Source organism: Dipodomys spectabilis, unplaced genomic scaffold, assembly GCF_019054845.1.
Source record: "Dipodomys spectabilis isolate Male_0828 unplaced genomic scaffold, ASM1905484v1 ptg000030l, whole genome shotgun sequence".
In the NCBI taxonomy this organism is placed as follows: Eukaryota; Metazoa; Chordata; class Mammalia; order Rodentia; family Heteromyidae; genus Dipodomys; species Dipodomys spectabilis.
Genome location: NW_024870707.1, coordinates 3,129,742 through 3,195,696, shown reverse-complemented (window position 1 = coordinate 3,195,696; position 65,955 = coordinate 3,129,742). Strand labels below are relative to the sequence as shown.

The 65,955-nt window shown below is 35.5% G+C and overlaps 4 protein-coding genes and 2 pseudogenes across 4 annotated transcripts; all 6 read left to right on the top strand.

Moving 5' to 3' along the window:
* The first annotated feature begins 6,168 nt into the window (after window positions 1-6,168).
* On the top strand, window positions 6,169-7,080 carry LOC122104708 (olfactory receptor 4C11-like). Its single transcript, XM_042675646.1, has one exon. It carries the CDS (start codon window positions 6,169-6,171, stop codon window positions 7,078-7,080), a length of 912 nt encoding a protein of 303 aa, XP_042531580.1.
* Window positions 7,081-14,784: 7,704 nt separating this feature from the next.
* LOC122105161 (olfactory receptor 4C15-like) lies at window positions 14,785-16,792 on the top strand. The gene is made up of 2 exons (XM_042676304.1): window positions 14,785-14,803; window positions 15,855-16,792. Exon 2 carries the CDS (start codon window positions 15,857-15,859, stop codon window positions 16,790-16,792), a length of 936 nt encoding a protein of 311 aa, XP_042532238.1. The 5' UTR covers window positions 14,785-14,803; window positions 15,855-15,856.
* An 8,824-nt stretch (window positions 16,793-25,616) lies between these two features.
* LOC122104707 lies at window positions 25,617-26,528 on the top strand (annotated as a pseudogene).
* A 12,868-nt stretch (window positions 26,529-39,396) lies between these two features.
* On the top strand, window positions 39,397-40,320 carry LOC122105233 (olfactory receptor 4C11-like). Its single transcript, XM_042676379.1, has one exon. The coding sequence runs from the start codon at window positions 39,397-39,399 to the stop codon at window positions 40,318-40,320; it is 924 nt and encodes a 307-aa protein (XP_042532313.1).
* Window positions 40,321-41,804: 1,484 nt separating this feature from the next.
* On the top strand, window positions 41,805-46,211 carry LOC122104706 (annotated as a pseudogene).
* A 10,692-nt stretch (window positions 46,212-56,903) lies between these two features.
* On the top strand, window positions 56,904-57,827 carry LOC122105218 (olfactory receptor 4C11-like). The gene has a single exon (XM_042676366.1). It carries the CDS (start codon window positions 56,904-56,906, stop codon window positions 57,825-57,827), a length of 924 nt encoding a protein of 307 aa, XP_042532300.1.
* Window positions 57,828-65,955: the final 8,128 nt, after the last annotated feature.

Sequence of the window (65,955 nt, the reverse complement as noted above, 5' to 3'; positions counted from 1 at the left end):
AATATTCAATATATAATTGAAGAAGCGAAGCTAGTATAATAAAATCACAGTTGAGTTTTTTGTTGTTGTTTTTATTTTGTTGGTCGTGGAGCCTGAACTCTGGGCCTGGGTGCTGTCCCTCAGCTTTTCAGCTCAAGGCTAGCACTCTACCACTTGAGCCACAGTGCCACTTCCCGCCTTTTCTTCTTATTTGGTATTGAGGAATCGAACCCAGGTCCTAATGCATGCAAGTCAAGCACTCTACCACTGAGCCACCTTCCAGGCCCCCAAAATAACAGTTTTGATGAGTATTTTTTACTAACAATAATTAGTAAACAAAAGTAATAAATTTGGTAACAATTGTTTATTAGTGCTCCTATACATATTAAACCTCAACACTCTTATTAAATCCCTGAGGTTTTTGTTTTTTCTTTCTTTAATGACAGTTGTGGGATATGAACTCACAGCCTTGTGCTGGCTAGTCAGACACCCTACACCTGAGCCGTACCTCTAGCCTTTTTGCTTGAATTATTTATGAGATAGGTTTTCATTTAGACTATAACTGCCGTGGTTGAATAGACTATTGTATATTAAAGTACAGAGATATTTAGTCTTGGCATGTTTCCAAAAATTATATCAAATATAACTTTCATTTGCATCTGCATCTTAACTTGAGAAACTGAATAATTCCTACATAACTCAGTACAAGACAACAATAGAGATGCTAAGGGACATAATGAGCACAAAGCACTACCCGAGACAGGGTGTGACTGACTCTTCATAGTGCCTCTAAATGTTACCACACTCAAGTGCAATAACTTCATGATTCTTCACTGTCTTAAAGTACTGAAGAAGAAAATGATCCTATTGGAATGACTAAGAGATACCAAGATGGTTTCTTTGAACTTTAAGATGATTGCCCCAAATCACACAATACAAAGCAAATATGTTAGTTCTCTGAGAAAACGTATGATGAATTTTCTCTAGTCCAATGCCAAATAGAATAGATTGTAATACAGATGAGTGTTTTTCAAAACAACAAGGGAAGGGGGAACAATTGTCTACAAGTAATGTACTCGTTGCCTTACACATGTAACTGTAACTCTCTTGTATAGCATCATTAAAATAAAATAAAATTTAAAAATTCATCTGCTATGCATTTACAAATACTTTCTTTTCTTATATGTAAATTATATTGTAAAATTTACTTTAAACATTTGAAGTATAAAAACAGTTTTGAATTCCCCTCTTTTCAACAACTGACTTACTGACAGCAAAATATTGTGAAAATTGTGGCAATTTCAAGTGACTATAATAGTTATTACTTGTTAAATTGTACATTCGTTATGATGAGTACATAGTGATTTACCTATTTTCACTTAGTCATTTTAAACCATTATATTTAAATATATTTGTGTGTGTTGCTGTATGTATGATATGTACACGTGTGTGCAAGTGGTATATAGGTATTTCTGGTGAATAAAAATTAGAACTCAGTACCACACACAGAGTAGGCAATCAATTTACCACTGAATTATATTCTAGGCTTAATTATAACAATATACAAAAAAGAAAAAAATAGGAAAAATTAAGAAATATACATGAGGTATGTATGATGGAATTGATATTCAATTACATTATATACATTTGGTTCCTTAACTGGACATGAGAAGATTATGATTTGAAGTGCTCCTGAATTATCTTGCTGAAGTAATTCATTGTGCCAGTCCCTAAGGATCAGGTCAGAATGGGAGTAAACTTTGTTCCCTTGGAGGATAAGCACTCGTGACCTTTACAATACATCTATAAATATTTGATATAGTTAAAATAATGAAGACAGGCTTGATCCAAATGTTTTGCCAAGAATACTTTCATGTACATGCTGATTTTAAAAGATGTTTCTGTATATTTGAGAACTAATTTTTTTATTTCAAGAAAGGATTATAAACCAATTTCTGCCAGTAGAAGATCCAATGCAGACCCTCCAGAAAGAGCTGTGTGTCTGTGGAGTACCTCTGCTCTCCACATTGTCAAAAACAGAAAGCAAGAGACGATGCCTTTAACACAGCTCACATTTCATAAATACAGAGAGCACATTCATCACCTGCAAATAAATAAGAATTATAAAAGAGAAAACTCTGAAAGTCATTTGGTGCTGCTCCCCTGACCCCCGACACCCACCAAGAATAAAAAGGTAAGATTTCAAGACCACTTTAATTGCTTTCTTACTCTGGCCTCTCATTCAAGATCAGGATTATCTTCATCTGATTCTGTTAACGTATGAGCCTATAATTCCAGAAAACTAGTGGATGAAAAAGATGTCAGTATTTCTAGATACTTTCTCTTATACTAGCTTGTGTGTAATTCTACTGTTTCTCAGGATCGATTCTGATCCAAAATGAAGGAGGCGATGGTGTGGTAACTTAAAGCTTGCAGACTTCCTCCTGGCAAGTCTAAGGTCAAAGCAAGAATAAGGATGCCCAATACCTCTATGCAATGGGTTTGCACTGATACTGAGGATACTTCATTCTAATACTGACTGCAATACTGCTGCCTGTCTAGCGTCTGTTCTCACCACTATTTACTATTTTTCTTTGTCCAAACCCTTTTAAATCCCAAAAGGACATGCTCATATTCATACACATATTTCCATCTTATCTCTTAATTGTGCTTCCTTCTTGGACTTTTTTCATTTCCAATGCTTCTTCTCATTATCCTCTGAATATTCTACCCCTCCATCATTCTCATTTCTCCAGTGTACATATGGAACGTTACTCTGATGGATCCATCTGACAGCCAGGACCTATCTTCTCACATTACAATTACGATGACTTCTTTTGTTATCTGCTTTTTGTTTCTTGAATTTATTCTTCTTCCACCAGGATGAGTGGAGAGTAGTAATTTACATAGTAATGGAGATGAAGTGAGAGAGAGAGAGAGAGAGACAGAGAGAGACAGACAGAGAGAGAAAGAGAGAGAGAGAGAGAGAGAGAGAGATCCCATTCAATACAAAGCCCTTGGTTTCTGTTCACAGATCTTCTCTGCTAACTTGCTGCACAACTCTGTGTCTCCCAGGATATTTCACTCTATACAAAGTAGAATCTCAGCTCTTTCCCAGCTCTTTCCCAGCTCTCTTTTCCGTCTCTCCCAGCTCTCTTTCCTAGGCCTTTCCCAAATATAAAAAGTGAAAAAAAAATAAAACAAAGAAGAATCTCAGACTAAACTGACCAAATCACAGTTAGAACAAAAATAAAAATAGGATTGGCTACAATATAATTTACCAGTGTAATTCTCTTAGGAAGTTATATGACTGAGAAAATCCAGGGTGATGGTATTTAAATTGTGTTCAGACCAGCATAAGATGAAGAATCCAGAAGTCCTTTTTTTTTTTTTTTATCAATGTAGAACACTGCTCTCTAGAATGTGAGGATTACAAATAAGGCTTCTAGGATAAAAAAAGTTATCAGGTAGTGTGAGATATAGAATATTCAATGAATAACATTATCCAGGTACACTTATGCTAGGAATGTCATGCCAAACATTGCTGGGGCAAGATTAAGCACAAATATTGAGAAGTAAGAAGTTATCCAAGGATCAGTGGCTCTGAAGACCATATCAACCATTGTGTTTTGAGGCCATATGCATCTATCAATCATTGTATTTTTTAAAATAGAAAGAGAGAGAGATGAGATGGAGATTCCAAATGTGAGAAGAGAGAAAACTTGAATGAGGGCTGCTCTCAATTTGGAGACAGTGAAACATCTCAGTAAAGGCTTGCAAAATGACACAAAGCATTGTTAGTCAGGCTCTAATGGCTCATGACTATCAGTCTAGTTGTTTGGGAGGCTGAGAAATGGGAGGCTCTATGGTGGAGGTTAGCCTAAGGAGAAGGCTCCTGAGTCCCTATCTCAAAATTAACCTGAATAGAACAAGGATGTAGGCTTGGCTCACCTGGCAGAGTGTCAGGTTCTGGGTTCAAAATCCAGTGCCAAGCCCTCTACTAAAAAGCAAAAAGCATATTTACATTGGCTGTTTGTAATATTACCATTTGTTATAGATCACATATATGTTCTGTGACCTAGGTTTCCTGTCATATCCACCATACTCATTTTTCCCTAAATTTTGTGAGACACTTTAGACCTTAGTATGTAAAAAGGATGGTACCCAAGGAATGACATCCCATGTGTTTGTAATATATAAGTAATGACATAAAAACTGTCAAAAGATGTTTGAGTCTGCTATCCCTCTCCAAGAGAAGTATACATGAGCACTTGTGATAAGAACTCAGTAGCAGGTCTGATAGCACTGATGGGATGTCTTAGGACTTGTCTGTATCTTGTTGATGCTACAAGTATTACCTCTTGTGTTTGCCACTGAGCTTCTCAACACTGGTAACAGAAGCACAGATACCTTCAGAGGGCCTGAATCTGGGACCTCGAATGAGATCGGGGTTTTTGATGATAATACAATCACAACAACTTTGTTCTCACAACTCATAACTTGGCATGACTTGCTCTTAATAATGCATAAATGTTCATAGAAATTTATATTATGTGTTATCCTTCTTGAGTTTACACTTTGATTACATATCCTGTCTTTCCATGACCTTTTCTGATTTAGGTCCCAATTTTTCCAAGGATTTCCACCATGTTTGGATATCTAGAGATTTTCTTTTTAAATCAATCCAGTAGGCTGAGGAAAAAAACAACTGTATCATTTCTTTTAAAACTTGATTTCATATCTCTAATCTTTTCTAATTTTCATGTCTCTGCATTTCATACTTTTTCATAGCAAAAGATTTATCTCATATTCTCATCCTAAACCTTATGAGCAGTCCTGATATTATTAATTATTAACCAAAATTTGCTCAAGATGTTATGAAATTTTATTCATTTTATTTTCTGCTTACTAAATTTATTTAATGCTGTAATTTCTACCACCACACAAAAAATATGTCCCAAAGTGCTAACAGAATTTTAAACAGTAAGCAAATGAATTTTATACTCTAATAAATTTTGACACCATATTATACACACATGAACAATTTAAAATAGTGTTTTTGAAATGGAAGGTTGCTCTAGAATAGTCAACACTAATAACAGTGAAAATAAGAGAAGCAATTATACATAATAGATGGCCATGTCTTATTCTGTCCTAAATACTAAAGCTGACAGTACTCTTGGCACAAAAATCAACTAAGTAAAATTAACTAAGAGTGAAATTAACTAAAGAAAATTTTTATTAAGAAAGGTTCTCCAACACTAGTGCTTACTATTATTAGAAACACATTTTTCTTCTAGAATGAGCAATACTTGAAACTTGCAGATATTTGCATGCAATTGTATATATAAATAGTTTTTCTTTTTTATTTATTGTTATTATGAAGGCTATCTACAGAGGTGTTACACTTACATAAATCAGGTAATGAGTAAATTTCTTTTTGAACTATGTCACCCCATATCTCTCTCTCCCAGTGTTTCCCTCCCATATCTACCCAGAAGTTGTTTGTTTCATTCTCAAAATACTGTCCAATGATTATCACTGCTGCACTTGTTCACCCTTTGTCCCTCCATTTCTGTGCCTCTCCTTATGCTCCCAATGACATATAAAGAAACAAACAAAATAGAAAGAAAAGAAAAAAAACAGCACAGAAGGAAAAGAAAAAAAACAATTGTTTCCATTATCTGGAGTTTATTTCTATACATACAGGAACTGAAAGCCAAAATGCCTATGCACATCTAATCATAAAAAATAATGTTTTTCTTTCAGATCACTCAGTCTAAGGTCAGACAAGCATGTGAACACCAGTTTTGATACATTAAGGCTAAGTTTTCACACAATTAGGTTTCCTAGAAAAGGAAAGACTAAGTTCTAAAGTTCTTAATCTAGGGATAAAACCAAACATCAGAAAAATATTTTTGCTTTTCTTTCTCTAAACTGTAAAAAGTCAATTAAGTCTAGTGAAAGTCTGATTCAACAGCTCATTCTCATAAGAACTAAACTATGTACAGTTTTCAAACTTAATTTTTTTGAATTTTTCCAAAGAAAAGCAGTGGAAGTGATAAGTTGCAGGACAGAACCAAGGAAATATGGCCAGTTCACCAGTCTTTCCAAGTTATCCTTTCTATTTTTCTCTCTGCAGATTACGCATTTAATACCTGAATTTTACCTACAGCCTCCAACAAGACCATGAATAATAGAAGTGTGACTGAATTCATTTTGTTTGGGTTGACACAGGATCCTGGAAAGCAGAAAGCCATATTTGGCATCTTCTTGATTCTTTACCTGATGACTCTGACTGGGAATTTTCTCATCGTGGTGACCATTAAAACCAGCCAGACACTGGGGACTCCCATGTACTTTTTCCTCTTCTACCTCTCCTTTGCTGATGCTTGCTTCTCCACAACCACAGCCCCCAGGTTGATTGTGGATTCCATTTCACAAAAGAAGAAAATTTCCTACAATGAGTGCATGACTCAAGTTTTTGCTGCCCATTTCTTTGGGTGCATGGAGATCTTTGTGCTCATCCTCATGGCCTTTGATCGTTATCTGGCCATATGCAAGCCTCTGAGATACACAACCATCATGAGCCAGCGTGTCTGTGGAATTTTAATAATGATGGCCTGGGTGGGATCTTGCATTCATTCTTTGGCACAGATTTTCCTGGCTTTGAGATTACCCTTCTGTGGCCCCAATGTAATCGATCACTATTTCTGTGACTTGCAGCCCTTATTGAAACTTGCCTGCATGGACACCTATGTGATCAATTTGCTAGTTGTTTCTAATAGTGGAGCTATATGCATGGTATGTTTTATGATCCTGCTGACTTCCTATGCTGTCATTTTATACTCTCTGAGAAACCACAGTGCCGAAGGAAGGCGCAAAGCCCTGTCCACTTGCACCTCTCACTTTATTGTGGTTGTCATATTTTTTGGTCCCTGCATATTTATATACACACGCCCACCAACTACCTTTCCAGTAGACAAGATGGTAGCTGTGTTTTACACAATTGGCACACCCTTGCTCAATCCTTTAATCTATACCCTGAGGAATGCAGAAGTGAAAAATGCCATGAAAAAACTATGGTGTAGCAAAGAATGACTTCAATGAAGGCTTCTCAAATAGTGTTTTTTTAATTGTGAGAATACTGTACAGAGGGGTTACAATTACATGGGCAAGATAATGAGTACATTTCTTATCAAGCATTGTAGTCTCCTCCTTTGTTTCTCCTTCCCATCCCTTTCCATCCTCCCCATCCTACCGCCACCCAATCCTCTCTTCCCCCTCCCCCCCACCAAAGTTGTGAAGTTCATTTTGGACATAACGACTTGTACATCTCATTGTTGCAATGGGTCCACCTGTATCCTTGTTTAAACGATTTGTTTTTACCCTTCTCCTCCACAAATTATACCAGCATCAAATACAGCTAAAGCAGGGGTTATACTATGGGGGAGGGACATACAAAGCAACAAAGAAATAATCTTATAACTGTGTTAGAAACAATCGCATGAAAGAAAAATACATTTGAATACATATCTTAGGGTTCATGTCCCTAACATCAACTTATCTGACCTTTTCTGCCTGACTCAGACATATACTAGTTATTGCAAATAAGGGAAACCATGGGACCTATGTTTCATCTATTTCCATCATCGATTACATATATTTATTTCTGAGTATTTACAGAATGATTGGTTAGGAATTACACCCCATTAGTTCTTACTTACTTTCCAGATTGTCTTTTGTATGTAATCCTAAGAATAAGCCATTGAACATTGACTGAAGCAAAGTCATTTATCATCCATGTAAAAATTGGAAAGGATGCATATAAAAAGGCTACTTTTAAATCTGCCTAATTCACTGGGGATATCTAAAATAATGCAAGACTGTGGCAAAATGTAAAATGTCAACAAAACTTGAAATTCCCAAGAAAACCGGCATCTTTTTCTGTAATCCTCTCTAATCCTGTCAATAAAGTAGAAAGGATGAGATTTTTGAGACAACACCAAGTAGTTTACTCTCTTGTAGCCTTTCATATTGTTTTTAACTCAGGAGTGGGAGAAGAACATGAGAGGTTTATGTAGAATATGTAGAGGAGAATGAAGATCACTGCAATATAAAGAGAATTTGGAAGAAAAATGATATTTAATGGCAAAAAGGAGCAAAAAGAAACTGAAAAAAATAATTTAGTTCTTTTCTCCATGTGATTATCTGCTGGAGAATCTGAAATGCTATCTTGACCTAGTACAAGTTAACTTCTCAGGTCAGCTCAGATGAATTGCTTACAGATTCTTTTCTCAGATGCTGTACTAATTTCAAAATCATATATGACCTGTATGACTTCATGTGTGTGTATGTGTATATGTGTGTGTACAGACACATTATTTCAGTCTTATTCTCTTCTCATCACCCTGCTTTTATAAGTCACATCATAGAGTTGTTCTTTATGTTTTGTAGATCTAGATTTTCTATTTTGAAGATTCTGTGTGACCTATGTCATATTTGTATATCCGACTTTAATTTCTCTCCCTCAAACTGGCAATTCATTCTTTTTCTCCACAGAATGTTTTTGTGCACCTCTGCTGAGAATCATTTGTATATAGAAGTATATATTTCTGTCTAAACTTTGCATCTGCTTTTATGCCAAACTCTGCTAGTTTACCTCTGCAAGAGTGTCAAATCCTATTCATTTTCTAGGAAACAAGTAATATCTTATTGGCTGCTTTTGTTTGTTTTACTGGGGTTTGAACTCAGGGACTCATGATTGTTCTACAGGAACTCTACCACTTGAGCCATACTGCCAGTCCAAATTGTGTCCTTCATGGCTAAGAAAAACTCCCTTATACATACCATATTTTGTTTATCCAATCCTCTCTTGTTTTGATATAAGCTGGTTTCACAATATAGCTATAATGAATAATGGTGAAGCAATATTCCTTCTTTAATGTTCAAAGAAAGTTGTTGATCATACCATTTTATGGGTTGTCAGCAGTGCTTGGTCCACATTCATGCAACATTCATTGTATCCAGTCACTACCAGCCCATCAGCTCCTCCTGACAATCATCAATTTTTACTTACGGATAAAAAGGGACAGCAAACATCAACCTTGTATTTGCCTATTTCAGTAGTTCTTGCAAGCTACTGTTTGCGGTCAGTGGGTTCCTGATGCCTCCAAGCAAGCTTTGTACCACCACAACATGTTCCACTTTTGTAGATGATGTCCATATTTTATTTCTGTTCACTAATTACTCAGTGTAGAGATACCACCAACATTGTTGAAATCCTTTTTTGAAATTAGTAAATATCTTATTTAATTTAAATAGTGATATTTAAAAAAAAAACAAGTTCCTGTGCTCACGGACTTTATGTATTAAAAATTTGGACACACAGGGGAAGATAATGTATGGCATAATGAAAAATTGAATGGGAATGATTTGTGGACATCTCCATTGAAATGTCTGGTGAGTAATGCTAATGAGGATATAAGTTGAAAAGGAACACATGCAGGGGTTTAGAGCTAGTCCAGTGGTAGAGCATGGGCTCATAGGTAAGAACACAAACCACTGAGCTCAGGCCCTAATCCGGAGGAAAAGAGATGGAAGGGGGAAGGTGAAAGGATGGGTGATGGAATGACTATGATATGTATGTTCAGGTACATGTGCATCCTCTTGAGAATGTATCTGAAGGAATGTAAATCAACATATGGGAGAGATACCTAAACAACCATGTTTACTGCAGTGCTAGTTAGAATATCAAGACTGTTGAATCAGCCTTGGTGTCCAGCAACCAATGGATGAAAAAAGGAAGGAGGGAGAAAAAAATGAAAGAAGAAACAAAGAGAGTGAGTGAGAGAGGAGGAAAGGAGGAAGAAAGGAAAGGAGAGAAGGAGAGTCATATTTCTAACCAATAAATCTTTACAGATTACACATGAAAATATTCAAGAGACACTCATTTGTTGCTCTGTCTGGACAATATTAATTCTCCTTTGGGATGGAAACAAACTTAGTTTTTCTATTTATGAACTGCTAAGGCATTATATTACAATTCTGGAAAGGGATAATATAATTCTTCTACCATATACAGAATATTTGGTTCCTAATCAGAAAAGAAAATGGAAATCCCAGAGAAGTTTGAACATGGAACCCAACAGAATACATATAAATAAACAAGACTCTCTCAATTCTTTAGGGACATAAAAGTTTTGCCAACCTTCGAGAAAGTCAAACATAGAGACTCAAAAAAATTTTTTAAGTCCTAGAGAATCACATAGATGGAGAATTTCCAATCCTTGGGGATGGGGTGCAGTGATTCTACAGGTCCATGGTTTCCCACAGAAATAAATTCCAGTTGAATGCCCTACACCCTAGAACAAAGCACTTGCTAACTAATGGAAGAATCAGTTACCTGCTCTGCCAAAGATGTTCTTCTTCCTGTTTCTTGGAGTTAGGAGGAAGGGTGGGACACAGTTGGCATGTCTGGCTACCACTGAGTGGAACTGAGAATAGATTGCCTTCTCAAGAACTTCAAATGAATTGAAAAATGGTGAGACTGATAATTGTCCTGTATTCATTTTCTTAGAGCATTTAAAATTGTGACTTAGTCATTGAATGTATGGATGCTGTGTTAAGTGTAATGCCAGGAAAGTGGCTATGAATAAATTTGTACACTTGAATAAATTTCAGAGTCTTCCTGATTTTAGACTCCTCTTTAAGGGAGTTATAAGATTAACATGTTCAAATTATATAGAAAGAGATAAAGAGACACCTGTGGAGCCTACATATATGACAAATGCTAAGTAGAGAGCAGTTACTAGAACAGAATGCAAATATTTTATTGTTATTTTAAAAGGAACCCAACTACTTCAAGTCTAAAGAAGTAATATCTATGTTTGGCTCCTTCATGTCCACTTTATCAAATAAATAAGAAATACATTAAATTTACCACATTTACCACAGCAGTAGAGTTTTATTTATTCTTCTTAAAATATTCCCACATGTTGCATAAAACATAGGATATGGCAGAGGTGTATAAAGGATGCTGTCACAGGAACATGGAACTTGAAAGGCTGCTATGTCCTTTAAAGGTATTAATTGAATGTAAAAATTTGCCACCCCAACCAAGCACTAAGAAATGCCACAGGAAGGACACTAAAGACAAGAAAGTGTCCACCTCACACAAGTGGGTGTGCTGGCTTTAATCATATCCATTTGATTTTCCATATGTGAAAGATAAATAGCAAACTTTCCTATCTCACAGTTGTTCAGTAATTTTAAATGACTGAACTTCTGAAACACTTATGTTTGTCAACATGTTATTTTCTATCTCCTCAATCAGCTAAAAAATCAAGATAGCAGAAGAATAGAAGGCTCAGAAATCCATCTGGAAAGACAAAGAGAAAATGTTGACTCAGTTTTAAATTTCTAGAAGTAATAAGACTTTTAAAATGGAGACATTAGAGAAATAGACAGACAATATAGGGAGGGGTTGAGATCTGAAAATGTTTTCATATTTCCAGGGAATCAGGGGTAGACTATGCTTTAGTTATATAGACAATAAAGAAATAATGTTCTGCTAACATATTTCAATTGAAAGATACTGTGTGTTTTTTGTTTCCATACATGTATTTATTATATAGTGTTTAAATCAGGCTAACATGCTTCCTTTTTCTTTTCTTTTATTTCATTTTTCTATTATATATGCATATATTTCTATTTCTGTATATCTTTATTTTCTTTAAGTAGTTGTACAAATGACGGCATTTAGCAGAGCAGTTTTTCGATATAGTATGTCTTGATCATTATCACCAATATCAACATTTTCACCCAACCCTCCCTTTCCCACACCTTCCCCAACTCTTCTTAATTTTGTAGTTGCTTGAGGAGATAGACAAAGCCATGAGGACAAACACAAGTGTTCCGGAAGTTCAGTCATTTAAAATTACTGAACAAATGTGAGATAGGAAAGTTTGCTATTTATCATTCATATGGGGAAAATCATATGGATATGACTCAAGTTAGCACACCCCTTGTTGAAGTGGATACTTTCTTGCCACACTTCCATGTGGCATTTCTTAGTGCCTGGTTGGGGTGGCAAATTTTACATTCTTTTAGTACCTTAAAGGACATAGCAGCATATCATCTTACCATGTTCCTGTGACTACATTCTTTATACACCTCTGCCATATCCTATGCAACATGTGAGAATATTTTAAGAAGACTAAAGAGAAGTGTACTGCTATGATAAATATGTACATCTAATATATTTCTAATTTATTTGGATAGTATGGACATGAAAAAGCCAAACATAGGTTGTCACTACATCTTTATTCTCCTGACCTAAATTCTTTCAGTTTGATCATGAAATATCTTCACCTCCCTTGCTCTGTAACTAAAATATGCCCTGGCGAGTTACAGTGGTAGAATTTTAATCCTCTATGGTTGTGGAAAGATAGACATTTCAATAAACAAGGTTATTTTTGAGTATATCTCCTCTTGACATTAAATTTAAATTAACTGTGTATAAATAGAAAGAATCATTACAAGTATTTTCTTGCTTTTATTTAATGTCATTAAAAAATCAACCTGAATGTTGTATGGTTAATTGTAATTACTCATAGAAGAATGCGCTGTCAGTTTGTAATATTCTTTTTACATATCATCTTCCTGCCATTAATTATACCAAAAAATGACATTTATGTGGGACCATCGATTATTAAAGCTCCCTGCATCAATTTACTGTTAGAAAAATTTCTGGATATAAACCAGTCTATCATTCTGAAAATATTTTCTAATCCTTTTTCCACCTGAATATGTAAGAGTCATTTCATCATTATAATTTTAGGAATGAGTATAGTTTTTTAAAATAGTTGTATATATTAAATGAAAATATTTTTTTATATTTCTTGAATTAACCTCTACTAAAACCATGAACAAATTATTCTTTTGAGTGATTCAATTGTCTTGCTCATTGAATGTGGGTAGGTGCACCTTATAAACAACGTTGATAGCCCTGATTTATACATTGCAAAGCACACTTGTAATGCTTTTTATTGACTCTTAAGATTAAGGAAGCTTAAATTAGTGTGATGGGGCAGAAGCCTGTGGCATACTGATTTGTTGAATGACACAGGACACTTCACTATTGATAGGTTTTTGACAAACTTCAGACAGCTGTTCCTGTTTCATTAACTGTTTCAAAGTAATTTTTAATCGTTAGAAAAGTTGCCAAAAAATAACAGTTACTAGGTACTCATCATCTCATATTATCATTTAATATTACCATGAACTTGTTTGTCAAAACTGTGTAGTAACCATTGATAAATTCTTAACTAACAAATAGCTTTGGGCCATGTGTAAACAATGTTTTTGCTGTTGTGCTTGTCATTACTGTTGTGAATTCAGGACGGTTCATTGTATTAAGACAGCTGCTCTTCACAGGATTCGATGTATTAAACTGTGTCCTCACTCACCACTAGGTCACTGAACTCTGCATCATTAAAGATTTCAAACCAACTTTGAAATTATTTTTACCTAAAAAATGACATTTTGTATCATTAAGGATATTTAACACTGTTATCATACTCTTACAAATTGGCTAAGTAAAGCAATAAATGCTCTTACAATAAATCAGCTATAATATTGAAAAAGAACCTCAACCTTTTCCCCCACATTAAACCGATTGGTTTTATAAGCAAGCTAATTGAAAACAATAGTTCATGAATTTAAAGGGTATGAGGAACACAGACTTTTCTTAAAGGATTATCAATGAAGTGGCAGTTATGAACATTTTTCATCAGTTATTTTAGGCCAGATAAAACCAAAAGAGCTTGGAATTAAGCTCGCCTGTATGAAGCTGGAGGCAACAGTTTTATTCATTGCTCTTCTTTGTCTTTCCTGCTTTATCTTTAGGCTAAACTATCTACTGCTGGATTATATAGCAAAATTTTGGTATTATTTTTAAATAAATTGTTATGGTTTCCTAAAATGACACATTGGGGTCTGCTTTGTATTCTTGTTTACTTGGTAAGAGTTTTGAATGGGATACAAAATTTATAACCCTGGACCAATTTTAAGAATACCTAAATTGATGAAAATGGTCGATTCAAAACAAGGAAAATGATAACCTCATATACTAAATCATAAGCTTTCTAATTTCACTGAGAGTTTTAAATCATTTTGGTAAAGTCAAGGTACTATTCAAAGCCCACTTACTTTTACCTCTGACAAATATGTCCCTTACTCTTTTATTTACCTGCTTAGCAGAAACACATGTATATGGATATATACACACTGTATTAGACATATTACTATGCTTATTGTCTAAGACGTACAAATAAGGAAACAATTATTCATCAAAGTAATGTCTACTTATAGGAGAAATCTTCTAGAGGAAACAGTGATTCATCTTTTGGTTCTATGACATTTTTTTTTTGTTTCCATCATCAAGATGCCTAAGAAATCATATATACTCTCTTACAGGTACAAAGGACACAGTGACACTGAAGTCCCTGCTGGAAAGGACACCTTCCTGTCTCCTTCCCTCTTGATCTGGTAGGGCACAGAGGTTTCATGTTAAAGGGGAGAAGGAATGGATTCCAGCCTGTACAAGAAAACTGTTCTGCAGGTTCAAATTCTTTTCTTGTGAATTACTATATTTACTCATCAGGAAACATTTGGAAACTGCAATTCTCTTCTATAAGGAAATAATTTGTGCAGTGAATTTCCCATTTTGGTTCAGAGATTTAGAGAAATGCTTGAGAGGAGGTCGTGATTTGTATGTGAATCTTAATTACATGTCATTTTTTCTTCTCTTTGCAGGTAAAAAGTCTCCTGATCAGGAATAGAATTCAAGTCACTGATTTTAATTCCTTGACAATCACAAGCATGATTAAGAAGATATAATCCTGCTTCCAAACTGCAATGTGTCACAGAAAGCCAGGAAGCTACTGCTGATTATTCAAAGCAGGCTCATGAGATAAAAGCGATCAAAAGTATTATATTTTAGCTATGGTAAATAACGCTGCAATAAACATAGTTGTGCTGGTAGTTTTAATATGGTCTTGTTTATGATCATTTGGGTAAATGCCCAAAAGTGGGATTGCTGGGTCATTGGGGAGCTCTATGTGGAGTCTTTAGAGGAACCTCCATACTGCTTTCCAAAGTGGTTGAACAAGTTTACCATCAATGTAGTAGGGTTCCCTTCTGTCTACATCCCCTCCAGCATCTGTTGTTGTTAGAGTTTTTGATTATAGCCATTCTAACTGGGTTGAGGTGGAATCTCCATGTTGTTTTGATTTGCATTTCTTTTATGGCTATAGAGGTTGAGCATTTCTTCATGTGTCTATTGGCCATTCTTATTTCCTCTTCAGAGAAGTTTCTCTTCAAGTCTTTAGCCCACTTATTTATCGAATAGTTGTTTCTTTGAGGATTTGTTGTTGGGAGATTTGATTTTTTCGAGTTACAAGTATATGTTAGATATGAGACCCCTGTCCATTGTATGGCTAGTGAAGATCTTCTCCCAATCTGTGGGTTTTCTATTGATCTTGTTTTGGAGAATTCATATTTTAAATTCCCAATAATTCAATCCAGGAAGCCACTACTGACTAAAAAGTTGGCCCTTGAGAAAAAAATTGATTTGAAAATATTTTTAAAGAATTCATATTTTCAAGTATTGAACAATTCATTGTACTTGAATACCTCCTATCTTCAATTTTATGTTCAGTCAGTAATGATATAAACATGATGATTGTACATGGTGTGAAACCAACTTGTTGACAATCACTATATAGTAAATTAGCCAGAAGTACTCTTTTCATTCTTGGAATTATGATTCCATGTGTTTCTTTCTTTTAGAGCTTTCATCTTTTCCTGAGAAGCCATGCAAAACTGGAGCACTGTAACTGAATTTGTTCTTCTGGGGCTTTCACAGAATCCCAAACTTCAGGAAGTCATATTTGTTGTGTTTTTGGTCGTCTATATCTCCACTATCGGGGGTAACATGCTCATTGTGGTGACCATTGTCTGCAGCCCTGTACTACGGAGCTCCCCGATGTACTTCTTCCTGACCTTCCTGTCCTTCCTGGATGCATGCTTCTCCTCTGTGATTGTCCCAAAGGCCATGTCAGATGCCCTGGTGGAGAGAAAGACCATCTCCTTTGAAGGCTGCATGATACAGGTCTTTGCTGAGCACTTCCTCGCTGGCACAGAAGTCATTGTCCTCACCGCCATGGCCTATGACCGCTATGTGGCCATTTGCAAACCATTGCACTACTCTTCCATCATGAACTGGAGGCTCTGTGGCATTCTGGTGGGCATGGCATGGGCAGGGGGTTTCTTGCATTCCATTGGGCAAGTTCTCTTTGCTTCCCAGCTGCCCTTCTGTGGCTCCAATGTCATCGATCACATCATGTGTGACTTGCACCCTTTACTGAACATTGTATGCACAGACACACACATCTTTCGGCTTTTCGTGATTGCCAACAGTGGCTCTATCTGCACTATCATCTTCACCTTGTTGTTGGTTTCCTACGGGGTCATTTTGTTCTCTCTGAGAAATCACAGTTCTGAAGGACGGAGGAAGGCCTTTTCCACCTGTGGGTCCCACATAGCAGTGGTGGTTTTGTTCTTTGTCCCGTGTATTTTTATGTATGCCAGACCTCCGTCTGCCTTCTCCTCTGATAAAATCATGGCAATATTTTGCAGCATGCTTACCCCTTTGCTCAACCCTTTGATTTATACACTTAGGAATAAAGACATGAAAAATGCTATGAGAAAAGTCTTGAGGAGATTGGTGGTATTTGCTGATGATAAATAAAGTAATCAACTGATTAAATATTAAAACTTACTTACACAAATACTTAGTTACACAAATGCTCCAGGGTAATGAATGTTGCATGCTGGGAGGCAACACAATGCAATAGTAAAAGAATTGATGTTAGGAACAGGTAATGATTTCATATTCACTTTACTCATTGACTCTAATTTGTCAAATGACTACCCTTTTGTACAAATGAGGAAATAAAAAGAAATAATGAAATGATTAGTTATCTACAAAATGTTTGATTCACTCCATGCATCGAAAAACCTTTGTGATAAGTGGGGAAATATTTTAAGGGCTTAGAAAATGAAATATAAAATATTTCAGGTCGAAAAAAGATACATAGGCCACTAACTTTAGTGAATGACAAAGAAACAACTAAGATCCAAAAAAGAGCGCAAAGAATTACACGTCCCAAAACTATAAGTATTGCTGTGCAAGATCACTCCATTTGATGAGTACATTACTATCTATTACAGAATTTTTGCTACTTCTTCTAGTTTGAGATATATAATCAAAATTTTTGCAGACCTGTCCATGCAAAAAATCTTCTTGGCTTAGTAGATTGCATCCTATCAGTCAGGCACTAGACAGAGAGAGGAGACAGATTCCACAAGGGAGGTAGCACTGAATATCTCTATTCTACACAATAAAGAATAAACATTTGTATGTCCATATACATAAAAAAGACATAAGCAAAGCAGAGGGTATAACTTCTTCCTCAAAGATGAGAACAGAAGTCATCTGACAATGAAAAATAACTTGAAAGAATTTGTTTCAATTTAAATAATAATTTGCTATCTTACCATACTAAAATAATTCTATTTGTAAAATAATCAGTACATAGTTTATTCAAATATAAACACTGCTTCATCTATAACCATTTACTAAATGTAAAATATGCTTCATTGTGAAATTTTCAAATATGTATTTCATGTTCTTTGACTATTTTTACTCCCACTTTTTTTTTTTTTGCCCCTCTGTCTACCCTACTGCTCACCTCCTTCCAAAACTTTCTACTTGTACTGTTACAACTTTTGGTGACTCTAGATTCATCTATGACAGATGACATCAGAGTGAACTGTCAATACTTTTCAGCATAAACTCTTGATTTTATCTGAGTTTTTTGACACTCTCTTCACTAGAAATGCCACCACAGATACATATTTTGCTGTATTTTATTAATCGCCTAGACATTTTTCAATGCAATTAAATTTGCATCAAACCATATATTTAAGTATTTAAGAAAATTTTCACCAGTATGCTTTCTAGGGCATAACATTTTGATAGTAAAATTTGGAAGATTTACCTAATGTTCACTTTTATTTTTATGTTTGCAATATTTTGATTTTTGTATAGTTTTTATTTTTTATTGTTATTGTAGAGATAATATACAGAGCGTATGAATCAGGTAATGAGTATAATTGATTTTGAGTCATATCTCCCCAGTTATTATAATATTTCATCAACTATTCTATATGAAGCATCCTCCAAAACATAATTATACCTGCTTATGTTGGTACATGTTTGTACAAGTACTAGAGAGTGCAAACAAAGAGGATTGAGAGCTAGCCTACTGTGAGAACTCCTGTTTCTAAATGACAACAACAATAAAAAACACTGTAAATTTCTCTTTCAATGGAATTTTTCAATTGAATCTATTGCCTATTTTCTTATTCTTTTAGGATAATATGGCTTACCTGGAAAAACCCAGTAGGTGCCAAAATTAAGCAAAATAAAAGCCTATCCCCTCACAAGTACTCAATGTAGACATGAAAACAAATGAAAATCTGCTGGTAATTGTACAAAAATGCTCACATATCTTTGGTCATTGTTACTAAGCCAATGAAGATTTTGGAGAAATCAATAATACTCTGAAGTGGAAGACTCAGAAGTTATCATGGAAAATGTGAGTAGGAAAATAATTTAATCTCTTAATGTAGAACCAAAAGTTAAAGACTAACAATCTCCTGAGCAGAATAAAGGTGAATTTTCAAACAGAAAGAAGCAAGAGCTGCATAGCACAAATGAATCTTAAAAAAAAAAAAGAATAAAACTCAATATGACTGTTCCTAGTGAAGGAGATAACGAGGGATTTACAATTCTCCCCTTCTTCTAATTTTTAACCTTTGGGTTCCATGTCAATACTTTAATACTCATGATTGATTAAATGTGCATCTTTGAAATGTTTTAGGGATTCTTTTAAATGTTGATACAATACAATATTTTGTTGTTGACTTTTTACTTTAACCATATTATTGTCATTTACAAGCAGTTAATTCCAAAATCGAATTCTGTATCACTACCTTGAAGTTCATATTTCAAAGTAAATCATGCTGTCTCCAGTACATTGTCCCACATCTGCCTGAACAAGAAGCTGTCCTCAGTGTCTGACTATGAACTCTCAGGTTCTCAACTGAAATATCCTTGCTTAGAAATTAGAAATATCTTTCAATACTACCTGTCTAATTTCCCCAGATGTGTAATTAAGGCTGGTCTAAACTGAATGAATGGAAACAATAGTTATGCAGTGAAACAATCATTTAACTTGTTTGCTCAAGATACTTGGTAATGTTGCATGATTTCCATGAATAAGTTTCTATTATATGAAATGAAGTTTTAATAGCTGCAATATGAAACAGTTATGTGGACTAAAAAATAAAACTTGCAAAGTGATTAACACAGAGACTTTCATATGAAGAATATTCAATATATAGATACAGAAGTGCAGTTGTAATATCACACTCTTTGATGACTATGTTTTTACTAACAAAAATTAATAAAACAAAAGCAAATAAATTTGCCACAAGTGTGTTTCAGTGCTCCCTCCACATATTAAACCTCAACACTTTTATTAAAATCCCTGTTTTTTTTCTTTAATGGTGTTTGTGGGATATGAATTCATAGTCTCATGCTTGCTATGCAGACACCCTACACCTGAGCCATACCTCGAGCCCCTTTTTCTTGAATTACTTATGAGATAGGGTCTCATTTAGACTATAACTTCGATGGTTGAATAGACTACTATATATTAGAGTGCAGCAGTATTTAATCTTGGCATGTATCCAAAAATTGTATCAAATGTAACTTGCAATTGCATCTGAATCGTCATTTGAAAATCTAAATAATTCCCACATAACTTACATCAAGCACAACAATGAGGAGGCTGAGATATATGAGTCCAAGACACTACCTGAGACAGTGTATCACTGACCCTTCATAGTGCCTTTAAATGTTACCCCAAACTCAAGTGCAATAACTTCATGACTCATCACTGTCTTAAAGTAATAAAGAATAAAATGATCCTGTTGGAATGACTAAGAGATATCATGATGGTTTCTTTGACCTTTAAGATGATTGCCCCAAATCACACAATGCAAAGAAAATATGTTCTATGAGAAAATATATGATGAATTTTCTCTAGTCCAATGCCAAATAGAATAGGTAATTATACAGATGAATATGGTTTTCAAAATATATCTACTTTGCATTTCCAATTATTATCTTTTATTATGTGCATGTTATATTTTAAAATGTGCATTAAAAATTGAAATGTAAAAAGTTTTGAATTCCCCTCTTTCAACAACTGACTTACTGCAAACAAAACGTTGTGAAAATTGTAGAGATTTTAAGTGATTATAATGGTTATTACCTGTTAAATTGTATTGTCATTATGATGAGTACATAGTTATTTACCCATTTTCACTCAGTCATTTTAAACTATTATATGTAAATATATTTGTGTACATTGCCGCATGTATGATGTATATATGTGTTTGTGATGTGGTATTTGTGTGATATCTGATGAATAATTTAGAACACAGTACCACACACAGAGTAGGCAAGCACTCTACCACTGAATCATATTCCAGTAAAAGAAAAAGAAAACTAGGAGAAATTAAGATATACACATGAAGTCCCTGAAGCACATATAATGGAATTAATATTCAATTACATTATATCCATTTGATTCTTTAACTGGACATATGCAGATTATGATTTGAAGTGGTTCTGAATTAACTTGCTGAAGCAGTTCTTTTGCCAATCCCTAAGTGTCAGAATGGGAGTGAACTTCATCCCCTTGGAGAATAAGTACTCATGACCTTTATGACACATCTATAAATATTTGATGTAGTTTAAAAAAATGAAGACAGGTTTGATTTGAATGTTTTGCCAAGAATACTGTCATGTAGAAGCTGATTTTAAAAGATGTGCCTGTACAGCCGAGAACTGATTGTTTTTAGTTCAACAAATGGGAATAAACCAATTTCTGTCAGTATTTCAGACCTTATGGAAGAGGAGCCAATGCAGACCCGCCAGAAAGAGCTGTGTGTCTGTAGAGCATCTCCTCTCTCCATAGCTTCAGAAACAGAAAGCAAGAGATGATTCCTTTACTACAGCTTACATCTCACAGAGAGAGCATGTTCATCATCCACAAATAAATAAGAATTATAAAAGAGAAAACTCTGAAAGTCATTTGGTGCTGCCTCCCCTCCCCTGACATACACCAAGAATAAAAAGGTAAGATTTCAAGTCCAATTGAATTGCTTTCTTACCTTTGCCTCTCATTCAGGATCATTTGATTCTGTCAACTTGTAAGTCTATAATTCCAGAGAACTAGTGTCCCCATAGATGAAAAAGATTTCAGTATTTCTAGATTCTTCCTTGCACCAGACTGTTTGTGACTGTGCAGTTTCTCAGGATCAATTCTGATCCAAAATGAAGGAGGCGATGGTGTAGTAACTTAAAGCTTGCAGACTTTCTCCTGTCAAGTCTAAGGTCAAGACAGAAATAGAGAGGCTCAATACCTTTGTGCAATGGGTTTGCACTGATACTGAGGATACTTAGTCCTGAGACTGAACACGCTATTGTTACCTGTCTAGGATCTGTTCTCACCACTACTTACTATTTTCCCTTGTCAAAACCCTTTTTAACTCCCCAAAGGAAATGCTCATACTTATATCTCTCTCTCTATATATATATATATATATACATATATATATATATATCCATCTTATCTTTTAATTATGCTTCATTCTTGGACTGTTTTTCTTTACAATGATTCTTATTATCCTCTCAATATTCTACCTCTCCATCAGTCTCATTTTTCCAGTGTACATATGGAATGTTACTCTGATTGATCCATCTGAGAGCTAGGACTTATCTTCTACATTATGATGACTTCTCTTGTTACCTGCTTTTTATTTCTTGGATTTATTCTCCTTATAGTAGGGTGAATGGAGAGTGGTAAATTACATAGCAATGGAGATGAAGTATTAGAGAGAGATAGATCCCACTCAGCACAAAGCCCTTAGTTTCTGTTCACAGCTCTTCTCTACTAACTTCCTCTACCACTCTGTGTCTCCTGGGATATTCCATTCTATACAAAGTAGAATCTCAGACTAAACTGACTAAATCATAGTTGAAGCAAAGATAAGAATAGGATTTACTAGGATATACTTTAACAGTTCAGTTTTCTTAGCCAGGAAGTTATTTGACTGAGAAAACTCAGAAAGGTTTTGCTGGGGCAATGGTATTTAAATTGGGCTCAGCCCAGCATAAGATGAAGAAATCTTTTTCATCAATGAGGAACATAAACTCTATAGAGCTAGAAGCTTATAAGAAATGAGTCTAGGAGAAAAAAGTCATCAGATAGAGTGAGATATAGAAAATTCAGGGAATAATATCATCCAGGTACACTTATGCTGGAAACACCATGCTGAACATTGATGGGGCAAGATTAAGCACAAGTACTAAGAGGATAAAAGGAAGTAAGAAGTTAGCCAAGGACGAGAGGCTCTGAAAGCCATATCAACCATTGTGTTTTGAGGCCATAGCATTAAGTGTATGCATATATTAATCACTGTATTTTTTTAAAATAGAGAAACAGATGAGATAGAGATTTCAAATGTGAGAAGAAATAAAATCTGAATGTGGGATGTTCCAATTTGGAGACAGTGAAACATCTCAGTGAAGGCTTGCAAAATGACATAAAGCATTGTTAGTCAGGCTCTAGCGGCTCATAACTATAGTTTGGCTGCTTGGGAGGCTGAGAATGGGAGGATCTATGGTGGAGGTTAGCTGAAGGAGAAGGCTCCTGGGTCCCTATCTCAAAATTAACCTGAATAGAACAAGGATGTAGGCTTGGCTCACCTGGCAGAGTGTCAGGTTCTGGGTTCAAACTCCAGTGCCAAACCCTCTACTAAAAAGCAAAAAGCATATTTACATTGGCTGTAATATTACCATTTGTTATAGATCACATATATGTTCTGTGACCTAGGTTTCCTGTCATATCCACCATACATGTTCTTCCCTAAATATTGTGAGACACTTTAGACCTTAGTATGTAAAAAGGATGGTACCCAAGGAATGACATCCCATGTGTTAGTAATATATAAGTAATGACATAAAAACTGTCAAAAGATGTTTGAGTCTGCTATCCCTCTCCAAGAGAAGTATACATGAGCACTTGTGATAAGAACTCAGTAGCAGGTCTGATAGCACTGATGGAATGTCTTAGGACCTGTCTGTATCTTGTTGATGCTACAAGTATTACCTCTTGTGTTTGCCACTGAGCTTCTCAACACTGGTAACAGAAGCACAGATACCTTCAGAGGGCCTGACTCTGGGACCTCGAATGAGATCGGGGTTTTTGATGATAAGAAAATCACCAAGCTTTGTTCTGCCAACAACTCATAACTTGGCATGACTTGCTCTTAGTAATGCATAAATGTTCATAGAAATTGATATTATGTGTTATCCTTCTTGAATTTATACTTTGATCATGACAGGTATATACCCTGTTTTCCATGACCTTCTGGTCTAGGTCCCAACTTTTCCAAGTTTGTCTACGGTATCTTTGAATATCTAGAGATATTCTATTTAAATCAATTTGATGAGCTGTAAAAAGTAAAAACAACTATAATATCATTTCCTTTGAAACTTGATTTCATGCCTCTAATCTTCTCTGATTTTCATATCCCTTTATCTCATCCTCTCATCCTAAACCCCTTATGAGTAGTTCTATTACTGATTATATTATTAAACACAATATCTTGACTATAGTCAATATGATATGAAATTTCCATTCATTACATGTTCTGCTTACTAAATTCATTTAAAACAGTCATTTCTACTTTCTGACTATCACAAAAGAAAGTACGTCCCAAAGTACTAACAGAACTTTAAACAATAGGCTAAGGAATTTTATACTGTAATACATTTTGCCACCATATTATGGACACATAAACAATTTGAAAGTGTTTTGAAATGGAAGTTTGCTCTGCAATAGTCAGCACTAATAAAGGTGAAAATAAGCAAAGCAATTATATGTAATACATAGCGATGTCTTCTATCAACAATAAACTTATAACTTTCATATAGATCCTAAAAGGAAGATGATTTTCTTTATATGCTTCTCACATAAATGTCAAGACCACCAATGGGAAACGCTGTGGTGTTTCAGTCTGCCATGAAGTTAACACAAGTATAACTCTGAGTTTGTTTCTATTTCTGATTAGTTTACTGGGAACTGTATGCTCTCAATGAACATTTGTCTCTTAAATAAGTTTGAATTTTTCTCTGATCACTTTATCCTTTAAAAAATGTTCTCTTCTCTTTGTAAATGCTATTATTCTATTAGTTGTAACCATGCCACCCCACATAATTACAAATTGTTGTATGGTACTTTCAATTACCGGGCTTCCGAGATGTCACAACTCAAAATGTCGATTTTTGAAGTGTTTATTAAAAAGCCAGCAACTGCATAGTGGACTCTTGTATCAAAAACCAGCAGCCCGGAACAGAGCTAGCAGACAGTTTTTAAAGACAAGGACTTGAGCTTGAGGTGGAGACCAAATCTTAATCTTAGCAAAAGTGTTATACATAAAACAAAACAAGCTAAATGAGGATAATTATTCCTAAGAAAGTGGTTATACAAAGGCAAAGTGAATATACTTATTCTTAATAAAATGATTATACATAGGCAAAATAACTAGGTGGGGATAAGTAACTAACACAGCGATAATTTATAAGCTAAGAGACTGGGGGGGGATACTTTAACAAAGTGATGATTCAGGGGAACACTAAGGGACAATCAGGACCCCAATTATCTAGAGAAACCAGGGGTTTCCTGGAGCCCATGACAATTTTTACATTCCAAAGAATGTCCTCTATAACCTCTAGAGTTTGGAAAGTCCCCATCTATAATTAATAGCAAGATGCCAAGATGGCATCCAAGTTACTTAGATTCAGTATCCATATTTCAAAATTTATCTGAATTTATCTTAAAGCACATGTAAATTGTCAAAAAAAGGGAATCTTTTTCTATTCCTGACAACAATTCTGGATAGTTTTGATTTTGAGGCAAAGATAATTGTGAAAGACTAAAGAAAAATATCACTTTTGTAACACTGAAACAGGGAATATCATGAAGAAATGAACTAGAAAATGGAAAAATATAAAATGATAATATGTCTGAATATATGAGCTATCATTTCCTACACATGAAAATTTCTACAGTACTTAATCTAGGGGAAAAAATTTTTGCTTTTTTCCAATAACCTGTAAAAAAAGAAACAATTGATTCCAGTGAAAGTCTGATTTAACAATTCAATTCCATAAGAACTAGACTAAGTACAGTTTTCAAATTTTATTTTTTTTAATTTCTCAAAACAAAGGCAGTTGGATGTGATAGGTTGGGGGACAGAACCAAGGAAATATGAGGCCAGTTCACTGATCTTTCCAAGCTGTCCTTTCTTTTTTCCTCTCTGCAGATTGCGAATTTGCCACCTGAATTATACCTACAGACTCCAACAAGACCATGAATAATAAGAGTGTGACTGAATTCATTTTGTTTGGGTTGACACAGGATCCTGGAAAGCAGAAGGCCATATTTGGCATCTTCTAGATTCTTTACCTGATGACTCTGACTGGGAATTTTCTCATCGTGGTGACCATTAAAACCAGCCAAACACTGGGGACTCCCATGTACTTTTTCCTCTTCTACCTCTCCTTTGCTGATGCTTGCTTCTCCACAACCACAGCCCCCAGGTTGATCGTGGATTCCATTTCACAAAAGAAGAAAATTTCCTACAATGAGTGCATGACTCAAGTTTTTGCTGCCCATTTCTTTGGGTGCATGGAGATCTTTGTGCTCATCCTCATGGCCTTTGATCGTTATCTGGCCATATGCAAGCCTCTGAGATACACAACCATCATGAGCCAGCGTGTCTGTGGAATTTTAATAATGATGGCCTGGGTGGGATCTTGCATTCATTCTTTGGCACAGATTTTCCTGGCTTTGAGATTACCCTTCTGTGGCCCCAATGTAATCGATCACTATTTCTGTGACTTGCAGCCCTTATTGAAACTTGCCTGCATGGACACCTATGTGATCAATTTGCTAGTTGTTTCTAATAGTGGGGCCATATGCATGGTATGTTTTATGATCCTGCTGACTTCTTATGCTGTCATTTTATACTCTCTGAGAAACCACAGTGCCAAAGGAAGGCGCAAAGCCCTGTCTACTTGCACCTCTCACTTTATTGTGGTTGTCATATTTTTTGGTCCCTGCATATTTATATACGCACGCCCACCAACTACCTTTCCAGTAGACAAGATGGTAGCTGTGTTTTACACAATTGGCACACCCTTGCTCAATCCTTTAATCTATACCCTGAGAAATGCAGAGGTGAAAAATGCCATGAAAAAACTGTGGTGTAGCAAAGAATGACTTCAATGAAGGCTTCTCAAATAGTCTTCCCTAATAAGTGAGTTATAGTGCATGGGAGTCCAGGTAAAGTTTCCTTGGCATTAGGAGAGCATTTAAAAGTCTCTGGAAATATGTGTCTAAATTATAGTCATCTATTTCAATCATCTGTTACATGCATTTACCTGAGTATTCACTGAATGATTGGTTAGGTATTGGGAATTAAACCTCTTTAATTCTAACTTTCCAGATTTTATTCAATAATCTTTTGTATGTGATCATAAAATAAGCCATATTAATATTGACTGAAACATAGTAATTTATTATCCATGTAAAGATTGGTAAGGATGCATATAAAAAGGCTACTTTTTAACTGCCAAAAGAAAGAGCAAAAAGAAAGAAACTGAAAAAAGGATAACTGGTTTTTTTGCTAGTTACTTTTGCCCATGTGATTATCTTCTGGAGAATCTGAAACACCATCTTGACCTAGTACAAGTTAACTTCTCAGGTCAGCTCTGATGGGTTGCTTACAGGTTCTTCTTTTTTCAGATGTTGTACTAACTTCGATATCAAGGATGATATAAGAGGCATTTATTTTCTTCCTCGTAGTAACTAAAAATTTAAATGTGAATAATCTAGGGATAAAGTCAGATATAATATCTCTTCCTTAGAATTTTAATGTCAGCTTATTAGGGTGTTTTTAAAATATGCTTTTATTTCAAATAATCTGACATCTTTATGTGTATATGTACTGATAACCATCACATAATCTCATGATCAAATGCTGTTCCATTTTTCTGTACTTCAATTTGTAATCCAAACACAAAGGCACTCCAAAATACTACTCTAAATGATAAAGACTAATGCAAGGGAACAAAATGTCCTTTTTTGTTTTTGCCATTCCTGAGGTTTAAACTCAGGTCCTAGGTGCTGTCTCTGAGTGTCTTTTGCTTCTGATTATTACTCTACCACTTGAGCCACAGACCCACTTCTAGCTTTTCTTGGTAATTAATTCAAAATAAGAGTCTCACATACTTTTCTGCTTAGGCTGGCTTCAAACCAGGATGCTCACCTCCCAGCCTCCTGAGTAGCTAAGATTGTAAGTGTAAGCAAATAGTACCTGCCTTGGATGTACTTTTTTATATTCATGAGCATGTCTATTAACTGAATACAAAATGTCATTACCTACTTCTGACTCTAAGATGGGCCATTGAAGGGCATGGCATGAAGAGTAATCTGTCAGCCTTCCAAGTACCATGTTCACAAGTGGCAAATCTGTATACCTTCATTCCAAATGAACACAATGTTCCCTATCACTCTTTAAAATATGTTTTCAGAATCTCAAAAATCTGAATCTATGAAAGTAATATTAAAATGGAATTTCTTGTTACATAAACAGGACCCAATAACAACCAAACTGTTTCTTGTCTCTTGCTGATCTTTCAAATAGTATGAGAAGCTTGCATGAATGTCTATATGTAAATGCACAAAGATTCGTGAATTTTCTTACTGTTAGAAAACAAAAGTCCCAGAATCCACCCGGTTTCACATGCTCAATCCAAATTTACACTGCACCCACTCCCCACCCTTTCTCCTTCCACACATCCTGATCCATACAGGGTAGGTAGTCTTAGCAAGACCATTTATTACTTCAAGATACCTAATAGAGATTATTTTGAATATTTTACTACAAAGAAATAACTGCGGTTCTAGGTGACAGATAGGCTAGTTATTAAACATCACAATGTTCACAGAATATTGTACAATTAAAATATTCTGTTAAAGGAAAACATGTAATAATTTTAAAATAAATCAGAATATCTAAAGTGTTAACATTCTCCCAATTCTTCCTCTTTACTTGAGGTCTAGTGGCCTAACATAGAATAGCAACAGGGAAATCAGAGGGGACAAAGGAGATGTATTCCCTTGATAGAGATGTGTGCCTTCACTGGATGTCTTCATCAAGTGATACATTATCCATGCAACTGGCAAATGGAGAAATGCTGATATTTTACTTACAGAAACTTTTATGCAAACCTTTCAGATATTCTCCTTGGCAATTGTAGTTGTATTATACTTGAAGCTTGAGGAAGATGTCTGATAATCAGGATTTCCTGGAACTCCTTTTCTTGACCTTCAAAATATTCTTCCCTTACAACTGCTCCCATTGGGTTGGTTTCTACAAATGTTCCAATTACTCCCCTTTTGCAGTAAAGCCACATATCTCTGATCTTCAGAAATGTCAATATATTCAGGATAAAAACTTCATTTTTTTTTGTTTGTGTTTTGTTTTGTTTTTTTGTCGGTCATGGGGCTTGAACTTTGGGCCTCAGTTCTTCAGCTCAAGGCTAGCGCTCTACCACTTGAGCTACAGCACCACTTCCGATTTTCTGGTGGTTTATTGGAGATAAGAGTTGCATGGTCTTTCCTGCCTGGGCTGGCTTTGAACTGCAATCCTCAGATCTCAGCCTCCAGAGTAGCTAGGATTACAGGCGTGAGCCACCGGTGCCCGGCTCAATGATAGAAATTCTTGAACCTAGATAGATGTCAACTGCAAGGCCTCTCATCATGTTTTGCAAAGTCAGTTTCCTGGAACCACCAGCAAGGGGGAGGCTCAAACTCAAATTTAGTATATTTCAGAGTTTATAGCCAATTCCACCTCTCTCTGTCTCTCTCTGTCTCTCTGTCTCTTTGTCTCTCTGTCTCTCTCTCTCTCTCTCTCTCTCTCTCTCTCTCTCTCTCTCTCTCTCACACACACACACACACACACACACACAGAGGAGATGAAGGGAAAGCCAAGTGCTTCCTGCCTTATTTTCCATCCTTGAAATGATTTCATTTTTATTATTGTTATCTTTAAGTAGTTGTAGAAAGGAGTTTAAATTCAATGTTTTAATCTATGAGGACAATGTATTTTGGTCAGTGTCACCACTTTCATTGTTGTGAAACACAAGTTTGTGGATGACAGTTTCCTTCAGCTGATGTGAAACATCATGAGAGCATCCCTTGATTCCTTAAGATAAATAAAAACATCAAATTGCTCTATGCTGAAATTTCATACTGAACACACTACTCAGAATTTTGTCATTTCAAGATCTACTATTTCTATACTTACATATCTGCTTCTTAATTATTTTAGCACCTCCTTAATTGAGACCTAGCGTTTTTCAGTCAGATTCTCAATTATTGGCTTCTACAGTTTGATCTAAAAATGTGCTTATGGAGATTCTGGAGGAAAATGGCAGAGAAGCTGGGAGCTAATCAAGCTCTCACACAGAAAGCAGTTTTAGTGATTCAGTGAAAAGTCCTAAGCTAAAGAGTCATACCAAGTGTACCAGGGCCACAATATCAACATAGAAGAGCCCAGGACAAAGGAGCCAGAGGCAGTGTGTGGGTGGATTCTACTCACTGCCAACAAGAAGTGACAAGGAGCAGGAATCTTCATCTTGCTGACCACAGACAGTCACAGACCATGGGTGGCCTGGAACCCAAGCTATAGGTGTGAATACCCTAAGACATCCTTACTCTTCACGGAGCAACAATGGGAAGTATCCATCTTGGATACTGACAAACACCTAGCCAGAGCAGCTAACATGCAACTCTTCTAGACAATAAGAGACATTTAGCAGGTCACAGGAACCTGTCTTGCCTGGCTCAGCTCCACCCAGGGGAAAGTTGCCCTTCCCAGGCAGAGATAGCTCAGCCCTTGAAGGAGTGACTTTCTTCACTGGATAAACAGAACCAGATGCTGCCCCTCCCCATTGCAGTGTAGGCAGCAGACACAGAGGCAGGAGGGGTAAAAGAAAACCAATTGAAACTCAGTAAACATAAAACCTGAGAATGGCTCCAGGCTAGGCTCTCTGATTGTTGCAGGAGCTAGCCTCTCAGGGAAAAGCTACTCATTGCTGATAGGCTTCAACCCTACCCACAATCTAGCCCCATCACAACAACTCCAAGCTAAAGGAAAGAGCCACATCCCCCTTTTGTGATACTCAAAGTAGAACTACCTTCCACTGAACTAGCCTGGGAGGAGGGTCATAAAGTTGCTGGTAAGGCAGAGCTTCTTTCTGCCTGTTCAAACTGACTTATAAACCAATCAAGCCTCAGGAAAACCAAACACCACAAGCAAAACAGAAACTCCACCAATGACTGATTATGGACACAGGGGAGACACAAGTCCCTCCTCCCCCCAAAAAAGAATGAAGAGCCCTTTCTTCTACCTAATTTTTAAATTATTTTTAATTTTTTTCTTTTTTTCACAATTTTTATTTTAGATGTGTGTGTGTGTGTGTGTGTGTGTGTGTGTGTGTGTGTGTGTGTGTGTGTGCTTTTTAAAACTCTTTTTACTCTTTTCCTTTTTGGTCTTTTTTGGGTTATTTTTGCGTGACTTAACTGCTATTCTGCTCATCCCCAGATATATACCCATTAGACTTTATCCTGTATTGTGTGCATACCTAATTTAGAAATTGATTACTCAATTCATAAACTCTCAGCCTTAACTCCTTTAATGGTAAATTATTTCTTTATGCTTATATAATTTTTAAGTGTTTTATTTTTAAATTTTTTATTTTTTATTTTTTCCTTTTTCTATATCTCTCCTCCTTTCCTTCTCTCCTTCTGCTCTCTCATATTATTTCTTTATATTTATATAGTTTTTAAGTGTTTCATTTTTAATTTTTTATTTTAATTTTTCCTTGTTTCTTTATCTCTCTCCTCCTTTTCTTCTATCTGTTTCCTCTGCTGAATTTACATCTTGGTTAAATCCTCTCCTCTCCTTTTCTCTCCTCACATTTCTCTAATCTTATTTTCTCCCCACAGTTCTCCCTAAACCTATTAATTTCTGGTCTGCAGACTCCTTCTTTGATGTTTTTAGTCCATTAATCCATAGTTGTTTGTTGTTGAACTAGATTCTATCTGTACTCATTTTGACTGTTTCAATCAATTGGTGAAATTACAGGGCTCTTCTTGCCTTAATATAGTGTTCTAGTGTGAAATTGGTTTTGGTTTCCTACCAAATGAGCATAACAAGCCAGAGAAACACAAGAAAAATGTCAAATCCAGGTATCTCAACTCCCACTCATAATAATCAGGCTACAGAGCAGTTAATGAATAATCCAGAAGAGAATTCCCAAAATGCTCTAGAAACACTACTGGTAAACATGCTGAATGAAAAGATTGAAAGCCTGCAAAGGACTCTGTGAACTTGATAGAGAAACATGTGAGCGGGATAGGGAAAAGCGTAAGCTTGATAAAGCTAACCAAAGATTAATACAGTAATCTTGTGAGCATGATAAAGCTAACCAAAGACAAATACAGGCATTTTGTGAGCATGATGAGGCTAATCAAATATTAATACAGAAATTGAGTGAGCTTAAGGAAGGTAATCAATCATTAATAAAGGAATTACATGAGTGGGAATAGAATAGACAAAGACTAATGGAATCCACAAAAAGACAGCTGAAGGAATCCAAGGAGGCCACAAATGGAATGCTGAATCAAGCCCATCAGAAGGAAAGGGAGTCCAATGAAACCAGAACCAATCAACTAAGGAATTTGAGAATGAACACTGAAAACCAAATTAAGAAAGTAAAGAAGTCCATACAAGATCTAAAACAAATTTCTAACAAAGAATTCGAAGCCATCAAAACCGACCAATTAGAAGGAAAGGAAATAAAAAACAAAGATGCAGAAGATCGAATCTTTTTTTTTTTTTTTTTTTGGGTCCGGTCGTGGGCCCGAACTCTGGGCCTGAGCTCTTCAGCTCAAGGCTAGCGTTCTACCACTTGAGCCACAGTGCCACTTCTGCCTTTTTCCTTTTTGCTTATACTGAGGAATCGAACCCAGGGTCTCAGGCATGCAAGGCAAGCGCTCTACCACTGAGCCACCTTCCTAGCCAGAAGATCGAATCTTGGGGATTAAAGACAGCCTAGATATTATAGAGAAAGGATATACAAATATCCAAGACAAATCCAAGAAATATGATCTATTCAATATTTGGAAGACACCATCAGAAGGCCTAATCTAAGGATAATGGGTGTAGAGAAGCACCTGGAGATAGAAGTTAATGGTCTAGGAAATTTATTTAACAGTCTCCTAGCAGAGAACTTCCCAAACATGCAAAAAGATAGACCTATTCAAAAATAAGAAGCCTTGAAAACCCCAAATAGACCAGACCAGAACAGGACATCCCACCATCACACTATAATCCTCACAGGATCAATTCAGACCAAGGAAAGGATCCTTAAAGCCAGTGCTTTTATCTTTCTTGCTATTACTTTTAAAGTATTTAAAATACACTATGTGATTTTTTTGTTTCTCTTTTATGTTCTTCCACCACAGTATAACCCCTGTTTTCACTGTATTTGATATTGGTGCCCTGTATCTTGTATATACACTTTTCTAATTTGGGGAAGGAAGGGAAATTACAAAATTCTGAAATAAGGATACAGGTTGACCCATTGTAACAATTATATGTACAAGATACTATGTTGAAAATGAACTTTACAACTTGGGGAAGAGACAGAGGAGTTGAGGAGGTGGGGAAAGAAAGTATAGTAGAGGAAAAACAAAGGAGGAGGTAACAATGCTCCATAGGAAATGTACTCATTACCTTACTCATGTAACTATAACCCTTCTGTACACTATTTTTACAAAGAAAAACATATCATAAAAAAATGTTTAAGCCAGGTGCTTGTGGCTCATACCTGAAATCCTAGCTACTCAAGAAGCTGAGATCTGAGGTTCAGGGTTCAAAACCAGCCCAGGCAGGAAAGTCCTTGAAACTCTTATCTCCGATAAACCGCCAGAAAGCCTGAAGTGGCACTGTAGCTCAAGTGGTAGAGTGTTAGCCTTGAGCTGAAGAGCTGAGGAACAGCACCCAAGCCCAGAGTTCAAGCCCCACAACTGACAATAATAATAATAATAATAATAATTTTCTTATGCTGGAGTCACAGCTCAAGTGGAAGGAGGAGTCCTTGAGCTCAAACTCCTGCTAGTAGAACTGCTGTCCCAGAAGAGCAGAGACTCCTTCAAGTTGAACAGATGCTAGCTACCCCAAAATACAACTCAAATAAAATATTAAACACTCTGCTAATGGTAAATATGAATACAAACTATGGCTAGGTGTCAATGGCTCACAACTGTAACCCTAGCCATTCTGGAAGCTGGTGATCTGAGCTACCCAGTTCAAAGCCATTCCAGGCAAGAACGTTTATGAGACTCTTTATCTCCAATTTACCACAAAAAAAAAAAGCCAGAAGGAGAATTATAGCATAAGGGGTAAAGTGCTAACCTTGTGACAAAAAGCTCAAGAAATATACTCATTACCTTACTCATGTAATTGTAACCCTTCTGAGAGTAAAGTATCTTTACAATAAAAAACCTCGAAAAATAAAAACCTCAGGGACAGTTAAAACACAAATGTTTTCAAAATAACAACTACCAAAGGAGACAAATTACATGGAAATGTATTACATATAATTTAAACTTTTATCCATAAAAGCAGATACTACTTGTCTACAACTGAAGTTAAGTTTCTGTGATTTAAACAGGTTGTCACTAATAATCAGGAGATGTGCCTTAAATTCACAATGAAGTGTCACTTCATTGATATTGACTATTTAGAAAAGTTTGCAAATTAAGCTAGTGGTGATAAAGAAGGATTCTGAACTTATGGTTTTACTTCCTATGGCTTTATAAAATGGTTCAATGCTTTGAAAGATGCTGTGTCCTGCTTCAAAGATGCATACAAAACACCATACTATAGAGAATGTCCACTTCCAAATATGCACACACATACATAATATTTATATTTGAACAGCAGTTTCTAATCTCATGAGTATAATACAGTAAATGTATTACAGGAATTGCCTATGATACAATTCAGTGTCAAAACTAAGGAAATAATGACACATTGGTGAGTTCTGATCACATGCAGTGACACAAAACAGGAGTGCACAAATGCTGAATGGACTCAGTTTATAGGAGGTGCTTTGACTGTTCAAAGTCACAGATGATTGCTGTAGAATTGTGGTTATGGGGACTGGACTGAGATACAATAATGGGCTATTTAATGGATAAAGACTTCTAGCATTTAGAGATAAAAAAAAATTCTGTAGATGGGAAATGATGATTGTTAAACAATGTGATTAAATGACATGCAATGAGCTACACACATATAACTGGTAAGAAAAGTAATTGCATTCCACAACTGAAATTCAACAAGAATATGTAATAATTGGTGGTAGAATAATATTTTTCTAACATGTTGTGTTTTTGAATATGTTATACATCCCGACACTTAGATATAAAATGGTATCCAATGGATGAAAGCCAATTCTACACAAAATTGTATATTTTCTCTAGCAGTTAAAGTTATACATAAATAGATTCATATTTTCAGAACATTTGTGAAAACGTTACAGAGTCTCCATACACTCACACTGAGTTTCTCGACTTTTCACCTCAAATTAGTATGAGATATTTGTCAAAAAGATGACTATAAATAATATATAATTCACCCAGATATTTATAACTAATTTTATTTCTCTCCACAGCCTCTAGCCCCATATAGGAAAATCACTGATGTATTCAGACATTTTCCTTTGCGTATCTTGACAATGACAATTGCTTGATGTTCTCCCAGCTTTCTGGAGTCTTGGTTGTGCTTTCTTTGGTATATTACTCCAAGTTTGAGAATAAACCTCTGTGAGTGAAAAAGCTCAAACAAGGGAAGTGTCATTTTCATCCTGTCATGTCAATGGGTACATATTAGCACCACATCAACACGCTTGCTGGAATCATTCATATCTTGATTGTATTTCCTTTGTGTGGTTAACAGGACATCCCATGTAACACTGTGCCAATCACAGTAAAAAGAAAAGGAGTTAAGTTTTAAGTCTTCAAGAGTACATCCATAAGTATTCCATCCATAAAATATGAAATTTTTCCCCAGAGAGTCTTTCTTTTTTCTTCCCTAGTCATTCATTTCTATTGAATTATTGATGACTGCATGGTCTCCGGTACACACACACACACACACACACACACACACACACACACACACACACACACAGACACACACACACGTTGACATATTGACAAATGTGTGTATTTGTGGAGCATGAAATTATACTACATTTATACATTTGCTGCATTGTTCTTTATTTAGATGCTCACACTCCTTATAAAGTTAGCCGTCATATAGTCTCTCAATTCACCTGCATCTCCATTGAATAAATCCAAGTTCATGGGTATGCTGTGTATATTTTGTCATAACTTCCTTTTTACCACTACAGGAAAAACTTTATGCATTTTTAGCCCAGACCTTCCACGATCTTTTTATTAGAGAGTAGTATTAGAAGCAAAGGTGTGAGGGCTAAATTGCTTTTATTTATTCTAGCCCAAAAATGGCATTCTCCTAAATGATGCTTTTAATTGAAATAATATCCCACTTCTAGTTTCAAAATAGAAGACAAATTGCCAATTGAATTCTTTATCTCATCTGGCTCTCTGTTAGGAGGGAAGAGACACTTTAGGGAATAAGCTTTCATTGTTCTTGTTAAGCCTATCATCAGGGAATAAGGAATGGAAAAGTGCAAATTAAAATACTGTACCAGGGGTGGTTTTGGAAAATATCAAATGGCTCTGGAACCAAGCAAAAACATAACTTCCTCTCAGAGATGCAAGAGATCCTAATAGCAGAATAATTTGGCATTAAAGAGAATCACTTTTAAATTCTCAAAGTAAGTTGGCTCAAAAGTTATTCATGAAGAAATGAAGGAGAGTGGGCACACTAACCTTCCATTTCTTACCAAAACTGGCAATATTTCTATTAAGGCCACCATGTCACATACTTTTGGAATATTAATGTCACAGCCAATTCCTGCAATGCACCATGCATGTGTAGAAGAATAGGGACAATTCTATTAGGGACGTACAATCCAGAATGAAAAAATTAAAATCAAATATATTCAGGTAGTTACTAATAGTAAGCACTGTTGAAGATGATCATTTTAAAATTAATCACATAGAAATATTGCCACTTTGGGGTTTTCCAGGAATTGCTCTTCAGCAATGGTGCTATTGCCATGAATAGAGGAGGATTCAGATAGCCCTCTTCCTCAATACCAGCTAGATCGACAATACTATGGAACATGATTGATCTGAATCTATTGGCAATCCCTTAATACTGTGATGTTGAAGTATATTGATAATTGGGAAAAATAATAACTTGTTCTATACAAACATGTCAGGATTTTAATCTGCACGTATCAACCTGTCCAGAGTAATATATGTATACAAATACATGTAAAAATAGAAACAGAATCCTTTTATATTTCTTATTCATACAGCATATTTTTTATATTTGTATGCTGAAATAATTAATTTGGAAAATATTTAATATTCAGGTTAGCATGCCTGTAGTTATTGATAGTGTGTTGGATTCTGTATTTTAAGTGTACTCACAGTCTTATTCAAGCCTCTGGATCTGAAATAATGGCCCAACTCTGCCTGCGTACTTTCAGTCTACACTTACAAGAGTTGAGAAGGCTCAGTGATAGGACAATGTGAGTCCCAGTCTTCTAAGGTAAGACGTTTTAAAACTTTCCTTTTAATTTAGCATAACACACTTTCAAATCTTTACAAATTGAATAATTTTAAAGCAAATAGATCTTCTATGTTGAATTCCAAGAAGGCAGCTTGCCCTCTCAGATACTACAAGTTTAGGCTTTTTTTTAATACCCACTGAAAGGGAATTGACATATAAAAATTATGTGTGTATAAGTATTAACCACATACTTCATTTTTAGTGAAAAAATCACCCTAACATACACCATTTAAATCTTGAATTTCAATTTCAAATGCATTTAGAGATCATTGCATAGAACTTATTTGATGCACTATTGCATATGAACATTTTCAAAAATTTATCATAGTTTTATATCTTATTTTATTTATTTATTTATTTGACTGTGATGGAAGTTGAAATTCCTCCCTGTCTTTTGCTACCATTGAGAGGGCTATAGCAATAATTTTAGTGCCTGTGTTGACCACATATATGAGAAATTGAACCTCAGAACCAGTGTCTTCAGCAGATTTTAATTGTGCCTTTTGCAATAACTCCATTAGAGACTGCAGGCATCTGAGCACCCATCTAAGCATCTGAAACCGAGATCCTCTCACATTTCTCAGTGACTTTGTCTAAAGATGTTTACCAGGAATTGTAGACCACAAATGTCAAAGATGCAAAACATATACACCTCAAATATTAGTTTATTATTTTAATACTTTGGTTGGTCATGGGGCTTGAACTCAGAGTCTTGGTGCTGTTCCTGAGCCAAATCACAACACAAATATTAACTGTAAATATAAATGAAATATAAATTAAATGTAAATATAAATGAAATCTAACAACTTTGGATACATATGAAAGTTGATATACTTTTCATGAGGACAGAGATCCTAGTGACCGAATCAAATATTTGTTAATTATTTTGATAATATTTAGATTCTATGTGAAATAGTTATGTTTCCTGAAATAATGCTTTTTTATGCAGTATGTTTTCTAAACCTATTATGCCAGTTTTACATGTATATTTTGGTATCTCTATGTTAATTATAAAGTTTGAATAAATATCATTCAAATGTATTTGAATATATGAAATACATAAATGATATAAGTATTTATTTGTTGTTAAATGTTCAGAAATATAAATATGCTTGCATATATAAATATATTTATTAAATATTTTATAAACATAGTTAATATATAATTCTATATGTAATATATAAATATATATAATATATTATATATAATTATGCTCTTAAAAATCACTGTCTACTGTATTTTTATGAAAATTTGTTGAAGAATATGTAACTAGTGAAATGGACAGGTAATTTTTTTAATAAGTGCATTTTTGTGTTATTGGCATGGTGAGGTACAGAGGGGTTACTGTTACATAAATCAGGAAATGAGTACACGCTCTCAAAGTTTTTTCCTCCTATCCCAAACTTCAAGTTGTATAATTCATTTTCAACAGTATCTAGTGAGTACCACTGTTGCACTTGCTCAGAGTTTATCCTTCCATTTCTACACCTCAACTTACCCTCTAACAATGACAACAACAACCAAGATCTCTTGTTTCTATTTCTTGCAGGTCATTTAATTAAATATTATTTTATATGATCACATGCTCCTAGCTATTGGGCTTTTGTGAGCTGCTCCTATGAATATCATCCTTGGTCTCACTCTGGAGTCATGTATCATTGCATAGACAATTCTAAGGGATCAACATTTAACCAGGAGATTATATTAGTTCTAATTCTGGATATGACTGGTTAGGTTAGTCTTCATTTCTGCAATGCTATATTCACAATTCTTTTATCATGATGTCTGCCACTTACATCACTCTATGTGTCCATGTATCTGACAGTGCCCATCTAGATTCATTAAAGATGGTAATCTCTAAGGTTTACAGGATTATACTATCTATATTATTCAAAGATGTAGCTCACATTTTGCTTGTAGCATAATTGCCAAGTTCAAATAACTTCAAAAGGTATTAAATTATTCAAGCTTTTTCAATATATTCAACATGCTATCCTACTGTTAATAGATATTTGCTTAAAACTAACAAGAAAAGGCATGTATTGACTCCTAAGAAGCCACCTTGTGAAGAAACATTTGCTCTTTCCTTAGTGAACATTGTATTGCATGATACTAAATTGATGATTTGGGGAAATAATATAAAAGTGATAAGCTATAACCCACTAGTAAGTTAATTTTATGACTTACAATAAAGATTCAATTATCAAAATTCAGTAATATTTTTCTTTTCTCCTTTGCAGAGTTTTCTATATAATCTTCAATTTCCCCATATCAACTGAAACAATGCCTAATAATAGCAGTGTGACGATGTTCATATTGTTAGGGTTGACACCAGATGCCCCAAAACAAAAATTGGTGTTTTTCATCTTCTTAATATTCTATGGTGGGACGTTTGTGGGGAATACGCTCATCATGGTGACCATCAAGTTCAGCAGGACGCTCGGCAGCCCCATGTACTTCTTCCTGCTTTATTTGGCCTTTGCTGATTTCTGCTTCTCCACAACTGTAGCCCCCAGACTCATTGTGGATTCCCTGTCTGCAAATAAAATCATTTCCTACAATGAGTGCATGACCCAAGTCTTCACAGTGCATTTATTTGGCAGCTTGGAGATCTTTGTCCTCGTCCTCATGGCTGTTGATCGCTATGTGGCCATCTGTAAGCCCTTGCGCTACCCAACCATCATGAGAAGGCAGGTCTGTGTCATCTTGACCGTGTTTGCCTGGATTGGTTCCTTCATACATGCCTCTTCTCAGATTATCTTGCTCTTAAAATTGCCCTTCTGTGGGCCCAATTTAATTGACCATTATTGCTGTGATTTGCAACCCTTGTTGAAACTTGCTTGCACAGACACTTATGTGATCAACCTGCTGTTGGTGTCCAACAGTGGAGTAATTTGTTCAACCAGTTTCTTGATTTTGATGATCTCATATGTTGTCATATTGCATTCACTGCGAAATCACAGTGCAGAAGGGAGGAAGAAAGCTCTCTCCACTTGCACAACTCACATTATTGTAGTTATGATATTTTTTGTTCCATGTATATTCATGTATACACGTCCTCCTACCACTTTCCCTGTGGACAAGATGGTGACAGTATTTTACACCATTGGAACACCCTTTCTCAACCCACTGATTTACACATTGAGGAATGCAGAAGTGAAAAATGCCATGAGAAAGTTATGGAATGTTAAAATCATGACTAAATGAGATTATTTAATGTTTTGTGATATAGCACAGAAAATAACTGAGTCCTTAGAACTTCATGTAGATGCATGATTAATACTTCCTCCTCTAAATCTTTTATCAATTATGCAATTTCATAGGTATATGCCTGCCTACACTTTTTCATTCATATCTAATCTAATTTGATTTTTCCCCCTCCTATGTGCTTCTGACTTTAAAATAGTAGCTTCCCTGTACTATTAAAGTGTGTCATTTTTCCTGAAATCTTATTTCTGGCATAAGTATGTGTATTATGTGTCAAAGCTTATGCCACACACCTGATTGATAAGAACAAACATGGGTTTGTGATCACATTCATTCAAAACTGTAAGTATCCTTAAATATGATGTAGTTCTCTGCATTCATTTCTTTATATAACATATTTCTAATAAATTAGTTTCTCCTGATCATTTCTACTAGAAACTATTAAATCTGTGTGTCAAAACTGTTTGATTTATTTTATCATTCATAGTGCTGACCTACAGGAAATTCTTGTGTTATAGTATTCAAATTTGTTGATATCTGATAATAACTATAAATGAGAGAAATTTGTGATATGTTTTAATATACTGTTATACTCTTCAAATATTTCACTTTTTATGTGGTCGGCACTTTCAAGCTAAAATGAGAATAGAACTCTGACCCTTAGAAAGGAACTTAAGAAAATTAACATGCTACAAAATTAAATTAAAAAATTAAGTATACTAGTGTTCAGCCTTTTTTCTGGGACCAGAGAGAAAAAAGTGTAGAAGATTTTTTCATGTCACTCATTGCATGATCTATTGTCTGTAAATCTGATGATAAGAACACAATAAATGAATCTTTGTCACTCAAAATTCCAGTTGTCCCTCATGATTGGGTTTAGGAAGCAAACACTGCTGCAGCATACACTTTCTCTATTGGTGTTGTTTTCATAAAAGATTCATATAGATTCATTGAATTACCCTTAAGGTTTTCATGTTGTGATTCACATAACAAACTTTTAGGTGCTTTATTTCCCACAGCTTGTGTTTGAGCTTTTCTTATTCATTGATTACAGTGTATGAAAATTATTTTGTCTGTAGTAAATATTCCCAGACACCATTTCATTTTTATTTTTCACTGATGAATGGAAAATATTGAGCAGAATCAATTTTCCTTACATTTTAAGATATCAACATATGAATTTATAAACCAAATGTATGATATGAACTACCTGAAATATCATTCAGTGTCAAAACTCAGGAAATGGTGACACACTTGTGAATTTTGAGTCCATGAAGTGACACAAAATGGGAGTGAATAGATGCTGAGTGGTTCAGCTCAGTTGAGGTACTCTGACTCCTCAAAGACCTAGACAACTGCTGTAGAATTATGATTATTGGAGACAGGAGTGAGGTACAATAGTGGGTTATTTAAAGGATCAAGAGTTTCATCATTCAAAAATAAAAGATTTCTGTAGGACTATGATTGTTAAACAATATGATTAGATGGCATGCAATGTGCTACACACATATAAATGGTAAGAATATTAATTGTATTCCTAAAAGTTGAACCACAGCAGAAATTCAACAAGAATACATAATAATTGGTGATAGAATAATATTCTTTTCTTATATGTTGTGTTTTTATAAATGTTATATACTTAAATGAAAAGTTGTTCACATATTTAGTACACTCTGAGTATCCAATAGACTAAAGCCAAGTTTACACATAATGGTACATTTTTCTCTATCATTTAAAAATTAATTTTAATTAAATTAATATTTTCAGAACATTTGTGGAAGGTTACAGAGAGTTTCCATACACTCACACTTACTTTCTCAACTTGTCATGTCAAATTAGTGTAAGGCATTTGTCAAAATCATTACTAAATATGATTTTGCTTCATAATGAGAAACACGACAGAAAATAATTTCCTCTGCTCTGAATTTTGTGCAAGCTCCAAAAGAATAAATTCAGTCACATTGTTTTTATTTCTCATTTCTCTGTCCCTTTAGGTGAGCCTCAGCAGAGAGTGAGAAAACTTAAACATTAACAAATGATTTATTTTTGTTGATTAGTTCGTTTCCTATATGCCTACAATTCCTGGAAACATGCTCTGTGTTTTACCCATTTTTTCATGAATGCACATGGCAATAGAGAAAATGTGCTAAGTAATTTAGACAAAGGTATTCCATTCTTGTCATATTACTCATACTCTTCTGCTCTATTGGTAAATACTACTTCCGTGTTGAATAGATTTCTCTTCTTCCTTCTTCTTTTGTATTCATGCTGTTTTTATATGAATACCTGCTTCATTCCAATCATTAGGATAATCCAACAATTAGCTGTATCTTAAAAATAGTCATTGGCATTCACAGTTATTAGAAACTTAGCCAGGTTTTCAAAGCTAGTAATTGACTGAATCTTCTGATTCCAGACTCAGAGCTATCAAAAACCAATATTATTTCTTTTTTTTTTTTTCATTTTATTTTATTTTATTTTATTTTATTTTGTGAACATACTGTACAGAGGGGTTACAATTACATGGGCAGGTTAATTGGTACATTTCTTATCAAGCATTGCAGCCTCCTCCTTTGTTTACCCTTCACATCCCTTCCCAGCCTCCTCCCCCACCCAAACCCCCCCCCCCACCGCCCCCGCACCAACGTTGTAAAGCTCGTTTTCGACATGACGACTTGTACTTCTCATTGTTGCAACAGGTCCAACTGTATCCTTAAACGACTTGTTTTTCCCCATCTCCTCCACAAGTTATACTGACATCAAATATAGTGAAAGCATGGGTTATACTGTGGGGGAGGGACATACAAAACAACAAAGAAATAATCTTATAAATGCGTTAGAAACAAATGCATGAAAGAAAAACACATTAAAATACATATCTAAGGGTTCATTTTCCTAACATCACATTATCTGACCTTTTCCACTTCACTCATACATATACTAGATATTGCAAATAAGGGAAACCATGGGACCTATGTTTCTTTGGGCCTGGCTTGTTTAATATAATTTTTTCCAAGTTTTTCCATTTCCTAACAAATGGTGCAATGTCATTCTTTCTGATGGAGGCATAGAATTCCATTGTGTATATACACCACATTTTCTTGATCCATTCATCTACTGAGGGGCATCTGGGTTGGTTCCATATCTTAGCTATAGTAAATAATGCTGCAATAAACATAGTTGTGCTGGTAGCTTTAGTGTGGTCTTGTTTGTAAACATTTGGGTAAATGCCCAAAAGTGGAATTGCTGGGTCATAGGGGAGCTCTATGTGAAGTCTTTTGAGGAACCTCCATACTGCTTTCCAAAGTGGTTGAACAAGTTTACACTCCCACCAACAATGAAGTAAGGTTCCCTTCTGTCCACATCCCCTCCAGCATCTATTGTTGTTAGAGTTCTTGATTTTTGCCATTCTAACTGGAGTAAGGTGGTATCTCAATGTTGTTTTGATTTGCATTTCTTTTATGGCTAGGGATGTTGAGCATTTCTTCATGTGTCTATTGGCCATCCTTCTTTCTTCTTCAGAGATGTTTCTCTTTAAGTCTTTAGCCCAATTATTTATTGGGCAGTTGAAAAACCAATATTATTTCTAAAGTAATTATGCTGTGGTTTTATCACCCATCCATCTCTATACTATAATGTACTCTAAAGGCAAACTAATGTCCCCTTTTTTTCTTTAAGACCATGGATGGAAATGAGTTCTTCTTCATGAATACTTTTTGAAAATTCTCAAAATTGTTTTGTAATTTTGTGCTTTACTTTTGTACTTAAATTATGAGCATATAGATAAAGCCAATGGCTATGTAATTCTCAGCTCTCAGTTCTTAATTATATTTATTGTTAAGTTCTTTGGGTTATGTTTTCCTAAAGGAGTAGTTTACTTCCCATTTAAAACATGTTTTCCTTTTAAAAATTTATTTTATTGTAAAGAGGAATTACAGTTATATGAGTAAGGTGATGAGTATATTTCTTGTCAAGCATTGTTACCCCTTCCCTTGTGGTTCTCCCACTGTCCTTTCCCTCCCTCACTTCCCTCACTCCTCCCCTGTCCCCAAAGTTGTAAAGTTTATTTCCAATATACTGTCTTGTTGTCATTGTTGTCATTGTTGCAATGGGTCATCTTGTGTCCTTGATTCAGCATTTTGTTATTCTCCTTCCCATCCCCAAATTAGACAAATGTATATACAAGAGGCAGGGTACCAAATTAAGTACAGTAACAATAGGGGATGTACCATAGGGGGGAGAACATAAAAGGAAACAAAAAAATCACATAGCATGTTAAAAACAAAAAAAATTAACCAAATGATCGCAAACAAAGCTGTACATTAAAAACAACATCTATCCAAAAGATCACAAACAAAGCCATACTAAAGCTACCAACACAATTATGTTTATTGCATCATTATTCACCATGCCTAAAAATGGAACCAACACAGATGCCCTCAATAGATGAATGGATCAAGAAAATGTGGTATATTTATACATTGGAATTCTATGCCTCCATCAGAAAGAATGGCATCGCCCTATTTGTTAGAATATGGAAAGACTTGGAAAAAATTATATTAAGTGAAGTAAGCCAGGCCAAAAAAAAAATAGGTCCCATGGTTTCCCTTATTTGCAATAACTAGTATATGTCTAGGACAAGTAGAAAAGGTCAAAAGCTATGTACATATGACCATGTAAGATGATGCTAAGTGAAAGGAACTGCAAGATAGAGACAATCGTGGTTTTATCTTTGTTGCAGTTGTTTTTAATGTATTTATAATGTACTATGTGTTTTTTTATTCCTTTTGCATGCTCTTCCCCCATGGTATAACCCCTGTTTTCACTGAATTTGATTCTGGGGCCCTACATCTTTTTATACATTTTTCTAATTTGGGGAGGGTAAGGGAAATAACAAAATGCTGAAATAAGGATACATGTTGACCCATTGTAACAATGAGTTAGACAAGACACTATGTTAAAAATGAACTTTACCACTTTGGCAGGGAGAGGGAGGAGTTGGGGAGGTGGGAAGGTAAGGGATGGTAGGGGAAAAACAAAGGAGGAGGTAACAATGCCTGATAGGAAATGTACTCCTTACCTTACTCATGTAACTGTAATCCCTCTGTACAGTATCTTTACAATTTATAAAAAGAATACAATATCTTACAATGAGTGCATGACCCAAGTTTTTGCCACCCATTTCTTTGGGTGCATGGAGATCTTTGTGTTAATCCTCATGGCCTTTAATTGTTATATGGCCATTTGCAAACCTCTGAGATACACAACCATAATGAGCCAGCGGGTCTGTGGAATTTTAATAATCCTGGCCTGGGTAGGATCTTGCATTCATTCTTTGGCAGATTTTCCTGGCTTTGAGATTACCCTTCTGTGGCCCCAATGTAATTGATCACTATTTCTGTGACTTGCAGCCCTCATTGAAACTTGCCTGCATAGACACCTATGTGATCAATTTGCTAGTTGTTTCTAATAGTGGAGCTATATGCATGGTATGTTTTATGATCCTGCTGACTTCCTATGCTGTCATTTTATACTCTCTGAGAAACCACAGTGCCGAAGGAAGGCGCAAAGCCCTGTCCACTTGCACCTCTCACTTTATTGTGGTTGTCATATTTTTTGGTCCCTGCATATTTATATACACACGCCCACCAACTACCTTTCCAGTAGACAAGATGGTAGCTGTGTTTTACACAATTGGCACACCCTTGCTCAATCCTTTAATCTATACCCTGAGGAATGCAGAAGTGAAAAATGCCAGAATTTTGTCATTTCAAGATCTGCTGCTTCTATATGTATGTATCTCCTCCACAATTGTTTTAGCACCTCCTTCATTGAGGCCATTGCATTTTCCAGTGAGATTCTCATTCATTAGCTTCTACAATAAGATCTAAAATGTGTTTATACTGATGTCACAGCTCAACTGGAAGAAGAAGTTATTGAGCTAAAACTCCAGTCCTAGTAGAACTGTTGTTCCGGAAGGGCAGAGACTCCTTCAAGCTGAAACAAAACGACATAATAAAACTCAAGTAAGAATTAAAGAGCAAGATGGTGGAGGAGAAGCTGGAGGCTAAACAAGCACTAGCATAGAAAGCAGTTTTAGTGTTCCAGTGAACAGTCCTAGGCCAGAGAATTACACCAAGTGTGCCATCACAGTACAGAGAGTTCAGCCCAAGAGGGAAAATCCAGGCAAGGAGACATATCTGAGCACTTGCAGGCAGCAGCTGCCTGAAGCCAAGGCTGCTGCTGTGGCGGCTGCCATAGTCACCATACCTACAACACAGAGAGTCCAGGAAAAAGGTGCCAGACGCAGTATTACCTCTTTATACTCATATAATATTTTAAACAAGGTTTTTTAGTTTTTCATGTCTACTTTCTATCACTCCCCTCCTCTCATCCCATCCCCATTCTTCTCTGAATACTACGTCTTCAAACTTGCAGTTTTTAAGTGTTCCACTTTTTAATTTTAAATTTTCGTTTTTTCCATTTTTTCTTGTCTCTTTTTTTTAATCTTCTCTTTCTGCTATCATTCTGTCCAATCCATTTCCCTCTCTGAGAGTAGGACTTGGTTAATTTCCCTCTCCCCTCACATTTCCACATCCCTCTAATCCTATTTTTCCCCACATTCTCCCTAAACCTAATCATTTCTGGTTTGCCAAATTCTCCTTTACTGTTCTTAGACCATTAAGACATAGTTGTTTGATGTTGAATAGATTGTATCTCTTGAACTAGATTGTATCTGCAGACTTTTGATTGTGCAACTACGGACTTTGGTTGATGCTTGCCTTAAAATAGTGTTCTAGCACAAAACTGGTGTTACTCTCATCCCAAATGGGCAGAACAAGCCGGAAAAACACAAGAAAAATGGCAAGTCCAGGAATCTCAACTCCCACTCATGATAATCAGGGGGCAGAGCAGATAATGAATAATCCAGAGGAGAGTTCCCAAAAAGCTCTACAAACACTACAGGTAAACATGGTAAATGAAAAGAATGAAATCCTGCAAAGGTCTTGGTGTGAGAGTGATAGGGAGAGAGAGGAAGCAAACCAAAGATCAATACAGGAATCTCATGAACATGAGATATATCAAAGATTGATATAGGAATTGCATCAGCAGACTGAGATCACTCAAAGAGATATAAAGGAATTGTGTGAGCAGGTTGAGATCAGTCAACGAGATAGACAGGAATTGTGTGAGCAGGCTGAGATCAGTCAAAGAGATAGACAGGAATTGTGTGAGCTGGCTGAGAACAGACAAGGAGAAACTCAGGAATTGAATGAACATGAAGACGCTAACCAAAGAGTAATACAGGAATTGAGAGAGCAGGATGAGAATAGACAAAGATCAATAGAGGCATTCATGGAATCCATAAACAGAAAGCTGAAAGAAGTCAGGGAGACCACAAAGGGAATGTTGAATGGAGCCCTACAGAAGAAATGGCAGTCCAAGGAAACCATAACCAATCAACTAAGTGATTTGAGAACAAACACTGAACACCAAATTAAGGAAATAAAGAAGTTCATATAAGATCTAAAACAAAGCTCCAACAAAGAATTTGAAGCCATCAAAGCCGACCAATTAGAAAGAAAAGAAATAAAAAACAAAGTAGAAAGCCTTGACAGTAGGTTAGACCAAGCAGAAAATCGAATCTTGAGGATTGAAGACAGCCTAGATATTATAGAGAAAGAATATACAACCATACAAGACAAGTCCAAGAAATATGATAGATCTATCCAACACTTGAAAGACACAATCAGAAGGCCTAATCTAAGGAAAATGGGTATAGAGGATCACCTTGAGACAGAAGTTAATGGTCTAGGAAATTTATTTAACAGGATCCTAGCAGAGAACTTCCCAAACATGCAAAAAGATAGGCCTATTCAGATACAAGAAGCTTTTAGAACTCCAAATAGACCAGACCAGAATAGGATGTCCTACCAACACATTACAATCCACACAGGATCAATTCAGATCAAGGAAAAGATCCCTAAAACTGTCAAGGAGAAAAGATCTATCACCTATAAAGGAAAACCAATTAGAATCACCTCAGATTTCACAGCAGAGACAATTAAAGCAAGAAGGGCCTGGAATGATGTATGCCAGGCCCTAAAGACAAACAACTATCAATCAAGAATACTGTACCCAACTAAACTCTCCTTCATAACCGAAGATCAAATAAAAACCTTCCATAGCAAAGAAAAATTGAAACAATATATCTCCACCAAACCAGCCCTACAGAAGATTCTTAAAGATGTCCTACACATAGAAAACCAAGAAGACCACAATAAAGGCCAAGAAACTGCACCCAAACTGAGGATCCAAGAACCATAGGAAGAACCCAGTTGCCACAGCCCCAAGAAGGTGGATAAAATGGCAGTAACTCCCAAATACCTCTCAGTATTATCTCTTTACGTTAATGGGCTTAACTTTCCAATTAAGCGACATAGACTGTCCAGTTGGATTAAAAAGGAAGATCCTTTATCTGCTGCCTTCAGGATTCACATCTTGCCCATAAAAACAAACACATTTTGAATGTGAAAGGCTGGAACAAAATCTACCAAGCAAACAGCCCACATAAACGGGCAGGAGTTGCAAACCTAATATCAGATAAAAAAGACTTCAAATTAAAATTATTTAGAAGAGATAAAGAAGGTTGCTACATACTAATTAAGGGATCTCTCCTTCAGGAGAATATTACAATTCTAAATCTCTATTCTCCAAACAACGGAACACCCAAATTTACCCAAGAAACACTACTTTCTCTCAAATCTCACCACTATCCCCACTAGATAGATCAACTCGGCAAAAACCTAAACAACTGAATAGATCAACTAGATTTAACAGATATCTACCAAATATTTCCCCCAGCAGCATCAGAATACACGTTCTTCACAACAGCACATGGAACATTTCCAAAATAGACCACATTTTAGGTCACAAATCAAACTTGTCCAAATTCAGAAATATTGAAGTTATACCTTGCATTCTCTCAGACCACAAGGGAATAAAATTAGAACTCAACACCAAAAGCCACCAAAGAAAGTCCTGTAACACATGAAGGCTGAACAACACACTTGAACCACCAGTGGGTCATTGAAGAGATTAGAAATGAAATTAAAGTGTTCATGATATTCAACAAAAATGAACACACAAATACCAGCTCCTCTGGGACACAGCAAAGGTAGTACTCACAGGAAAGTTTATATCTCTGAGTTCCTATATCAACAATTTGGAGAGATCTGAAATCAACAATTTAATGAGACATCTGAGCCTCCTTGAAAAAGTGCAGCAAGATAAGCCCCAATCCAGTAGATGGAAAGAAATAATTAAAATTAATTCAGAATTAAATGAATTAGAATCCAAAAAAACCATAGAAAGAATCAACAAAACAAAGAGTTAGTTGTTCAAAAAACTTAACAAAATAGACAAACCCTTAGCAAATCTTAGTAGAAAAAGAAGAGAACACACCCAAATAAATAAACTCAGAGATGAGAATGGAAACATCACCACAGAAACAAACAAGATCCAGAACATTATAAGGGAATACTTCTCAAACCTTTATGCTAAGAAGTGTGAGAACTTGGCAGAAATGGACCTTTTCCTAGCAAATATTGACGTGCCGAAACCAAACCAACATGAGTTAAACCATCTTAACAGGCCCATATAAAGCATTGTAATAGAAACAGCAACAAGAGACCTCCCAGCTAAGAAAAGCCCAGGACCAGATGGATTTACAGCAGAATTCTATAAGGCCTTCAAAGCAGAATGCACACCAATACTCCTTCAATTTTTCAATGAAATTGAAAGAAAAACTTCATTACCGAACTCATTCCATGAAACCATAATAACCCTCATCCCAAAACCAGGCAGGGACTCATCAAAGAAAGAGAACTATAGACCCATTTCTTTGATGAACATTGATGTAAAACTTCTCAACAAAATTTTGGTCAATCGATTTCAACAATTCATCCAAAAAAATCAAACACCATGATCAAACAGGATTCATTTCTGGGATGAAAAGCTGGTTCAATATACGCAAATCAATTAACATAATTCATCATATCAACAAGAGCATGGATAAGAACCACATGGTTATGTGAATAGATGCAGAAAAAGCAATTGACAAGATCCAACACCCCTTTATGATGAAGGTTCTGGAAAAATTAGGGATCCATGGAACAAGACTCCACATAGAGCTCCCCAATGACCCAGCAATCCCACTTTTGGGCATTTTCCCAAATGATCACAAACAAGACCATACTAAAGCCACCAGCACAACTATGCTTATTGCAACAGTGTTTACCCTTGTTTTCACTGTATTTGATGTCAGTATACTTTGTGGAGGGGAAGGGAAAAAATAAATTGTTTAAATAGGGATACAGGTGGACCCATTTCAACAATGAGATGTACAAGACCTTATGTCAAAAGATGAACTTTACAACTTTGGTGTGGGAGGGGGGATGGGAAGGGATAGGAAGAGGAAACAAAGGAGGAGGCTACAATGCTTGTTAAGAAATGTACTCATTACCTTGCCCATGTAATGGTAACTCCTCTGTATGGTATTTTCACAATAAAAAATGTAAAAAAAATAAAAAAAATAATAATTTAAACTTTTCTCCCTACAAGCAGGTAATACTTGTCCACAAGTGAAGTTAAGTTTCTATGGTTTCTCTTTGTCACTAATAATCAGGAAATATGGCTCCAATTCACAATGCAGTGTCATTTCACACTTGCAGTGATATCTACTATTTTACTAAGTTTGCAAATTAATCTAATGATGATAAAGAAGGATTATGAACTTATGAGTGTACATCCCATGGCTTTATAAAATGATTTGACTGCTGTGTTCTGCTTCAAAGATGTAACAAGAAATCATCATATTATAGAGATTATTCATTTCCCAATATGCAAAAAACTTACTTGATATTTACATTTGAACAGGGGCTTCTACTCTCATGGCTATAATACATGTAAATGTATTACATGAACTGCCTGGTTTATCATTCAATGTTGATAATCAGGAAATGATAACACAGTGGTGAGTTCTGAGCACATGCAGTGTCACAAAACATGAGTACACAAATGTTGAATGGGTTATATGATATACCTTTAATAGTCAAAGTCACAGATGATTGCTGTAGAATTATTGTTATTGAGTGGAATGAGGTTATTCAATGGATAAAGAGTTTCAGCATTTGAATATAAAAGCATCTGTAGGTGGGAAAGGACAATGCTTGTTAAACATTGTGATTAGACGGCATGCAATATGCTACCCAGATATTAAGTAGTAAGAATAATAATTGTATTCCTCAAAATGAAACATGATTTAAATTCAACAAGAAGAAGTAATAATTGGTGATAGATAATATTCTTTTCTAACACGCTGTGTTATTGTAAATGTTATACATTCTAATACTTAGTTATAAAATTGTTTACATATTTTAAGCCCCTTGAGTATCTCATAGACTAAAGCCACTTTTACATAATAGTACATTTTTCTCTAACATTTAAAAATTTTAAATAGATTTTCAGAACATCTGTGAAAAGTGTACAGAGTTTCTATATACTCACACTTAATTTCTCAACTTATCATTTCAAATTAGTATGAGGCATTTTTCAAAATGATTACTAAATATGATTTATGCTTTACCCTGATATTTATAAATCATTTTATTTTTCTTCACAGCCCCCAGCTCCATATAGGAAAACACTGATATACTCATACATTTTCTTTCACATATCTTGACAATGATAGCTGCTTTATATTCTCTGGTTTTTGATGACTTTGGCAGCTATAGACTTATCTGAAGTCTTTGGGTGTACTTTCTTTGGTATTTTACTCCAAGTATGAGAATAAATCTGTGTGAGTGAAAACATTCAAAGAAGTGAAGTATCATTTTCATCCAGTCATGTCAATGGGCACATTTTAGCACCATATGAACACATTTACTGGAACCATTCGTATCTTGATTGTATTTCCTTTGTGTGGTTAACAGGGCCTCCTGTATAACACTATGTCACATCATAGTAAAAATAAAAGGAGTTAAATTATAAGTCTTTGAGAGTACATACATAAGTATAATTATGAAATTTATTCACAGAGTTTTTTTCTTTTATTTCCCGCTGGTAATTCATTTTTATTGGATTATTGATGCCTGCATGTTCTCTGGTATACACACACACACACACACACACACACATACACACACACTGACATATTGACATTCCTGTGTGTATTTGTGGAGTATGAAATTATACTATATATGTACATTTGCTGCAATTCTGTTTATTTAGATGCTCAAATTTCTTATAGATTTAGCCCTTATATAGTCTCTCAATTCACCCATATCCCAAGTGAATAAACCCATGATTGTGTGTGTGAATTTTGTCACTTACTTCTTTTTTTACCACTAAAGAAAATGTTAAAGTCTCTTAGTCCAGACCTACTAGGAAATAAACATTTCTTCCATGACCTTTTAATTAGAGTGGTATTAGAAACAAAGGTGTGAGTGTTAAATTGCTTGTATTTGTTCTAGCCCCAAAATGGCATTATCCTAATAATGATTTTAATTGAAATAATATCCCACTTTTGTTTGCATAATAGAAGACAAATTGGAGATTAAGTTCTTTATCTTGTCTGGCCCCTGTTTCTCAATTGGGAGGGAAGAGACACTTCAGGGAATGAATTTCCAGATGCCTATGTTTTACATCATTCTTGTTAAATATGTCATTAGGGAATAAGGAAGGGAGACAATGGAAATTAAAATCCTGTACAAGGAGTGGTTTTAGAAAATATCAAATGGCACTGGAACCAAATGAAAACATAAATTCCTCTCAGAGATCCAAGAGTTCCAAATTTCAGAATAATCTGGCATTAATGAGAAGCACTTCTAAGTTCTCATTTGAGTAAATTACTCACAGGTTATCCATGAAGAAAAGAAGGAGACTGTGCACACTAACCTTCCTCCATTTCTTACCAAAACTGGTAAGATTTCCAATAAGGTCACAATGTCGCATAGTTGTGGAATATTAATGTCACAGCCAGTTCCTGCAATGATATTTGCATATGCAGAATAGAGCACTTAGGGACAATTCTACTAGGGATGTAAAATCCAGAATGAAAAGATGACAATCAAATATATTCAGGTAGTCCCTGATGGTAATGACTACAAGGTAAGCTCTGTTGGAAATGATCATTTAATGTTAATTACATAGAATTAATGCCACTTTGGGGTTGTCCAGGAATTGCTCTTCAGCAATGTGCTATTGCCACGAATAGAGGAGGATTTAGACAGCCCTCATACTCAATGCCAGCTAGATCCACAATAGTATGGGAAATAATTGATCTGAATTGATTAGCAAACCCTTAATACTGTGTTGTTGCCTTATATTAATACTTAGTAAAAGTAATGACTAGTTCTATAAAAACATGTCAGGATTTTTTATCTGCTTGTATCTACCTGTCCTTAGTAATATCCATTTATAAATACATGTAGAGACAGAAACATTATTTTTCTATTACTTATTCATAGAACATAGATTGATATTTGCATGCTGAAAATATTTATTTTGAAAATATTCAATATTCAAGCCATCATACCCGTAGCTACTGATCGTGAATTGCATTCTGTATTTAAAGTGTACTCATAGTCTTATTCAAGCTTCTGGATCTGAAATAATGGCCCGACTCTGCCTGTATACTACCTGTCTACACTGATGAGAGTTGGATGTCTCAGTGATAGCACAATGTGAGTACCAGTCTTCTAAGGTACGGCATTTTAAAACATTCTTTTTAATTAACACACCTTCAAGTCTTTACAAATTGAACAATTTTAAAGCAAATAGATCTTCAATATGGAAGTCCAAGAAGGCAGCTTGCCCTCCCAGATACTATAAGTATTATGCTTTTTAATTCCCCTTGAAAGGGTATTAACATATTAAAATTATGTGTTAAGTATAAACCACATTATGTGTGTATTATGTGTGTATAAGTATTAACCACATACTTCATTTTTAGTTAAAATCATCTTAAGTACATAGAATTGAAATCTTAAATTTCGATTTCTAAATGCATTTAGAGATAATTGCATGGAACTTACTTGATACATATTGCATATGAATATTTTCAAAACTATACATCAGTTTTATATTTTATTTTATTTATTTTGTTGTGGTGGAAGTTGAAATCCTCCCTCCCTTTAGCCACCGTGGAAAGGGTTGTAGCGATGATTTGAGGGCCTGTCATGGCCACATCCGTGAGACATTCCATTCCTCAACCAGTGTTTGCAGGCAGTTGTTACTGTGTCTTTTACAATCACTCCCTTAGCGACTGTAGGCACCTGAGCACCCATCTAAAATGGGTAACTGAGCTTCTCTCAAATTTCTCATTTGTTGAAAGATATTTACCAGAAATTATGGACCACAAATATCAAAGATGCAAAACATATGCACCTCAAATGTTAATCCATTTTTTTCATATTTTGGTCTGTCATAGGGCTTGAACACAGAGCCTTGGTGCTGTCCCAGAGCTCTTTTGCTCAAAGGCTACTACTTTGAGCCACATTGCAACTCAAATATTAATCAAAATGTAACTGTAAATGGAATCAAGGAAATTTGCATAAATATCCAAGGTGATACATTTTTCATGAAGACAAAGATCCTAGTGAAAGAATCAAATGTTTGTTCATTATTTTGGCTAGTATTTAGGTTATCTGTGAAATATTTATGTTTCAAGAAATAATGCTTTGTGTACAGTATGTTTTTCTAAACATACTGTGCCAGTTTGACATGCGCATTTTGGTATCTCTATGTTATTATGTTAGAATAAATATATTTCAAATGTATTTGAATATGCAAAATATACAAGTAGATAATATAAATATTGATAAGTCTTAAAATATTAATAAATATTTGCATATAAATATATTTATTATTTATATAAGTATAATTAATATATGATTCTGTATGTAATTGAAATAGTAAATGAATATATTTTATGGTAAAATATTTTATAGTCTTTTAAAAGTCCCTGTGTACTATGTTTTTTATGAAAACTTGTTGAAGGATATATAACATCAAATGGACAGGCAATTTTTTAAGGAATTTTTATTGAGATTAAGTGATTACATAAATTTCACAAATTTCACAGTATTATGGGATAGTTGTACTTAAAGTCACAAACACATTTGAAGTTTCACTCGGCAAATTGTCATCATCATGGTCTATAAAGTTTGAGAATTCTATGAGCATTAACAATACAACTATTTCTTCCACATCAGGTGACATGTACAATTTTCCTTTTGCTTGCTGTAAGCTGTTCCCTCTTCCTTCTCATTCCCTCCTCCCATTGCTGCCCTTGATTTGCATTGTTCATTTTCATCTATGTCCAGAGCAGCTGATATGCCTTCCTGTTGTAGGAGGAGAGCACAGAATCAGAGGGAAACTGTGGAAAATATACAACACAGGCATTTTTTTTAATGAATGCATTTTTGTGTTACTGGAAAGGTAAAGCACAGAGGTATTACTATTACAGAAATCAGGGAATAGGTGCATTTCTTTTTGGAGAGTGTCACTACTTCTCTTGCTCTCTCCCAGTTTTTCCCTCCTATCCCAAACCGCAAGTTGCATAATTCATTTTCAACATAGCATTTGCTCACCCTTTGTTCCATTTCTGTGCCTCTACTTACCCTCCCATATAGCAACACAAACAACAAAAATCTCTTGTTCCTATTTCTTGGAGGTCATTTTGTAAAATATTACTTCGTAAGATCATATGCACCTAGATATTGAGTCTTTGTGATCTGTTCTTATGAATATCCTCTTTGGTCTCATCCTGGATTCATGTATGATTTATCATTACATAGACAATTCTTTTTTTCAGTAGATTGATGTTTTTTTATTGTGAAAATACCATACAGAGGGGTTACAATTACATGAGCAAGGTAATGAGTACATTTCTTATCAAGCATTCTAAGGGATAAACATTCAGACATGACAAGAGTTTACGTTAATTCTAATTCTGGATAGGACTGACTAAGTAGTCTTCATTTCTGTAATGCTATATTCACAATTCCTTTATCATATGTCTTTCACTCAGTCTATGTGTCCGCAAGTCTGACAGTGCACACCTAGATTCTATTAAAGACAGTAATTTCTAAGGTTTACCAAATTGTGCTACCTACATTATTAGAATATGTACCTCACATGTTGCTTGTAGCAAAACTGCCAATTTCAAATACCTTCAAAGCATACTAAATTGAATTTGGAAAGTGTACTCAATATATTCAAAATGCTATACTACTGTTAATGCATTCTTGCTTAAAACTAACCCAAAAAGGCATATATTGATTCTTAAGAAACCAACTTGTGAATGAACCATTTGCTCTTTCATTACTGCACATTGTATTGCATGATATTAAATTAATGATTTGGGGAAAAATAAAAAAGTGATAAGTAACAACCCACTAATAAGTTAATTTAATGATTTTCAACAAAGATTCAATTGCCAAAATTCAATAATATTTTTCTTTTGCTCCTTTTCAGATTTTTTTTTGTAAGCTGCGATTTCCCCCACATCAACTGAAAGAATGCCTAATAACAGCAGTGTGACAATGTTCATATTGTTAGGGTTGACACCAGATCCCCAAAAACAAAAACTGGTGTTTTTCATCTTCTTAATTTTCTATGGAGGTACTTTTGTGGGGAATATGCTCATAATCGTGACCATCAAGTTCAGCAGGACACTCGGCAGCCCCATGTATTTCTTTCTGTTTTATTTGTCCATGGCTGATTTCTGTTTTTCCACATCCATAGCCCCCAGGCTCATTGTGGATTCCCTCTCTACAAAAAAACTCATTTCCTATAATGAGTGTATGACCCAAGTCTTTGCGCTGCATATATTTGGTTGCATGGAGATCTTTGTCCTCATCCTCATGGCTGCTGATCGCTATATAGCCATCTGTAAGCCCTTGCACTACCCAACCATCATGAGAAGACAGGTCTGTGTCATCTTGATTGTGTTTGCCTGGATTGGGTCTTTTATACATGCCACTGCCCAAATTGTCTTGCTGGTAAAATTGCCCTTCTGTGGACCCAATTTAATTGACCATTATTGCTGTGATTTGCAGCCCTTGCTGAAACTTGCTTGCACAGACACTTATGTGATCAACCTGCTGTTGGTGTCCAACAGTGGGGCAATTTGTTCAACCAGTTTCTTGATTTTGATGATCTCATATGTTGTCATCTTGCATTCACTGCGAAACCACAGTGCAGAAGGGAGGAAGAAAGCTCTCTCCACTTGCACATCTCACATCATTGTAGTTATAATATTTTTTGTTCCATGTATATTCATGTATACACGTCCTCCTACCACTTTCCCTGTGGACAAGATGGTGGCAGTGTTTTATACCATTGGCACACCCTTTCTCAACCCACTGATTTACACACTGAGGAATGCAGAAGTGAAAAATGCCATGAGAAAGTTATGGAGTGTTAAAATCATGACTAAATGAGAATATAAGTGTTACTGTCTCTAAATGTTTTGATACAATGCAGAAAGTAACTGAGTGCTTACAATTTCATGATGAGGCAAGATCAATTCAGAAAAGTTTGTACCAATAATACTTCCTCCTCTGAATCTCTTCCCAATTATGCAATTTCAAAGGTATATATTTGGGGCTGGGAAGGTGGCTCAATGGTAGAGTGCTTGTCTTGCATGCTTGAGGCCCTGGGTTCGATTCCTCAACACCACATAAGAAAAAAAAATGGAAGTGGCACTGTGGCTCAAGTGGTAGAGCGCTAGCCTTAAACTAAAGAGCTGAAGGACAGCATTCAGGTTCAGACTTTAGGCTCCATGACTGGAAAAAAAAAAAACAACAAAAGGTATATACTTGCCTATACTTCTTATACTTCTTTGTTCATATATAATCTAATTGGACTTTTTCTCTTTCTATACGCTTCTGGCTTTAAAATAGTAGCTTCTCTGTCCTGTTATGTGTGTGAGTTTCCCTCAGACCTTATTTCTGGCAAAGCTATTTTATCTATCAAAGCTTGTTCCACACACCTGACTGTTAAGAAGGGCAGGTTTAATGATCACATTCATTCAAACCTGTAAATATCCTTAAATATGATGTAGTTCTCTCCATTTATTTCTTTATATAATGTATTTCCAATAAATTTAGTTTCTCCTGATCATTTCTACTGGAAAATACTAATCTCTGTATCAAAACTGCATGATTTATTTTATCATTAGTTTGAGCTTAGATTCATAGTGCTGAACTACAGAAAATCCTTTTGTTATAAGCATTCAAATTTGGTAATATCTGAAAATAACTATAAATGTAAGAAACTTTGTGATATGTTTTAATATTCTGTTAGAATCTTCATATATTTAACTGTTTATATAGTCAGCACATTCAAGTTTCAATGAGGACAGAATTCTGACTCTTAGGAAGAAGCTTAGAAAATTAATAGATTTTACAAATATAAATTTAAAATTTTAAGTATACAGTATTCAGCCTTTGTTCTGAGACCATAGAGAAAAAAATTGTAGAAATATTTTTCAAGTCAAGCATTGCATGATCTACTGTTTGTAATCTGATGATAAGAAAACAATAAATGAATCTTTGTCAATCAAAATTCTAATTGTCCCTTATTATTGTGTTTAAAGAGATGCAAACACTGCTATAGTAAACCCTTTCTCTATAGGTTTTGTTTTTATACAAGATTCATATGGATACACAGAATTACCCTTAAAGTTATCATGTTGTAATGCACAGAGAAAATTATTAGATGTTGTATTTTCCATGGCTTGTATTTTGAACTTTTTGTATTCAGTGATTACAGTATATGAAAATTATATTGTCAGTAATAAATAGTACAAGATTCTCTTGCATTTTTAACTTTTTCACTGATGAATGGAAAATATTGAGTATAGTCAATTTTCTTTCCATTTTAGGATGGGCTGAAAAAATATATATATATATATATATTTGTTCATGGGGGGGGCTTGAACTCTGTGCCTGAGCGCTGTCCCTTAGCTGTTCAGCTCAAGGCTAGCACTCTACCACTTGAGCTACAACGCCACTTCCCTGAAAATATTTTTTTTAAAAAAATCATGTGTGCATTTGATGTAAATAATACAAAGTCAGGTCAAATATTAGATTAAAAACACCTGTAGGTAGAGAAACCATTTATTCTCATAATGTTGACTTGCTACACAATACCAGATCACAAGTTTAACTTATCTGTTAAAGTACAAAATTCTTTCAAGTAGTGTAATACTCATGAAACTTTACAAAATTGATATAATGACCATGACCTGTATTTATTTATCTGGAATGTAGAGAGTGGACATAGTATGAACAAGGCCCTTGGCTTAGTCTTCAGAAACATGTGCGAGTGCTCTCTCTCTCCTCTCTCTCTGTCTCTGTCTCTCTCTCTCTCTCTCTCTCTCTACCTCCCCCTCTCTCTCTACCTCCCCCCCTCTCTCTCACATACACACAAATTTAGAATCCTAATATATTAAGATATATTTTGGTGGTGGTGGTGGTGGGTGATTATGGGGCTTGAACTCTGGGCCTGGGCACTGTCCCTCAGCTGTTCAGCTCAAGGCTATCACTCTACCACTTGAGTCACAGCATCACTTCTGTTTTTTTTCTGTTTATGTGGTCCTGAGGACTCGAACCAGGGCCTCATGCATGCGAGGCAAGCACTGTACCACTGAGCCACCTTCCCAGCTCTTCAGGTACATGTTTGCTACCAATTTATAGAGTAGTAATATTATGAAAATATATGAAATCTTGGTTCTAGTGAAGTTTAATCCGAAGTGACAATACCCTCTAATTTTGGGCTTTGATGAAAAATGAGCAAGAAAATGCTTATTACAGCTTTTTACAAGGTTCTTGTTTTGTTTTGTTTTGCCAGTTATAATGCCCGAACTCAAAGCCTAGGCACTATCCCCGAGCTCCGTGTTTCAAGGTTAGTGTTCTAACACTTTGAGGCACAGCATCACTTCCAGGTTTTGTGCAGTTGATTGTAAATAATAGTCTCACAGACTTACCTGCTGGACTGGCGTTCAACTGTGATCTTCAGATCTCAGCTTCCAGAGTCTTTAGCATTACAGAGGTGCACCACCAGCCCCCAGCTTAGTACACATTTTTACAATGGAAATTCAACATGATATTTTACCAAGAAATGGATAATTCCATTTAATAATTAAATTGCATATTTTACATTAGTAGTCAGTATATATATTTAGTAATGCCTATTTCCATTTCAGACAACATATAATGATAGAAAAAATTTAAAATCATTATTTTTCTTTCAAGTTAATTTTTCTTTTTTATTTTTTTGGAAGAGGAAATAATTTTAATAGGGAGCATAATGATCTTCAGTAACAATCAAAGGGTATTATTCAATGATATTTTACATTTTGCACTATTAAGAAATGAACTAGAGCAATACATTCCAAAAGTAAGTTTCAGCTGTACCAAAGGTCTCAAAAGACCATTGCACCACACAGGGTTCCTGGACATTGTAATTAACTCACACCATTCATCCTAGAAATGGGGAAGGCAGAGGCTGGGAGAATCACGATTTCTGGTCAGACCTCAAATAATTCCAAAGATAGTAAGACCTCGTGCCAACCAACAAAATGTGGGCAAGGTGTCCACAGAGCAATTAGAGACTAAAATGAGGAGAACTGAAATGAGGTAACATTGGTGGGGAATATAGAGTGAGATCATATGTAGGTGAAAATATGTTAAACCCCATTACAGAATTACAAATTAACTTCTCAGTGAGATGCCACCATGCCTCTATTTTTTTCTCAGTCAAGCTAATTTTATTATCTTGGTGATTTCCAACTCCATCTATTTTGCTACAAGTGACATAATTTTCTTGTTCTTTTTTTTAATTGTGAAAATACCATACAGAGGAGTTACAATTACATGGGCAAGGTAATGAGTACATTTCTTTTTTTGTTGTTGTTTTTGTTTTTTTTTTATTTTAATTTAATTTGTGAACATACTGTACAGAGGAGTTACAGTTACATGGGCAGGATAATGTGTACATTTCTTACCAAGCATGGCAGCCTCCTCCTTTGTTTACCCTTCACATCCCTTCCCAGCCTCCCCCCTCCCCCCCAATCCCAATCCTTCTCCTTCCTCCCCCCCCAACACCCCCCCCACCAACATTGTAAAGTTCGTTTTGGACATGACAACTTGTACTTCTCATTGTTGCAACAGGTCCACCTGTATCCTTAAACAACTGGTTTTTCCCCATCTCCTCCACAAGTTATACTGACATCAAATATAGTGAAAGCAAGGGTTATACTGTGGGGGAGGGACATACAAAGCAACAAAGAGATAATCTTATAAATGTGTTAGAAACACATGCATGAAACAAAAAAACATTAAAATACACATCTAAGGGTTCATTTTCCTGACATCACATTATCTGACCTTTTCCGCTTGACTCATACATATACTAGATATTACAAATAAGGGAAACCATGGGACCTACGTTTCTTTGGGCCTGGCTTACTTCACTTAATATAATTTTTTCCAAGTTTTTCCATTTCCTAACAAATGGGGCAATGTCATTCTTTCTGATGGAGGCATAGAATTCCATTGTGTATATATACCACATTTTCTTGATCCATTCATCTACTGAGGGGCATCTGGGTTGGTTCCATATCTTAGCTATAGTAAATAATGCTGCAATAAACATAGTTGTGCTGGTAGCTTTAGTGTGGTCTTGTTTGTAAACATTAGGGTAAATGCCCAAAAGTGGGATTGCTGGGTCATAGGGGAGCTCTATGTGGAGTCTTTTGAGGAACCTCCATACTGCTTTCCAAAGTGGTTGAACAAGTTTACATTCCCACCAACAATGAAGTAAGGTTCCTTTCTGTCCACATCCCCTCCAGCATCTGTTGTTAGAGTTCTTGATTTTTGCCGTTCTAACTGGAGTGAGGTGATATCTCAATGTTGTTTTGATTTGCATTTCTTTTATGGCTAGGGATGTTGAACATTTCTTCATGTGTCTATTGGCCATCCTTCTTTCTTCTTCAAAGAAGTTTCTCTTTAAGTCTTTCGCCCACTTATTTATTGGGCAGTTGTTTCTTTGAGGATTTGTTGTTGGGGGGTTTAATTTTTTGAGTTCCAAGTATATTTTAGATATGAGACCCTTGTCCGTTGTATGGCTAGTAAAGATCTTCTCCCAATCCGTGGGCTTTCTATTGATCTTGCTAGCTATGTCATTTGCCCTGCAGAAGCTCTGCAACTTTATGCAATCCCATTTGTCCAACCTTTCTTTGATTTGTTGTGTTTCCGGGTCTCTATTCAGAAAATTTCGGCCTGAGCCAAGGAGACCCAGGGTTTCTCCTATTCCATCCTGTAATGTTTTCAGAGTGTCTGCTTTGAGTTCAAGGTCTTTGATCCATTTGGAGTTGATTCTGGTGCAGGGTGATATATAAGGATCTAGCTTAAGTTTTCTACATGTAGTTAACCAATTTTGCCAGCACCATTTACTGAAGAGGTTGTCTTTCTTCCATTCTATTGTTTTAGCTCCCTTATCGAAGATTAGATGGCTATAGGTCTGTGCTGAAATTAGGAAAGCTACTCCATTTGTAATAGCCCCACAAAAAATAAAATACCTAGGAATTAACTTAACTAAAGAAGTGAAGGACCTCTATGATGAAAACTTTAAAATCTTGAAAAAGGAAATCAACACAGAACTTAAAAAATGGCAAAACCTCCCATGCTTCTGGATTGGAAAGATTAACATCGTGAAAATGGCAATACTTCCCAAGGCTATCTACAATTTCAACGCAATACCTATCAAAATTCCACCCTCATTCTTCAAGGAAATAGAAGAGGCAATCCAAAAATTCATATGGAACAATAAAAGACCCCGAATAGCAAAAACGCTCCTGAATGGAAAGAACACTGCTGGAGGAATATCAATACCAAACTTCAAACTCTACTATAAAGCCTTAGTAATCAAAACAGCTTGGTATTGGCATAAGAACAGACCTCAGGACCAATGGAATAGAAATGAGTACATTTCTTAAGGAGCATTGTTGCCTCCTCCTTTGTTTACCCTTCGCATCCCTTCCCATCCCCACCCCCCACCTCTATTTGAATGACTTCATGAGATAGAAAGCCCTCATGCCAACCAACACAAGTTCGGAAGGATGGCATGTCCTTGTCATCTCAGACCCATGGGAAATGTAAATAGGTTAATCGACTGTCAACCAGCTAGGTGATATTTGTAAGACCCCATTCTTCTAAAAGAAAATTATATATACACAATGGAATTCTATGCCTCCATCAGAAAGAATGACATTTCCCCATTTGTTAGGAAATGGAAAGGCTTGGAAAAAATTATATTAAGTGAAGTAAGCCAGGCCCAAAGAAACATAGGTCCCATGGTTTCCCTTATTTGCAATATCTAGTATAGGTATGAGTCAAGCGGAAAAAGTCAGATAATGTGATGTTAGGAAAACGAAACCTCAAATATGTATTTTAATGTTTTTGTTTCTTTCATGCATGTGTTTCTAACGCATTTATAAGATTATTTCTTTGTTGCTTTGTATGTCCCTCCCCCACAGTGTAACCCCCGCTTTCACTATATTTGATGTCAGTATAACATGTGGAGGAGATGGGGACAAACAAGTCGTTTAAGGATTCAGGTGGACCTGTTGCAACAATGAGAAGTACAAAAAGTCATGTCAAAACCAGCTTTACAATGTCGGTGTGGGGGGGAGGGGGGGTATGATTGGGTGGGAGGGAGGGGGGAGGCTGGGAAGGGAGGTGAAGGGTAAACAAAGGAGGAGGCTACAATGCTTGGTAAGAAATGTATGCATTATCCTGCCCATGTAATTGTAACCCCTCTGTACAGTATGTTCTCAAATAAAATAAAATAAAATTTAAAAAAAAAAAAAAAGAAAATTAAAATCAAAATGCCTAGGGGTTCAAAATGCCTAGGGGGTGGTTCATGTGGTGTGGTAGAGAATACTCAGCCACAATATAATTTAGGTTTCTATGAAATTAAATCAGGTTGTTAATAGAGGCAAACTATTTGTAAGGTCTAGAGAATCTAGGTGGTATGATATGACATTGCTTTGTGAATTTGAATCAAAATTATCTGATTATTCAGGACATGTTTTAACCTCATTGAAACTTAGTATACACACATTAGAAGGTATGTAAGTAGATCCAAGTGAATTAACTGATTTATAAATGATGCTATGGAGAGTTCAAAAAGTGCGACATTTTTAGAAAGATTAAATGAAAGTTCACCTTAGTAATAGGGGGTTGGGACAAGGAGAGAGGGTTAGAGATGAAAGTGGGAAAAGGTAAGAATGCATGAAGAATAAATAGCAGATACCACAAATTTAAGAACTGGGTGGGAAGTTGTGGGTCCAAGGGGTTGACACAGACCAAGGTACATTGTATTTCCTATGCTCTTTTATTAAATGACATTTTCCTTCTGCAACTACTTAAAGATAATAATTAAAAAATAAATCGATGCAAATCAAAACTAATAGAGATAAAGAAAGTTGAGGTACTCATTTCATGGCTTCATAAAATGGTTCAACTGCGATGAAAGATGGTGTTGCTTGCTTCATGCTTCAACAATGCAATATACAATCATCATAAAACAGATTATCCATTTTTAATAAGATACTCAAATTCATTTAATACTCAAATTCATGAAGAATTTGCATTTGAGCAGGCATTTCTACCCTCATGGCTACTCAAACTAAACATTCATCAACAGATGAATTTATAAACCAAATATATGATGTGAACTACCTATAAAGTCATTCAGTGTCAAAACTCAGGAAATGGTGAATTTTGAGGCCATGAAGTAACACACAATGGAAGTGCACAGATGCAGAGTGGCTCAGCTTATCTGAGATGCCATGTCATAGGCAATTGCTGAAGAACATGGTTATAGACTAAAGTGAGTTGTTGTAAAATGGGTGAAGATTTTCTGAATTTGAAGATATAGGATTCCTGCAAATGGGAAAGGACAATGTGATGGAGGCTTGCACTGTACTACACACATAAAAACAGGAAGAGTAACAAACTGGGTCCTACAAATTGGTCCACAATTGAAATTCAACAAAAATGGCCACAAAGGACAGTGGTGATTGATTGTTATTTTCCCATTTTGAATGTATTGGGCAGCTTTCTGGACTTCAAGCTACAGACTTCTCTGAAGTCCTCTGAAGTGGAAAATTCTGTAAAGAAAACTCTGTAAAGGTTCAAAGGCTGAAATGTCCTGCTCATTCTGTCATGCCAATGGGCACATGGTAATCTCACATCAACAGGCTGGCTGGAGTCTTTGGTCACTTGATTGAGGTAGTGTTTGTCACATTTCCCTCTTGCTATCATTCACTCCTGCATGTCATACAAACACACTTATCACTAAGACACTAAGTGTGTGTTATAAAATTACAGTACTTACAGTTACAGTTACTACTGTTGTTTAAGATGTTTACAACTCTTATATAAGTGGCCATCATAGAGTCTTCCAAATGAACCATATCTAGATTGAATAAACTCCTCTTTGAGTGTGTGCTGTGTGAATTCTGTCACTTACTTCCTTTGCACCACACAGGACATACTT

Excerpts from the sequence above, each read along its gene's own strand:
- LOC122104708 (XM_042675646.1), top strand. The coding sequence starts at position 6,169 with ATGAATAATAGAAGTGTGACTGAATTCATTTTGTTTGGGTTGACACAG.
- LOC122105161 (XM_042676304.1), top strand. The coding sequence starts at position 15,857 with ATGCAAAACTGGAGCACTGTAACTGAATTTGTTCTTCTGGGGCTTTCA.
- LOC122105233 (XM_042676379.1), top strand. The coding sequence starts at position 39,397 with ATGCCTAATAATAGCAGTGTGACGATGTTCATATTGTTAGGGTTGACA.
- LOC122105218 (XM_042676366.1), top strand. The coding sequence starts at position 56,904 with ATGCCTAATAACAGCAGTGTGACAATGTTCATATTGTTAGGGTTGACA.